At 53.3% G+C, this 70,160-nt stretch overlaps 1 protein-coding gene and 1 long non-coding RNA gene across 3 annotated transcripts in view; one reads left to right on the top strand and one right to left on the bottom strand.

Annotated features, from left to right (window-relative positions):
- LOC132646326 (uncharacterized) overlaps nucleotides 1–5,761 on the top strand; it is a 7,912-nt gene extending 2,151 nt beyond the window's left edge. The window contains exons 2-4 of one of the 2 annotated variants that reach the window (XR_009584490.1): nucleotides 3,512–3,658; nucleotides 3,827–3,963; nucleotides 5,649–5,761. This is a non-coding gene — a long non-coding RNA (uncharacterized LOC132646326). The remainder of the gene's footprint in view (nucleotides 1–3,511; nucleotides 3,659–3,826; nucleotides 3,964–5,648) is intronic. The other variant, XR_009584491.1, reaches the window with a different exon arrangement.
- Nucleotides 5,762–17,516: 11,755 nt separating this feature from the next.
- Nucleotides 17,517–49,162, bottom strand: Neurl1b (neuralized E3 ubiquitin protein ligase 1B). The gene is made up of 5 exons (XM_021635628.2): nucleotides 49,013–49,162; nucleotides 31,376–31,921; nucleotides 24,155–24,847; nucleotides 22,583–22,708; nucleotides 17,517–22,207 (listed from the first exon to the last, which is right to left on the bottom strand). Exons 1-5 carry the CDS (start codon nucleotides 49,041–49,043, stop codon nucleotides 21,963–21,965), a joined length of 1,641 nt encoding a protein of 546 aa, XP_021491303.1. The 5' UTR covers nucleotides 49,044–49,162; the 3' UTR covers nucleotides 17,517–21,962.
- Nucleotides 49,163–70,160: the final 20,998 nt, after the last annotated feature.

The raw sequence follows: 70,160 nt of genomic DNA, 5'->3' as shown, positions 1-70,160 counted from the left end.
CACCATGCCTGGCCATCTTCGTGCGTCTTTTGAACTGACAATTCCTTTCAGGTTTTAACCTACGCAAACAGTAGGGTGAGCTACGTCAAAGGACAGCCTTGAGCATCTCCTCAAGAGGGCAGTGCTTTAGATGGCTGGGATGTTTTGGATACAACTGCAGTGTTCATTAACAGGGATGATGCCTGAGTTTTGGGGTATCTGCTGACGTGACAGCCTACTGTGCGCTTCTTAAAGTGAACGATAAAAGGACACAGCAGAAACCCAGAAAATACTGTGGAATCGGGGTGCCGTGGTTCCAGGCACGTAGAACCATGCAGCAGGGCTGACTGACAGACGCCCTTTGTCCCAGGGACACCCGGAGAAGGAATCCCATCTCACCTCAGCCTTAACAGCTTTCCACAGTCTTCCACACTCACTGGCGGCCCAGGACCAGGAACTCAGCCAACCTGCCCATTGCTTCCTGCCCCCTTTTCTCCTCCTTTCTTACTTCTTACTCTCTCACCTACGAAAACCCATCACACATGTGTGTCCCTTTAGTCATACACATATACACACCATTGTGACCTCCACACTCTCAGTCACACAAACATACTCCTTCCTCACATCAGTCACTCATACAGAAGCACTCTGTAGTCACACTTTACTCTCTCTCACACATACACACACACACACACACACATTTCATTTTCACTCACTCACTCTCAGTCATATGTAGACATACTCCAAGCTTACTCCTAGAGGGTCAGTAACTCTCTCACACACACATACACTCTACTCACTTAAATGACTCCAGTCACCCCCCCACACACACACATACACATACCATTGTGTGGAATATCCACATACACTCCACACACGGGTGTGTCCTTGTCACTTACACACTCCTTACCCACTTAAATGCCTAACTTATCCGCTTCCCTTCACACACACATACTCACCCTCGGTTTACACACACACAACCCACAATCTTAACCGCCTTCCATTCCTATTCGCATGCCGTTACTCACCCTTACCCATAATTTACATCCTTCACATACTCATCCTCGATCCCCGCTTATCCCCAGGCTCTCGCTTGTGTCTTCTGCTCTCAGAGCCAACAGTGGGCAAGCCGCCCTCTCCAGGCAGATGCTGTGAGAAGTCCTTCTGAGGGCTGCCTTGGAGACACGGTACCCCTTGTCCCTCGGAATGGAGGATATTTCTCCCTTGCCCAGCACTGGTTTTCACAAATTGCTGCCTCTTTTTTGATCCCCTCCCCCACAACCTTCTGGTTCTTTCCACGTCAGCCGCCACTGCTATTCTGTTGTATCCACAAGGTCCCTGTCCTCTGAAGCTGCCTCATCTTGACACCTCGATCCAAGTACCCAGATCTCTACCGCCACTTCCCGCTTACCTGGCCCACGTGTGGAGGAAGCACACTCCCCTCCTGTCTCTACCCATAGTACATTCCACCTGCCTCCACCATTTGCTGCCCTCCCCAAGCCAACACATCACGGAGACATCAGGGTTTATGCTGCTTTATTCACAACAGATCAGCTGTTTTGGAAGGAACCAACCACAGAGAAATGAAAAAAGTGTTGAACACACATAATGGATTTTTTTGGTGTGTATATGTGTGTAAACCAGAGGTTCATGTTGTAGGTCTTTCTCACTCACTCTTTGTCTTATGTTTTGAGATGGGATCTCTAGGTGAACCTAGAGCCTCAGTTATTTGGCCATCAAGGAAATGCAAACCAAACCAAATCGAAACCCATCTCCTGTCCACCAGAGCAGCCACCATCAAGAAGACAAACAATGCTGGCGGGGCAACAGGCCCCAGATATAGGTTATACATCGCTCAGGTACCCATCGGTGCACACATGGAGAGAGAAAGTGTGTTGTTGCTGGGCAGTGATAGAGCACACTTTTAATCCCAGCACTTGGGAGGCAGAGGCAGGTGGCCGTCTGTGAGTTTGGGGCCAGCCTGGTCTACAAAGCTAGTTCCAGGACAGCCAGGGCTAGACAGAGAAACCCTATCTAGAAAAACAAAAACAAGAACAGAACAAAACAAAAACAACCAATCAAAAAAAAAAAAAACTTCCTTAATACCAAACCAACCAAAAAAATGAAAGAAAGTATGGAAAAGAAAAGAAAGAATGTGTGTAAATTGGCATGGTGGCTCAGATCCGTGATCCTAACCCATGGGGTGAGGGTATTAAAGCAGGAGGATTGTTACAAAGTTCACATTAGTCTGGGTACATAGTGCATTTGCTGCCTCAAAACAAAACAAAACAAACAAACAAACAAAAAACCAAACACACACACACCCACACACACAAAACCAAAACAAAACAAAAAACCAAACCAAGGGCTGAAGAGACGGTTTAGAGGTCAAGCACATTTTCTGTTCTCTCAGAGCAGGCAGATTTGGTTCCCAGAACCCACAGGGCAACTTACAGTTATCTGTACACCAACCAAACAAAAACAATTAGCCAACAAACTCACCAAGAAAGAGAAGGATAAAAACTGGACAGAAGACACAGTGGCTCTTACTCCATCATCAATAATAGAAACTGTGTCGTTAACAGTCAGATGGGAGCGACTAGAGAACATCGAGTTAAGACAAATAAGCCAGACCCCCAAAACGCAGACAGCACGCCCATTAGTTACTTTTCTCATTGCAACAAAATAGCTGGCAAAAGCAACAGTAGGAAGGAAGAGTTTATTTTGGCTCACAGTTTGAGGATGCAACCAACCCTATTGGAAAGTGGGTGGATTTGAGAGTGAAAGGGTTAGAGTAACTTTGTAACCTGTATGTCTTCTAAAACCTATAGTTTTGAGTTTTAGGTTCAGGTTAAGCTAAAGCCTCTTAGTACCTTTCCAGAGAACGGAGAAATGTGACCCTATCTGTGAGGACAGATATATATATATATATATATATATACATATATATACATATATATATATATATATATATATGGCGAGCAAGGAAGCAATGACCTTCACTCAGCAAAAAGAAGGACCAGACCCTTGTCTTTGAGATAGTGTTTCTTAACAACCAACCCAGATGGCCTCAATCCTTCTTCTGAGTAGCTCCTGACCTCCAGCCAAAAGTCCGCTGCCCCAATCTTCAAGGATGAGCTAACCACCCCCACCTTCAATTGCAGCTGCATCCACACTTGGAAGGACTGGCCAAGCTTGAGCACCTAAGACTATTATCTTACTTCTATCTTACTTTATAGCTTCCTCATCCAATCCTAATTTGCCAAAACTGCAACTTCAAATTTACCTGCACTTTGTCTTTTAAAAACCTAAAGCCTTTGTCTCCTGGTGCCACTCTTTGCTGGGTGGTGACCCCACTGCACAACAGTCACGGCAGGGGTGACCCCATTGCGCAACAGTTAATAAACCTCTTGCTTTTGCAACGAGTCGTGGTCTGGGGGAGTTTCTGGGAAGGGCGCACTCAGATGGTTGGTCTCAGCTAAGCCTCCTGGAGACACCCTCACGGTCGGGCTCACAGGTGTGTACATCCTAGGTGATTCCGAGTCGAGTCTGGTCTGGAATGAGAGTAAACACTCTACGAGCTGTGTTCTCTCTCATCACCTGGAAGAAACAAAAGCAGAAGCCGGGCTGTTTGGGAAGAGCAAAGGAACCAGCAGGGGGAGAAGAGGGAATATGTGAGGTATGTTATATGTCTACGTAAAAACGTCACAGCAAAATCGAGCGTTCTACACAGGCCCTGGATGTCATCAGACCCTCGACTCTCAAACTTCTACGCTGGAGCATCAGTTGTTGGGGACATGACCAGACTTTGGGGATGGGGGTGACTCCTGGCTGTCTTCCGTTCTAGGGCTCTATATTATTGGGAGGAGCCATCTGTCTTATTTACTCTACACGGCATCTCAGTGTGTTGACTCTCCTGACCGCCAACACCACTTTCTTGTCGTTAAGGTCCATCAGCCAGTCAGACGGAAAACCTCCAACATGGTAAGCCTCCATACAACGCCTGCTCCTCCACTCTCCTTCCAGCAACCAGGAGAGAGAACATGTCTTCTCCTTTGCTCTCCCAATCACTCTGCAGGACATTTAGGCATCAAGTTGGCCCCTGTGGAGCCTCTAGAGCCCTTGTCATTGCTGGTGCCACAACCCTGCCTCGCTCAGCGGCAGCATCTTGGATAGACTTCTCTACCTCTGAGAAGCCGTTCCCCCTTGTCCCCTGGATGCAGACATGGTCTGTCTGACCTCTCAATCCTGAGGCCCCTTGACTGTCATGAGCTTCCGTCTCCCTGCTGACCTTTGCCTTTGACCTCACACAATCCAATGATTTTTAAATACCTCCCGTATGTTGTTGCCCTCACCTGTATGTCTTGGCTCTAAAACTTTCTTCCTGGCTCTAGACCCACAGGAATAATGGGTGTCTCCTGGGCATCTCAAGTTCTCTACCACCCGCAGGCTACTGGCATGAGCTCGTATTTGACTCCCTCTCCACCCAGTCCTCCCAGCACATTGTTACCTCTGCCCCCCAAACAAATTTTTAGCTCTCTTACACAAGTGTCTGACCCTCCTCCCAGCTCACATTCTGAAACTCAAACCACTTGGTCTCATAGGCGCTCAGTCAGTCTTCAGAGAAGACTCTCGTGGGGTCTCTGACAGAGGTCCCTGACAAGGAAAGAGGATATTAATGCAGTGGGGCCTTTGTAGGCCACCTCTGCCATGAAGGTGAGGCCTTCAAGAATGGGATCAATGCTTTATTAAAGGGCTCCAACAGAGAGTTCCCCGTGACCTCTTGAATGTAAGGGCACCTCAACGGGTCTGCAGGCACTTTAATCTTGGACTTCCTAGTCCCCGTGCTGTAAGAAATAAATTTCTGTTGTCAGTAAGCCACAAAGGCCAGAGTACACTTCCTCCTTAGTGTCTGTGGGGAATTAGTTCCAGGACCCCTGAAGACACCAAAATCCTAGACGCCCACAGCCCTTTCACAAACAGTGAAGGGTTTCTATCTGACCTACATACATCTCCCTGAATGTCAGGGCATCTTTGCAGAATCGTCCCCGATACAATGCAAATGCTTTGCTAACAGTTGTCAGACTGCATTTTTTAGGAAATAACTTGATAAGGCAAAAAAGGGGTGTCTTCAAATGTTCAGCACGGATGGTAACCTTATGTGTGGAACCGTATATACAGAGGAAGGTCAAGCTTATTCTGCCCCAGCAGCCAGAGAGACTGACATTTCCTCTGCCTGCTTGTGTCTGTTGCCTGTGCTCACTGAGCACAGCCCTTGAGCCTCTGTCAGGGACCCCACGAGAGTCTTCTCTGAAGACTGACTGAGCGCCTATGAGACCAAGTGCAGGGCAGAAAATGCAAATGAGACCCACTTGTCCCGGCCTCCCCTCCTCTGACGGGGTAAGTTCAAAAGACCTAGTTGTGGACGTTTTGGTTTATGATACGCAAACATGTTTTTGTTATAACTCCAAGTTGGGGATTTTAGTTTGTCCACACCTGGTAAGTATCTTGTCTTTGCCAGCTGGAATTGGTCGAATTCTGAGGAGTCTGAGGGGTATAAATATGACAGCCCAGAGGAAGAAGGTGGCTGCTAGGAGGAGGATTGTTTGCTGCTGGCTCGTCCTGCTGCTTCCACTTCTTCACTTTGGCTCCTGTTGCTGTTGTTGCAGTGAGGCAAGAAGGTGGAGATCCCCTGAAACAAGGATTAAACTGGCTCCAAGGAACCTTTTGACCCTAACCAGCAGGAAGCAGCTAAGAGAACTGCAGCCCCTCTCCCACTAACCCTTTCTGGTATTGGGGTGTTGGGAGGGTTTGGGGTGGAGTAGGGAAAAAAAAATAAATGTAAATAAAAGAGTTTTTAAAAAGTTTGCCTATTCCCAGCGACAGGAGGAAAATGTGAAGGAACACGGGGCTGCTGGTGTGGCAGTGAGGAGGCTCTGGGGCAGCTATTCTTGGACCGAGTCATTAATACAAACGGTACAAGCTTTTCAGGCCCGGAGAGTGTCTGGTTTAGTACAACCAGAGAGTCTGGGAAGGACTACAAGTCTGAGAATTATATAATCTGATTCCTATTTGGAGACATTTCCTCCCCCTGCTGGGTGGACAATGGCTTAGGAAGGACTTCGGGGACTCAGGGAGCCCTGTCTGGCCAGGTCGTGTGCTCAGCTCTCAGCCCAGGGATTGGGACTGCCTGCATGAGCCACCAGGCAGGATTGGGAGGTGGTTTCCCTGGTCACCGGGTGCTACTCTGAATTTTGTTTACCGTGGACCACTGAAAGTGTGGGAAGCAAAGCTGTGATTAGGAGAGATTACCATTTAAGCATTCCAGCATGGCTTAAGGGATACAGGCAGGTGTGGAAACATTATCCTGACATTTTGGCATCCCCGGGAGTTCCCAGAGTCACTCTCCCTACAAGATCCCAGGGGTGCCTGTCTTATGCAGACCAAGAGCATAAAAAGGGCTACTGACATGTGGGATGTTTATTGAATGGGAGCTAACACTGAGTAATACATGAGAATGCTCTTCCTTTTCTGGATTCAGGAGGGTGTCTCCTAAGAGGCAGGAACTGTCTGTCAGGGGTTCTCGAGACTAGGTTATAGGTGGCCCGGTCTAAACAAACAAACAAACAAACAAACAAACAAACAAACAAACAAACCTTGTGGAATCAGAAGCCTAGATCCATAGATGAAATTAAGCGGCATTGAAATGCCACAGTTCTCAGTCACGATGAAGGGGCCTGACATCTGACCCCTCTCTCTCCCCTCTCCCCTCTCTCTCCCATCCTTAGAGACTTCTAGACTTGGTGAAATCTCTCCCTTGGCCCCACCCAGCATGCCTCCCATGCTTCTCCCTGCTTTTCTTCCCCAGAACACTTCAGAGTAGGGGCAGACGCAGGATGGAGGGAGGTGGTGAGGCTGCACTCTGACGTGGCAGGGCCTGAAGCCAGCTTCTGTCCCATAAGCCTAACCCCTTCTTGGAACTCCTCCCCTTCTCTATCTTCCTCACCTACCTCGCAGTTACCTGTTCAAGTGAGGAGCTGTCCAGGCGGTGCCTGCTGAGGGCCGGGCACTATTTGCACGTTAGGGGCCTCAGCAGCAAACTAGATAGGTCCTTGCTCTTGAGGAGCAGGAACTGAACGATTACAGATTAACCCAGCCTGGTGGAGGGGGTCGGCTGGAGTCTGCCAGGGACACTGTCTAGATAGAGTCATATGGAAATGGGGTTAAGGGAAGTGAGTGGGTGGAGGTGATCCAGACAGCGTGTGTGTATGCCTGCGTGTACACACACACACACACACACACACACACACACACACACACACGTGAACCTGGAATGGGTGAGGACATGCCAGATTGAGAAAAGCATGCGGGCAACAAGCATGACTCTTGATCCGCAAACCCAGGCATGCATGATGTGAACTTTTTTCTGAGGCTCACTTCCTATTCTGAGACGCCTTCCCACTGGGGCTCTTTTTGTCTTCACACCTAAGGGCTTAGATAGGACCAATGTATTGATGAGGAGCCGGCAGGGAACCCAGGAGCCCATTTTCCGTTCTAACTTTTGTCATGGTAATTCAGACTAGTGGTCCCTCACCCCACCTCCGACCCCTTACTATTTGCTTCCTGCCCTAGGACATCTTTCTGCAGGACTAAGAAGGAGAGAATGCAGGTAAGGAGGAAATGGCAGCCTTCAGCCTTGCAGTGGTGGCTCATCCCAGATGGGCATAGTGAGATGCAGCCTGGTGCCAGGAGCGGAGGAGGAGCACCAGGCCACAGAATGTGAAGGTCCTGTGCTCGGGAGCCTGGACTTGCCCTTGGCTCCAAAGGTAGCTGTCGACACTTAAAAAAAAATGGCTGAAAACCATAATGAGCACTGAGTACTGACCTCTCACAGCCTATCACACCCTGTTCTCTTTCCTACCCCAGGCATGAAACAGGGGACCCACTCTTTCCCACCACTGGGGACCCTCACAATTTCACTGTGGCCCAGAGGCAGCTTAGGTGCTCTGCTGTTGAAGAACCCAAGGGTAGGAGGTGCCGTGACTGCTGGCACCATGTAGATTCTAGTGCCAGGATCTTACCCACACCTCAGGGCAGGCTCCTTTTCTTGTAGACAAGTTGGGATGGGTGAACGGCCCTCAGGAATTCTCTCTCCTTTAGTTTGACTTAGTGCCTTAGCATTAGCAGGCCACAGCTCAGGGGAGAGGCTTCCCTCATGGGCGAGAGCCTTTTCTTGTTTAGGTTGGGGTGGGGACAGTAATAAAAAGGAACTATTTAAAAGGAAGTGTTCAAAAGCTATTCCCAAAGACATTAATCTCTTCTTCAAATTTTTTCTTAGATTATTTTTTGGGGCGTGTGTGTGGTGTGATAAGGCCTGATGGGTCCAGGCAGGAGGAAGCTGACCCTGGGCCTTTGTGTACACACTGCCATCCGTGTGGAACACCTTTCCTCCTTGACTCTGTCTGACCAACTGCTCACATTTCAAGAAGCATTTCAAGGCTCCCCCATGGCCTCTTGTGACCCACTCAGGTTAGGGCAGGGCTCCCTCCATGCCCCAGGCTTATTCGAGCCTCAGCACGGGCTTCTCTTGTAGCATTTGCTTCACATCTGTCCTTGCCCTGAACAGTGAGGTCCGAGAGCAGAATGGATCTGTGTTAATCAGCTAAGTCACTGTATGCGGTGCTGGAGATGGAACCTGGGGCCTCGTGTGAATCCGTCAAGCGTGCTACCTCTGAGCTACATTCCTTTGAAGAGAGCTCTTGTCAGGGATCCCTCCATGACCCTGTCTAGAACCTTCTTCAACTAAGCAATAATAATTTTCATGTTATGACAATAATATTTGGCCTATATAGAATCATAAAGGTGTTGCTATTACTATGCATGGAAACAAAATAAAGAAAACAATGCATCTCCACACTCCTGCCATTCCTCTATCAAGACCACCTTTGCTAACACTTTCATTTGCGTGTGTGTGTGTGTGTGTGTGTGTGTGTGTGTGTGTGTGTGTGTGTTGGAAGTGCAAACACCACAAAGCACATTTGGAAGATGGAGGACAGCCTGTGGGAGTCAGTTCTCTCCATTTACCATGCAGTTTCGGGAATCAAACTCAGGTCTTCAGCCTTGGCAGGGAGTGCCTTTACCTGCTGAGCCATCTTTCTGGCCTGCCTTCAGCTTTCTCTTGACTCACTCTCCATGTAGGGTTTTTGTTTTTTGTTTTTTTGTTTGTTTGTTTTATTTTTCTGAGACAAGGTTTCTCAATTATTTGTGCGTTAGCTGGGTTAAGAGAGAAACTGAGAGAAAAACACAGTTTTATGAAAATAACTGTAACAGTGCCCCTGAGAGAGCAGGCCGGTACTATCACTGCTGTTGCCATCCAGCCTGGCTCAGGGGCTTTGCAGTGCAGAGGTCAACATGCCTGCTGGACTTCAATTACCACCCTGAAGAGTAGTTGGCTTTGTGACTCGGAGACTTGCCACACACCTAGACCAGACCTCCAAGTCACTGGATCACAAATCTTCAAGTTCTGGGAAATTCATAATCCAGTAGCCAAAGCTATAGTTTTAGCACCTTACTAATACCGTCTATATCTGTGTTTCCCACCGCCTCTCTTCAACGTTCCTGGCATAGGTTGGCTGGGTGAATTAAAGTGAGCCCGAGACCAGCGGCCTGGGGCAAGGGCCAGATTCGCCTGCTCCATCTCCTGGTCCTTCAGGCTGTGGCAATTCTGGGATCCCATCTCGGTCTCAGCTCCTCCAGCAGGCTCCCACCCAGCGCAAGGCTGTCCAAAGCCCACCCCGCTATCACCTGACATTCCCACCTCATGCCAACACAGAACCACAAAGTCTCCTACAGGGTTTTCACTCTCCTGGTTCCTGGGTGTCTCTTGGAAGGGGTGCTGGATGGGGTGGAAGTGCTGATCTGGATTTGATTGGAAGGCCAGCTGCTTAGGTGAGGTGGAGGAGGTGACAATTTCATCATGATCACTAGGGGGCGACAATGTTTCATCTTCTGAAAGGAAAACCCCAGTTTCTTCCTTTTCAGCAGCCAAAAAGCCCCTTCCGATTTCAGGCTTATGGCTTTCCAAGGCCGAAGTATGCAAGTATGCGCTGTCCCTGAGGAGGGGCCCTCGTGTCGCTCCAGGGAGGAAGCCTGCTCAAGAGCCACCTGGGAATGGTGTCTGGGACATCTTGGAGAAGAACCTGGTGAGGCAGGAGAATGTCAGCTTGGACTGTTTCCCCAGCCCCAGGTGTGGTGCTGACCCTGGCTTCTTGGCCTGGCAGCCCCCTTTTGCTGGCAGCCCCCTTTTGCTGGCAGGGTATGTCTGCGGGCCAACAGCACCCCTGCCTCTAGTGTCCGACTTTCCTAAAGCCTCAGAGGAGACACCCCCAAGCCCACGCCTCTGTACAGCCGTGTGGAAAGGCATCCTCGTTTGTCAGAGGACAGCAGAAGGGGGCCCACGTGGAGGTGAGATTGGCACAGAGAGGGAAGAGAATGAGAGCAAGCAAGGAGTGTGTCCGAATGGTTCCCTTCGGGCAACTTCCAACGTCCAGGCCCATTTCCTTCCCACTGAGGTGGGCTGGCTAACCCTGGGGGCAGTGCAGAGGCAGCAAGGATGACTGGGGAGCAGGCAGCTCCACTGCCTTCGCTGGGGAAGGCCTGGCCCTTCCCACGCCTCCCCTGGAATGCAGGACTGCTCCTGGGAGTTGAGCGAAAGTGTGACTTTCCCTCTGGAGTGAGGAGGTCAGCCTCCCAGGCCTGGGCCAGCATTCTTGACCAGGAACCAAAACAAACAAAGGGCACGGGGCCAGGGCCAGCTCAGAAGCAGGCCTGGTAAGCCCCTGTCTCCGTACCCCGTTTTTCAATTTTTGTGGGAAGGAGGTGTGCTAAATTCAGACTCTGTTTGGGAACTCAACAGCGCCATCACGTGGTAGATTCTGCTGGGCCGGGAGCTGCTCACAGCTCTGGCAGAACAGCTATAAAGCAGACAGAGGGCTGGGGGAGCAAGCAACTGGTTGGTCTCCTTTATCCATAAGAGGCATCTTCTAATACCCGCATGAGTACATATCCAAGCATATGGACTCTGCTCGCCTTCCTCCCGGCCCTGTGGCGTCCTGTCACTGTGCCCTCCATGGTTCCTGTCCCCGTGTCGCCATTGCCTCACTGCTTCCACCTTGTGCCCACACAGAGGTGAGAAGATGAACTTTAGTGAGGGGCCTCCCTCTCACAAATGGTTCCAGGGTCCAGTCACATGCAGCTGCTTTTGAGACCCGTGGAAAGGTCTCCCACCAGAGGGGGGTGGAGCAGGTGTGCAGGCTTCAGGCCTGTCCAGCAATTCCAGAGCAGACCCCGTGCTTCCCCGGCAGCTGGGGCTGCCGGAATGGGCCTTAGGTACAGTCTGTGGAAAGATGTCTAGGCCTAGGCAGGCCACATTTGGGACAGCCGGCAGAGAAAGGGGACCATGGCTGCGCTGCCTCCTCTCTCAGGAGGCTCCTCCGGGCTTGTATTTAATAGTCAAGGTCAGGTTTTGTTCCAAGAACTGGATGCCTGGGATACTTGTGTTTCCACATCCTCTTCTAGAAGCCATAACAACTTCCAAGACCAGGCTGAACCTCTAGGAAGCCTGGGTGAGACCCCGGCTCTGGGAGGGCACCGTGGTACCCCATGATGCAGATATGGACCGCTGCTGGTCTTCGCTCATCTTCTGCATTCCAAACTGGCCTGGGGCCCTTTTGTTCTCTTTCTTTCCTCCTTATCTCTTCCTCTCTACTGGAGATTTATCCACAGGCCAGCTGGGCTGCGGTCAAAGAGCCAGCCTGTTCAAACCCTGCCTTACAGTTCATCCACAGCACCTGCCCTCCATAATCCTTCTCTCCCTCTTCTTCCTACAGGGCCAGAATACTTGTGTGGGTGGGTGGGGGGATGAGGGAGTTGTGAAATTTTCCTTTGAAAAATTCACTTGCCCTGGAAAAAAAAAATCCCCAGGACTAGATGCCGGGGTACAACTCTGAAGCCAGAGAAGAGAGCTTTCGGCTACACAGCGAGGCACAGTGAGGTTTTATCTTTGGTCTTGGTTTTCTTTTCTATCGAATGCAGGTGATGGTGAGGCCTACTCCAGAGTGTTTGTGAGGACCTGTGGATGAAACGGAAGTCTTTCATGTGTAGGAAGTGCTCACTAAATGACCTCTTACTGTTAGCTCTGCTGGAGTACTTGGTGTGCAGAGCCCAGGAGCGAGGGAAGGAGACACTTGTGTGCATGTGCTATAGCCAGACTTGAGGTTGGCTCATCTTCTGGCTGCAGGAATGGTGGGGCCACAGTGCTGGCTTTGCACACTAAAACACTGGAAGAGAAATGAGAGAGGGCAGGGAGAAGTGTGCATGACTGGGAGAAAGAGGGACACCGATGACTTCCTGTTCATATTGCTGTGAAAAGGCCACTATGACCCAAAGCAACTTGGGGAGAAAAGGTTTATTTCATTTTACAGCACACAGTCTGTAATGACTGGAAATCGGAGCAGGAACTCAAGGCAGAAACCTGGAGGAAGGAGCTGAAGCAGAGACAATGGAGGAACACTGCTTCCTGGCTTGCTCCCCATGGCTTGCTCAGCCTGCTTACTTATGTACCCCCAAACCACCTGCCCAGGGGTAGCACCGCTCACAGTGGGCTGGTCACTTCCACGTCAGCCATTAATTTAAAAAAGATCCCAAGAGCTGGGCAGTGGTGGTACAGGCCTTTAATCCCAGGTAGAGGCAGAGGCAGGTAGATATCTGTGAGTTTGAAGCCAGCCTGCTCTACAGAGCAAGTTCCAGGCTAGAGCTACACAGAGAAACCCTGTCTTCAAAAAAATCAAGCAAAAGAAAAAAGAAACAAGGAAGGAAAGAAAAAAGGAAGAAAGGAAACTGTCCCAAAAACTTGGCTACAGGCCATCCTGATTGAGGCATTTTCCCAACTCGGTTCCCTCCTTCCAGATAACCCTGGCTTGTGTCAATCAGCATCTCACTGAATGATCCATAGCCTTTGCAACTGGATTGATCTGTCCCTCAGCCTCAGTAATGCACTGGTCCGAACTGGTCTGTTTATGGGTCTGCTTGCTCCTCTAGGGAGGTGAGCTTTAGAGCGCAGAGGACCTTGGCTCTGTGCCAGGTATAAATATGTGACAGAGACAGGCCCAGGGACTGGGCTTTGGGTCCAGTAGGTCAAAGAAAAGAAAGCCTGGAGGCTTTTCCAGAAACTTCTACACCATCATTGTGGTGGTTAATATTAACTGGATTACACTAGAGGAGAAAACTCTGGACATGCCAGCGAGAGATGTTCTAGATTTGTTGCTGAAGTGGGGAGACCCTAGCTGGCTCTGCATAAAAAAAAAAAAAGAGGCAAGTGAGCCGAGACCTAGCATTCACCTCTTTCTGCCTTCTGACTGTAGACTTAACGTGATTAGCCACCCAAGATCCTGCCACCATACTGTCCCTCCCAGGATGGACTGCGTCCCCTGGAACTGTAAGCCAAGATAATAGCCCCTCCTTCTTTCTACTGTCAAGTACGTTGTCTCAAAAATGAGACCGTTCGCTAACACAGAACGTTGGCACCAAGAAGTGGAGTCATTGCTGTGAGAAACACGACCGTGTGGCTCTTAGGCCTTTGGAAGTTTTGTAGGAAGGATGTGGAAGCGTTTGGAACTTGGAGCTGGAAAGGCCCTTGAGTGATGTCAGTGGATGTCTGGTGAGAGTATGGAGGGCTGGGAGAGACAGCGGCAGTGGAGGCCCTGCTGGTGAGGCTCAAAGGAACACGGGCTTTATTGACAACTGGGCTAGAGGTCGTTTGTGTGACTCTGACAAGGAGTCTGGCTGTATGTTCCCTACATGCTGAGATCTTCAGTGGGGCTGAATACAGGGGTAATGAGTCATTTGTTTGGTGAAAGCAATTCCAAGGTAGGGCAGCACTCAGGCTGTGGCGTGGTTATTGCTCAGTACTTGTGTCCAGGTCTACAGCGAGGGGGGAAAAAAAAGCAACAAGGGGGAGGAAAAAGGCTTCCTGCTGCACCGGGAAGGCGCTCTGAGGGCTAGACCTTACCCAGCAAATGCTCTAAACGGTGAAATGTACCTTCGTTTGAGAGGGGAGAGCCTAAACTGAGTATGCTGAAGGGGTATCCTGCTCCTGAAAGGCAAATGCCCATGGGAGTGGTTCCCAGGGTCAGCACATAGAAAGGATGCAACTGCGGTTCTAGGAAGCCAGGCTCCAACCCAGCTGGTGGCGTCGACCACACGATTTGACACACAGGGAAGATTCAAGATTGAGGGAGTCATGGAGTTTTGAATCGTGGTTCCAGAGAGCTGCTGAGAGCAGATAACGTCAGGGCTGGAAAGAGGCTCCAAGAAGCGACTGCATGAAACTGAGGGTAAAGCCGAAGCCACAGTGGAGATGTTGGAGATACCGGAACCATGGAATGTCCACTGAAGGGAGCTGGAGGCATGAAGCAGAGCCAGCTCGAGAGGGGGGTTGCCTACTTTGAGGAGCAAGGCTGGGAAAGCGGTTCAACTAAACCCTTTCGGGTCCAGATGTTTCCATCATGACCTCCAGATGACTGAGATGGAGCTGTAGGATTCAGTGTTTTCCCTTCTGGGTTTTGGTCTTGCTTGGGTCCAATCATCCTTTGCCATGTTCCAGTTTTCCCTTTGGAAACATCACTGTTTATTCTGTTCCATTGTATATTGGAAGAATGGAAGTTGGGTTTTTTTTTTAATTATCTTTTATTTTTATGGGACTATACCTTTTATTTTTATATTTCACAGTGAAGTAATTGCCTTGAGTCTCAAAGGAGACTTGGGCATTTAAAATGTGTTGCACCATTAAAGACCACGAAGACTTTTGAAGTCGGACTAAATGTATGTTGTATTGTGAGATGGCTGTGAGCATACAGGCACAATGGGGTTAAAAGTCATGGCTTACAAGTGTGATGTTTGGGGTATCAGGTTGGCAAGGAGTGGATTTGTGATAATTAATAGTGATTTTCCACTTGATGGGATGTAGAATCACTTTGGAGACAAAGTTTTGGACGTGTTGTGTCTGTGAGAGATTTCTTAGAATTAGGTTAACTGAGATGGGAGGACCTACCCTAACTGCCAGACAAATAAAAACGAGAAAGTAAGGTGAGCACCAGCTGTCATTTCTCTCTGCTTCCTGGTTGCAGGTATCCTATGGCCAACCCTCTCTTGCACCTAGAACGTGTAAGCCAAACAAATCATTCTTTCCGTAAGTTGCTTTTGCTGGGTATTTTGTCTCCACAGTGGGACAGATTTCTAACACATTTACTAAGTTGGCATGACATGTTAGTGCCGCTGGGGTCAGCTTTATTGTCACGGGCAAACCTGCCTAGAGTGACACTAACCTAGAAGAATAGAAACAGGCAGATGAACAGACCTTGGTCCAGCTATTCCTGGAGCCAGCTAGAACTGACAGGATCAGTGTGTTAAGTCAATAAAATCTCCTGGAGCTGGAAAGATGGCTCAGCGGTTAAGAGCGCTGTCTGCTCTTCCAGGGGTCCTGAGTTCGATTCCCACCAACCACATGGTGGCTCCCAACCACCTATACTGGGATCTAATGCCCTCATTTGGCATGCAGGTGTACATGCAGATAGGGCACTCATGAATAAAAAAGAAAAGTGTATAAAACAAAATAAAAGCAAAAATTTTCTCCCTCCCTCCCTCATTTAAGTTGGACTTTCTCTCTCTCCCCCCTCTCTCTCTCCATTTATTTTACAAGATCTCACAATTCAGCCCAGGTCCCAAGAAGCCAGGTTAATGTGATATTTTTTTATTAAAAAAAAAAATCCTTGTTATTTGTTGGGTATTCATGAAAATGTTCTCCAGCCTCAAAGAAAAAGATGCTATCGTGAGAGGAAGGGATGGAGGGAGAGAGGGAGGAAGGGAAGAAAGGAGATCAGGAGGGAGGAGCCTGAGTTTGGAGAGGAGAGCAGACACAACCTTGAAGGGTTTTGCTTTGGCAAGCTTTACTTCTTCCCCTGGGAAGTCCATGGTCTCTTTCCCTGTACATGAACCTTGAAGAACCCTGTGGATGTTGTGGGCTCTGCAGCTGCTGCCTTTTTCCTAATGCAGTGGCCCGGCTGGGCTGTTCCACAGGGTGGGAAGAGCAGGCACATTCCCCTCACCTTCTGGGTGCTGCCGCAAGCCCACCCCAGTCATCTGGACCCCAAACTCTGGACTACAGGAAGCCCAAGAGAGCCAGTCAGCCTGACCTTCTCACACCATGACTAACCGAGGATCTTAAACTCACACACTGGCCGCCTGGGAAACCTGACAAATTCCAGCTGGGGCCAGCTGCTCTTTGTGGGTTTTGCAGAACTGGGTGGTAATTTTTACCGTAACCTCAAGTTTAAAGGAACAGCCACACCTGCCTGCTATAGGAAAGGTGGGAGCCACAGGCAGTCATAGAGGGTGCAGCCCGCTCTGGCTACTTTTTCTACGGTGGATGTGATGCCTGCCCTCCCCTCCCCCCCCCCCCCCCCTGTGCTAGCCTGCTCTTCCACACCCATCAGGATCAGGTCAGACCATGTGTGTAGGTTCAGTTCATTGTTGGTCTTAGTTTTTGGGGCAGGGTTTCTCTGTGTTGTTCCCCCTGGATGACCTGGGACTCACCATGTAGAGCAGGGTGGCCTTGAGCTGGCTTCTTTCCCCATGTATTAACACACTCCTGGGTTATAAACACCTAAGAGTTCATTGTGAGTGCAGGACACTAGTGCCTGTACAGAGCACCTCCGAGCCTGACCACAACAGTAGTCCCGCCTCCCTGAAATCAAGTGACTCTTAATGTGCGGAAGAGGAAACCAAGGTACCAGAGGTAGGCTGCACTGGCTTCACACTACAGCTTTAGTTCTTCACGGCTCATTCAGCCATTCCTACAGAGGTGTCTGTCCAGTTACTCCTTCACTGCTCCAATAGATTCCTGGGAACAGGGAATACCCACTTCTAGCCTCCAGGACCCAGGAAAAGGCTGAGGCACATCCTGGCGCTGGCCAATCAGCACCTGCATTGTCCCGGTGTTAGGGACTGGCTCAGGAAGGGACGCCACACAGGCTGGTCTACCCAGGGATGATGGAAGGCAGGGTGCAGGCTGGGCCGTCAGGTGGTTTGGAGAACCTGCCTGGGGAAGGAGGGAGAACAACGGAGGTTGCAGAACCATCTTCTTAGGGGAGGCAGCTGTTACTTCACTCTGGTTCTTTTCTCCTGCCTTAGGCAGTTTGTGACTCACAAAGTTAAGGCGGTCCTCTCCCTCCACTCCCACCCCCTCATTTGCTGCACACTTCGGGGGTCTTGGCCATACTAACTAACGCTTTTGCCAACATCACCACGATCAGGGCTCGCCCTTCAGGAAAGGGTTTCTTGGCAGTAGCTTTGCAGATACGGGGCGACTTGATGACAGGGCGAAGGACTGTCAAGGCTCTGCTGACAGTGTCAGGCTGGCAGGATCTGGCGCCCTCCTGCCGCTTACCAAGGCAACATCCAGCACAATTTAAAAAGCTGAATTATGACGAAGACTTTCTTTTTTTTTTTAATCAAGCCAAAGTTGTATTTGTTTGTTTTTTTTTCAAACAGGAAAGTTATGTTAATATAAAACAGATAAAAACACAAATATCAGAACACACGACACACAAAAGACCAGCGCAAACCCTTCCCTGCTCACCCCCCAAGCTTTCAGGCCTTTAACACAGTTACCCGAAGACTAGACGGGACTGGAGAGTCACAGTATTGAATCAGAAGGGACAGACACGTTTCAAAGGGTCCGTACACAGGTCGTGGGGGGGCGGGGGGGGGCGGACACTCTCAGTCCAACCTCAAACGGCAGGAGGGTCTCAGGGACTCCTGGCTGGCCTCTGGAGCCCTGCCGCATCTGCTAGCTTCTTGTCCACTTTGAAGGGCTGCATTTTTAGAGGATTAAAAAGTGCACACACATACACACACTTCCGTAAGGCACAAACAGATTGTCGAATGGGTAATTTCTCAGGGACTTGGGTGAGAGAGACGGGGAGACACTAAAATATGGAGAAACTGCAGGAAGCCGAGTGTTCCTGAGCCGCGTCCCCAGCCAGGGCAGGACGGTGGAGTGGTGAGCAGTGACGGCTTCCCATGCTCGGTGGCCGTACAATGTCATTCTCAGCTGGAACTCAGCGCTCTTGCGTCTGACCCTCACCCCCCTGCCCAGTGCTTGGAAGTAGCATGGAGCTGCCCCCCCCCCTTCCCGAGACTCCCTGCAGGACCTGCAGGTGCTCATTAACTGGTGGGGTCTTGGCTATTCGGCAAGAGCTCACGTACCACAAGGGATGCCCACATACCCAACGTGGGTGTCGGAAGCTTCGTGGGCATTTAACTAGATGGATCCAAGGCAAGAGAGTGGTCAAGAAGGCCCACGTGTTCCACCCTGCTGATTCCTTACCCTGTCCATCAGGGCTGGCATCAGGGCTGGGCACATGCTCTCCATTCCCCACCCTACAGCAGCTCATATCCTGAGGGCACTCAGCAAAGGCTTGTTGAATGGCTCTGTGTTCCCATAGATATCTATGGGGTGCTATTTCACCAGACCCCTGGCCACTCATACCCTGCTCCTGGTCTGATCCGTAGTCTTTCATTGAGTACCTACTATGTGCTAGCACAAGACCCAACTCCAGAGTGATCTAATCAGTTTACGAGCTGGCTACCTGCCTCTCTCTGGTCTGATTGCTGCTCACAGGCTTTGCCTTTTGTCCCAGTCCTCAACCTAATGTTCTGATCATGAACCGTGCTGGTGAGTGGATGTTAAACAAGTGAAAATGTGTGTCACGGCCTGCACAGGACAGCTGCCCAAGAAGTCAAACCCAGGGATGCTCTGGGGACAGAGTGAGAGGAGGAGCCTTTCTAGCCTGGGAAACAACTATTTTCCAGGAAGTTCTGGTGGGCAGGGATGCAGCTGCCATGAATGGGGGAGGGGGGTGTCACCTGGCCTCCCTTATCCTACCCTTGGCCTTTGAGGTTCAAAGGGCACAAGATGGGCAGTGAGTCTAGAAAATGGGGACGGGGTGCTGCCCGAGACGGGAGTGGCTTAAGGTCCCTCTCCAGAGCAGCCCCACATGACACCCCAGTGCAGATGGACAGCAAATGCATGAGCCTTAGAGGACAGTTGTCCCCTCTAGGATATGGGCAGCACAGAGACTGTGGCCCAGAACATCTACACAGGTGTGGGTACCCAGACTCTCCAGCTGATTTGCAGGAAAGAAGACTTGGGCAGTGTTGAGCTTCCTGAGAAGTTGGGCAGGCAGGCCAGGACCAGATGGGGGGGAACTGGAATCCCAGACATGCCACTTCCTGTGTCTTGATCCTTAAGACTCTCCCAGGATCTCAGGCCTCACCTGCCAAATGAGGACAATGCTGTATTCCATAGACCACTGGTACCTGTGGCCCGAAGCTGACCATCTTTGACCTGGAAGTTGCCTCTTAGTATCCTGCGGCTGAGGTGGGCATGCATGGCTTTTGCAGTTTCCCAGTAGAGGGTGAGACTTTAACCAGCCAGGTCTCAGATGGCACTCGGCACTAAAACCTGTACACGGGTGTTTCTTTAACTCAGTGCCCAGGCGTGTGAAAGACACTGGATTCTCTCCCCTCTTGCAACTTGTTGAGATGAGACATAAACATCACCCCTCGGGCCTGACTCCATCTCTCAGAGTACAGGCAAATACATGGCTTTTTAGAACAGAAACACCCCCTTTGCTCTGTGGGAAACAAGGCAACTATTTATAGCGGCTGCAGAGCAGGTTAAACAGGCCTGTGGTTCCTTTCTGCCCCGGTAACAGGTCACCAGGAGCATGCCTGCTCCACTCTGGGGGCCTAGGACCTCAGCTGTTGATTTCCTGGTGGTGGCTGGGGGTGACCCCTGCTGCAACATGGGGGTCCAGCTGGGAAGGCAAGAGGCAAAGTAGAGCTGGCTCCCCTAGGCCACCGAGGCTATGGCAGGGAGAGACTATGTTCAGACAGGGCTGTGGCTGCCTAGGGTGACAAGGTGGCATTGCCCACGCCCTCAGCACATGGAGAAGCCAAAAGCTTGGCTGAGGAAACTAAGCCACCCAAGGGGTACCCAAGGGGCCTGCTTCTCAGACTCTCACCCAGGCAAACAAGGGTTCCCATAGCTCTTTAAAAGATTCAGCTGCGAGAGGGTAGTAATGACACACGCCCTCAGCCCCAGCACACTAGGAGACAGAGGCAGGCAGGTCTTTGAGTTTGAGGCCACCCTGGTCTACAGAGTGAGTTCCAGGAAAACCAAAACCACCACCACCACCACCACTACCACCACCACCACCACCACCAACAACAACAAAATTTTTAAAAAGCCCAAAAGATACACCACAAAGTGAAAAGGTGGATGTGTGCCCTGAAGTCCCTAGGAAAAAGCCAGCTCTCGGAGGCTGTGATTGGGCCAGATCCAGACACTTCCAGATGGAGAAGCAGGGTGGGGGGGGGGGGCGCAAGGCCTCCAGGCACCCAGGTTTGGGCTACTGTCAGGTGGTCCAAGGCTCCTGACAAAGACTTGCATGACCCTCACTTCCTGAGTGTTTCTCTTCCCCTCTACCTCCTTCACAGCAAGAGAGGGCCAGATTAGGAGCTGCCAAGAAAACAGTTGCTCCTCAAGAGGTGTCTCAAGCTTTCTCAGAAAACTGAGTGGGTCTCCAGAGTGCCCTGGCGCCAGGTGTCCGAGTAGGAACAAAGACACAGAGAGGCCAAGGAGCTCCTCTAAAGGTATATCTCGGGGCAGGCAGACTTCATCCAGGAACCCAGGGCTCTCCACAAGGGAGAAGCACGAATGGCCAGAGCATCAGCAATGGCAAGGTCTGGCCCAATGAGAGGGGTGCAGGGCCAGGGTGCTGGGAAATGCCAGCAAACAGGCCCAGGAGTGGGGAGCGTTTTCAGTGTTCCTAACTATCTAACAAGTGGATTCGTTAACACCGTAATAATCAACAGGAAAATAAGAGGATCCGGACAAGGACCAGGTGTGTGTGGGAGGACGGTGTCTGGGACTTCAAGCTTTTGCCAGCTAGTCATTGGGACATGCCCACAGCTCTCCGTAATTCCACCATGGGAGATACGGAGTTGCCCCAGAGAACAGGAGGGGCATGACAAAACTCCAGGGCATGTGTGGACGGAGCTGAGGGGGGGCTTTCACTGTTCTATTGGTTGGGTATGTGTGTGAAGGAGTCTAAGACGCTAGAGCTTGGGGCACGAGTCCTCAGCCGCCATGGGAAGGCCACTCCTTGTCTGAGTAAGAGGCGAAAGCCACCTGTTCTCCGCCCATCCTCCCCCTCAGCAGGAGCTGCTGCTTGGAGCTGTAAACAGTGAGTTATTTTTGTTTTCCCTTAGAAAATCTGAGTGCCGTTGAGGGAGTTCTGTGTAGGTTCAGGCCCCGTGTGTTCAAAGCCAGCTCACTGCAGAAAACCACACCCCCAGAAACATGGACAACCATCACATTAACATTTGGGCCCGGATTGCACATTCCTTAGTGTTAAATACCCTCCAGGAGACGGATCCCTGCATAAAACATCCACGCATTCTCTCTCACTCTCTGTGCTGTCTCCGCCACCCCCCCCAACCCCGACACACACATACACACACACATACACACTCAACCCAAACCCCGAAGAAGCATTGCACAGACAGAGGGCACCCTTTCCCAGCTGGAGGTCACCAAGAGGCAGGTGATCTGCCAGGCAGTTCCTGAGCTGAATCCTGGGACAGGCTTTAGGGGGCAATGCGTGTCTGAGCCGGAAGCAATGCCTGCCTGGGCTCTGGCCCCCAGGCCCTCATCTCCACACCTGTCCTGCCTTGCTCATCACTGCGGAGCGGCAGATGAGAGATGGCTCCTGACCTTGGGCTCCCTGGTAGCCGTGGTGTTGCCCACCTAGCAGGGGCTTCAGAAAGGTGACCTCGTCTCGGCCGAGCCAGCTGCCTGGCTACGGCCTGTAGATCTTGATGACATCCTTGATGGGCCGCCGGCAGATGGGACAGCAGGCCCGTGCCTGCCTTCGGAGCCGCAGGCCGCAGCTGTGGCAGAGACACATGTGTCCACACGTGTAGATGACCGTGTCCACCTCGCTGTCGAAGCACACGGTACACTCTCCATTCCTGCTGCCTGCCGGCTCAGGTGCAGAGAAGACTGGGGACACCGGGGGGCTCAGTGGGGAGCTGGGGGCTGTCACTGCCGGGAGGGAGACAGGACATCATTAATGACGTGGCTCACAGGAGGGCTGTGCTGGGCAACCCCGTGAATGCAGAGTTCCCAGGGTAGAAATGGGGCACAGTGTGGACAGAGCCGCATCTTCCTTTAGCTCTTGAGTTGTACCCATTTTTGCCAGAGCTGTCCCACAAAGCACAGAGGTAAACTGCCTTCAGCAGCACCCTCTGGGCCTTTCGGTCTCCATGTTTATGCTCCTGCTGAGCCCAGCAGAAGGAAGGAGCAGATACAATGGAAAACACAGCAGGCCTGCTCAGCCAGCAAAGGCCAAGGCCACCGGCATATCATGACCCATGCCATGAGGAAGCCCTGCGCCCTTGGGGGTTTGCATTTCCTTACCCAGAGAGGACTCTGACGCTGAGGAGGACGGGTTGACACTGAAGGTCATGTCTGAATCACTGTCATCCTGGGAGCCGCTGAAGGACCCTGATGGAGTTGTGGTCTCAGGACTGGACTGCAGGGTACCTGGGAGCCGAAGAGACTCTATCAGAGAAGTGAGGGTGGCACGGGCCCCTGCTAGTCCCTGCGCCTCATCACTCTGCACCCCTTCTGTTCAATAACGGGTCCTGGGTGCCGTCAATGCAGTGGATGTCTGTGCTTTGCCTGCTCAGCCTCCATTCCTATTCAGATGCATATATAATAACTACAGCTATATTATAATGTTTAATTTACATATTTACATAATCACATAATTTACATATGATATACAATATGTGTATATTATGTGATAGCTCTATTAGAACACTTTAAAAAATAGCCTTGGGATGCCAGGCCAAACCCAAAGAACCTTCCATTCTTCAATCCCACTGTGATTCAAGGAAGAGCACATAACCCAAGCAAGGCCACCCTGCTACTGCCCTTAGAAAGCAAAGGCTCATGCCACCAAGAGGGTAGCCCGGCACGGGAGAGGCGTCTCTGTGGCAAGGGCCTGACTGAGAGTGGAGCCAGCACAGGCTTGTCCTGGGAATGTGCCTTCCTCATCTAGACCTAGCTTTCCAGAATCCATCCATCTGCTTGAAGGAAGGTCCGCTATCCTAGCAGGAACTTGGGAAACTTGTATCAGGCTGAATATTACATTAGGTTTTTCAACAACAACAACAGTAAAAAACCCACATATCTTAGCCCAAAGTCACAGACGCCCTGCTCCTCCTCTGCCCTCCTTCAGACACCCAGGTTTGTAGCTGTAGCTATGGCCGGAGCGTCAGGTACACAGATGGCCCTCTCTCCCACCCAGAAGGGTACTGAGTCCCGGTAAAGCGGGATCTGCCCAGCACTTGAGGGCTGCGTGACTCTTGGATTGTGAGCTCTGCCCTTCTGTTGTCTTGTGTGTAGATGGGGATAACCACGCAGATTCACAGGTTGTTGGGAGTATCAGGGGCAACGAATCTGGTGGCATGGTGGCCATTTCTGCTACCAGCTGGACTGTGAGGGTGGCGCTGTGCTCTCTGGGAAGCCTTCCCTGACGGCTGCACTCTCTCACCCGAACGTGGAAGGTAGCCCTTCCGCTGCAGCAAACGCCACACTGCACAGCTGTCCCTGTCTGCGTCTCACACACAGTGAGCGGGTATCCTGTCCTCTGCCGGCCAAGCCCGCAGCTTCTGGCCTCTCTGTCTATTTCTGCTAAGAGCAGAGGTAAAAAAAGGCAGGGTGGGTCCAGCCTTCCCTCCACTCTACCCGCGATGCCTTTCTCGCATATGTCAGTGAATTCCCCTCATCGCTCTCTCCGTTTTTTGTTTTGTTTTGTTTGTTTGTTTGTTTGTTTTTTCGAAACAGGGTTACTCTGTGTAGCCTTGGCTGTCCTGGAACTCTCAGAGATCCGCCTGCCTCCACCTCCCTGCGTGCTGGGATTAAAGGCGTGCCCCCTCCCTCCCGTGTTACCAGGAGCTCTTTGGGGGACCCTGGAGCACTCACCGAGCAGACGCAGCTGGCCCGCCACGCCCCCGCGCACCGCGAAGAAGGCCCAGAGCGTCTGCGAGGTGTCCACGCACAGCAGGCGTCCCCGGGGGCGCCCGTTCACCGCCAGCAGGACGTCGCCGTCCGGCCGCAGGGTGAAGCTGAGCGAGTCGCCGCCGCTGGGCACCGGGCCGGCGCGCGCCACCACCCAGTACTCCTTGCGGTCCAGCAGCGCGGCGGGGTCGGCGGGCAGCTCGGAGGGCCGCAGCGCTCCGGGATCGCACGACGTGATGCCGAAGGCCACGGCCGCGGGCGCCGCCAGCCCCGGCCGGCCCACCTCCACGCACAGGCTCTCGCCGGGCCGCAGCGGCCGCTCGGAGAACACCAGCGTGCGGCCGCCGTCAGGTCGGGGCGCGCAGGCCAGCCTGCGGTCGGCGGACAGGCTCACGTCGGGGCCGCGCGTGGCGTGGAAGCGCAGCTCGGCGTCCAGCAGTGCGGGCGACGACGCGGGCCTCGCGCGCTCGCGGGCCACGCACGGGACGGCGGCTTCCGGACGGCCCAGGGCCAGGTGACCCAGCTTGGCCACCACCTGGTTGTTCTCCAGCTCATTGTTGTCGAAGTTGGCGGTGTCATGGCTGCCGGGAGGTGGGCAGGCGCTGAGGCGGGCCTGGCCCAGGCGCAGAGGGGTCAGCGTGTCCGCGAAGGTGCTCTCTGTGGGACAGAGGAGAGGCGTCAGGAGGCCCCTGGCACAGGGACCTCAGGCCTTGGATCCTGCACCCCAGGTTCCCTCGAGCTCCAACTCCATGCTCCTAAACCCCCAAACCTCAGCACCCGGACCTTAGATAGTCCCTCAACCTCAGAAGAGTCCAGACCCTAGATCTCATATCCCAGACTTCAGGCCTCACACCTGACCTCCTAGAGTTGAGGCCCTGGGCCCCAGATTTACCAGACTTCTGACCCTGCTCCCTTGGACTTGACCGCAAATCCTCCTGACCCCAGACTCTGGCCCCAAGTTCCCCAGACCTTAGGCCTGCAGGTGAACGGACTGGATCAAGTGCTACCACGCCTCCTCCTCCGTCTACCAGGGATCTTTTCCTTCCATCTGCTATAACAAAATATGTGGGTTTTGTCTGGAAGTCAGTTTAGCATCTGGTGCAGGCTGAAAGACCAGATCAGGCTGCCTCTGTGATCTGGCCTCTGGGAGCTGCCGTCATGGTGACAAGAACACCAGCTGGAAGTGATAACAGTGAGACCGAAAGCCGGAGAGAATCGGAAGCTGGGCCTGTTCTCTTCATATCAACACATGACTCTCACAGGGCTGAGTTAGCCTTCATCCCAGCATTTACCTTGGGGATCAACACTTCCAGCATGCACTGAGCCCCGCCCCTCAGAACTTCCACCACCAATTACTCCAGCTCCCAACGCAGGAGCCCCGGTAGCCTTAGCAAACTCTAGGGTTCCCAGATGCACCTCCCACCCCCCACCCTCCCTACCTGCTTCTCCCTACCTGCCTCTCCCTACCTCTTGCCCTTCAGGTACCTTACTGTCAGCAAATGGCACCTCCCACTCCAGACACTGGCATCCTCTTCCTCTTTCCTCCCCCATCTCTTCTGTCATGTGTCCTGTCATTCCTGTTCCCAGTGGCATCGTGTTAAAGAACCCTGAATCTGGACAGCTTGGGTTCTGCGCCAGGCCCTGCCTCCTAGGCCTTGTGCCTCAGCTCCCATCTCTGCTAAACGGCAGCAGTGTTTTCATGTTTATGTGTGTTTTGCTTGCATACATGTATGTGTACCACTTGCATGCCTGGTGCCCACAGAAGCCATAGAGGGTGTTGGGTGCCCTGAGACTGCAGTTACATATATTTGTGAGTTCCCATATGGGTGCAAGGACTAGAACCCAGGTCCTCTGGACGAGCAGCAAGTGCTCTTACCTGCTTGGGCCATTCCTTCAGCCCCGTATGTTCTGCTGTGTGTCTCGTGTGTGCTGTGGTACACAGTTTAAGGAAGTGAGTGGACCTAGCATGGCATCCAGGGCCTTCTGTCTCAGTAGTAGAAGGTGTGTGGGTTTTCCTTGCAGGGCCTATGGAGGGCTGCTGCTCTGGCCTCTGTACCCACGCCCAGATTTCCCTTGGAGAGAATAACCCACACTCACTGCTATGACCTGAGGAGTTGGGGGTCCCTCACCTGGTCAGTCACTATTACCCCACCCCCTGCCTACGGCCTCATCCTCACGTCAAGAGACAGAAGTGTGAACCCTCATGGGTGAACGAGGCCAGTTGAGTCTGGAGACCTAGAAAAGCAGCCGGTAGGACACAGGACTGTCACAGCAGGTGGCCCTTTGTTTACGCCACAGGACAGCCATGCTGAGGAAGAAGCCTACAGAATGGCAGCAGAGTAAGAAGGGAAGAAGCCACCCCAGCCAGGCACGGCCCTTTACCAGGTAGTTCCAAGGCGCTCTGTCCTTTTTCCCCCGTAAATGATAGTGAAGCAACCAAATAGTTCAGATATTTCACACTGTCTAGCCTGTATGCCGTGGCCTTGTTTAATCTGACCAGCCACTGGGCAAAGGAGGGATGGGGCCCACTTGGAGCCAGACCCCTTTGTGCTGGGAAAAGGGGTGGATCCCTTTCAGGGAGCATCCCTGGGACCCCACAATGTTCCTCTGGGGAAAGAGCAGGAACGCCAGTGTGACGTAGCAGCTTCCTAATCTGCAAGCTGTCCCAGGCTGCACTAGTTGCCGAGACAGGCCTGGTGCAGGTGACGTGGGCCAAGGATCACAAGTGCAAATAGGAGGAAAAGAGATCTAAAGGAACTATCGGGCAGGGGCCTGCACCCAGTGCCGAGGGCTTCCTCAGAATGACATAACTGGATGCAGCTGTGCCACCTGAGAGCCTTGGGTAAGCTGGGCCCTGGGAGCCAGGCCTGCTGTCATTGGCTTCGGTGTGGCCTAAGCAGAGACTTTCCAGATCTCCCAGGGGACTCAGTGTACAGCCAGGGCCGAGAGCCGCTCCGCCAAATACAGACAAACCCAGCCTCGCAGACCAGGAGCCTCGGGGCTAATCCCTTTCCTTCTCAGAACCCGGGCTCTTACCTGAGTGGGGCACTGTACCCTGGATCTGGCCTCTCCAGTGTGGTAGCTGGATCCACAGGAAGATGCAGGGCATGCACTTCCGCCAGGCTAAAAAAGCTGTGTGCAGCCTGTGGGCCCCTAGTCCCCAAAGACACCGACTACCTTTCCCAGGCCTGTGGTGCCAGATGAAATAAAGCCTAGATGCATTTGTATTTTAGATAAACATTTTTTTTTTTTTTTTTTTTTTTGTACAAGCATGTCCTAAATATTGCCACAGGACATATTCGTACTAAATTTTCTGTTTTGTTTATCTTAAATTCAAATCTAACTAGATGTCCTGTGTTTTTATTGCTCCATTTGACAGCCCTACCCTGATTTCATCTTTGGGTCTAGCTTCTCAGGCTTTATTTCTCCGGTATGAGAAGTGTGTGTGTGGGGGGGTGATGAGGGGTATGAGTTTTTCTTCCTCCTCCTCCTTCTTCTTCTGAGATTTCATGGCTGAGGGTTTTAAAGCTACCAAATTGCCCCCCCCCCCTCAGAAGTCAAGGGTACACAAGGTAAATCAGACCCTGGTTGCTGTGAGGGAAGCATTGGTAGGGGCTTGGGGTACCTCTTCTCCCTAAGCCAAGTTTTCCCCGGGGTCTCTCAGGGTTGTAAGTTACACCATCCCACACCCGATGGCCTGTTCTTAAGTCCTGGTGGCTTAACATCTGTTGATTTACTGTTATTTAAAACGATTTATTCGGTGCTGGGGATCAAACCTGGAGCTTCACGTGTGGGTGAGTGCCCTGTCATTAAGCCACAGACACAATTTCTTCTCTCTCTCTCTTTTTTCTTTCGTTTGTGTGTGTGTTTGTTTGTTTTACATTCTGGCTGGCCTGGAGCTTTCCTATGTGGACCAGGCTGGCCTTGAACTCACAGAGATCCACCTGCCTCTGCCTCCTGAGTGCTGGGGCTAAAGGCAGGTACCAACATACCAGACTCCTCTTATTTTTTTTTTAACATTCCCCCCCCAGCCAAAAAAAGCCCTATAAATCTTGTTAACTCTGCAGGAGAGAAGAAAGAAAACATCACAGTCTTTACTAACCCCCAGCCACTCTGGGCATCACCCGGGCATTCTGTGGCTCTGACCATTCTTGTTCACGCCCAGAAATGGCAGGTCTCTAACATCTCTTGAACCCTCCCCCTCAACTGTTTCTTTACTCATGTGTAACCAGCATCAACTTGGGAAGGGGGGGGGACACTTATGGGGCCAGACGCTTCCCTCATGTAACCCTAGAAATGGTTTTGTTGCTCTTTCTAATCGTAAATGGGGCTGAGGCTGAAGAGCTCCCTCAGAGGTCAAGAGCACTTCCTGCTCTTTCAGAGGACCAGGTTCAGTTCCCAGCATCCGCATGGTACTTCCTGACTGCCTGTAACTCCAGTTCGTGGTGATCCAACGCCCTCTCCTGGCCTTCACCGTATGCACACATGATATATATATACACCCAGGCATGCATTCATACCTGTGAAAACAAGCAACACCAATGCATGCACACACAGGAGGAAGGGAAATTCATCCATGACCCCACGGCCCAGAGAGAGAGAGAGCTCCTCCTGCCCTCACTGCCCCATCACATGCTTATGTGAACACTGTCCTATGCCCGGGGTCATCTCATTAAGTAGCACAGCTCAGGGACAACTTGCAAAAGAAGGAAACTGAGGCTCAGGTCTGCTCTGTTACGCGGTAGCCTCTGCCTACTTCCCTCTATGGGTCACAGAACACTATGGTGTGTTGTGGTCTTCATGAAAATTTTCTGAATGATAAAATGAAAGGAAGGGCCCGTGTGTCCCTTACGTATATCTAGCCTGAGTTGTCGTCAAGGCCGGCTTCCAATCTGTACTTTTGAAAAAATCCTAACCCACCTGCCCTGTTCATGTGTGGCTGTGGTTTCCTGTCTGCTCACAGAGACGTGGGCTGGGGCACCAGGTGTGGTTGCGTCCCATCTCTTCAGGGATAGAGGGTGGTGGGTGATTTGGGAGGGTTAGTAAAGCCTCGGAGCCCTCATGGAAAACCGTTAAGGGAAAAGAGTGGGCTGGAGCATGGTTAGAATGCCCAAGTGAGGCCTTAGCATGGAGCAGTGCTATTCACAGTCTGGCTGACCCTGTTCACAGACCCTGCCCACACACAAGCCAACAGAGATCCTTGCTACCCAGCTGCTGTCCTGTGCTTTCAGTGTGTCGGGCTGTGCACTCTGTCAGACACCATTTCTGCCAATGATCCCATGACATGACAGCATAAACCCACTTTACAAGTGAAAAGAACTGAAGCTCAGAGAGGGTCCAACTCTGCATCTAGGCCACACAGATGGCATGTGGAGAGCTGGGCCTAGGCACAGGGACTTTCACGTCCCTGCCTGCTCTAACCACTTAGAACTTCTGCGGCCTCCTTATTTCTGGGGAGACAGGAGATCAGCTCTGTATACTGATCTGGCCCCCATGCCCAGTGGGGAAGTGAGGGGCTCCCAAACCAGAAACAGCCCAAACATTCAGTTATATAAACCACCTTCCCATTAAAACAAAACAAAACAAAACAAAACAAAACAAAACACAGCAATTTGAAGCAAGCTCTAGGGTGATGCATCAGTCTATTCATAGGGTGCTATGCAGAAAGATCAAAGAGCAGCTGATTTCAGGAAAGAGGAGCCTCAGTGGGGGAAGAAGCTTCAGGCTACAGACCGGTCGGCAAATCTGTCTCTCTGTCCATCCACTCACTCTACCCATCCTATTTCCTTGCAGGTAAGTTACATGCAGGGCTATGTCCAGCTTCCTGGAGAAACCTACTCTCCCTTTTATACCTCCCAAGTCTAGGTTAGGCTGTTTCAGGTGCAGGCTGCAGGCTCAGAGGAAAGCAAGTGACTGCCACTCACTGTGGGAGAGGAGAACAGGGAATGGCCTCATAATGGGTCTGTTGTCCCTTTGGGAAAAGTAACTGTGATGGAACCCCTAGTAATGGCCACCAACCCAAGGCCACTCAACTCTGCCTTTTAAAATGACCACTTTCGGGGCTGGAGAGATGGCTCAGAGGTTAAGAGCACTGGCTGTTCTTCCAGAGGTCCTGAGTTCAATTCCCAGCACCCACATGCTGGCTCATAACCATCTATAATGTGATCTGGTGCCCTCTTCTGGTGTGCAGACGTACATGCAAACAAAACATTGTCTCTATAATAAATAATAAATATAAAAAATGGCCACTTTCCTGTTTGTGTTCATTCTACATCATTGTTTTGTAATTGAGACAAGGTCTTACTATATAGTCTAGATGGCCTGGAACTCACAAACTAGACCAGGCTAGCCTCAAACTCATGGAGATCCACCTGCCCCTGCCTCCCAAGTGCTGGAATTAAAGGCGTGAACCATCTTATTCCCAGCCAAATTCTACATAAAAAAAATTTTTTTTTTTTTTTTTAAGTAACATGTTCTTAGACAGTCCCTGGAAGCCATATAACCAGGTCAAGACAGGAATGTTTGGGATGTCCTGTGTGCTCATGGGATGGTGTGCGTGTGTGTGTGTGGGGGGACGTGCACGTTTGTGTCTTTCCTCCATGCTCAGTGGGGTTGGGCCATATATATTTATACATACATATGTGGACCACAAATACATACGTGTGAGACCACATCCAGTGTCTCAAGATGAAGGGGAGAAAACTTTTACGTTGGGAGCGCCCACATTCAGAATTTCAGCACTGTGAGGGCCTCTTCAACCCACTTTGAGCCCTGTCACAGTTGGCTCTATTTGCTGCATCTGACTGCCCGGCTGCCCGCTGGCATAGGTTCATCTGCTGGGTGAATGAATGAGTGAGAGCCAGCAGAGGAAACGCATGCCAAGACTGGGGGAGGCGGTCCAAGAACCAAGGAGTCAAAGAGGGAGTGAAGAGATGCATGAGTAATGGCCTAAGAGTGATAAGCTGGCTAGCCAAGGCATGGGGCCAGTCCACTGTGGGTTCCCTCCCAGCTCTGTAACAGAAGGAACTCCGCGCCTCAGTTTCCTCCTCTGGAAATCGGACACCATTGCTTTTGTGAGAATCAAGACACATCTGGACATGCTGGGCAGCTGGGTGCCCGCAGCTGAGCCACGCCCCCGGGGGGCTGCGAACACTGGGAATGTGCAGGCTGTGCCAACCGACCTACCCAGCAGCTGCACCTCATCGGTGATGCCATAGACGTCGATGAGTGCCCAGAGTGGGCCTCCCACAGCCACACCACAGTGGAACAGCACAGGCTCGCCATCGTTGACGCTGTAGAAGACGCGGCCGTGGCGATCGGCCCAGTAGGCCAGCACCGTGTCCCGCAGCGCCAGGTTCTCGGGCAGGGCCTTGGCCCAGTATCCAGGCCGCGTGACCAGGTCGGGGCAGGCGTACTTGGGGATGTCCTGCGCGCTCATGAGCGATGGGTCGTGCGCCGTGAAGCCGAAGCGCAGGGCGCCGCTCCAGCCAGGACGCACGGCTACCAGGCGCAGGCGCACCTGCTCGTACAGGCGGATGGGCCTCTGTGTGAAGGTGACGCCGTTGCAGAAGCTGTTCCGCCGCGTGGCCCTGCGCGAGTGGCCGTCCAGACGCACGTTCTTGCCCTTGGCCTGCGCGTGGAAGCGTGGTGCCTCGCCCAGGACTGCTCGCCTCTCTGGGCCGGGGCCGTAGCAGGGCCTTGTGGCCAGGAGGCGTGCAGGAGGGCTGGAGTCTGTGGGCAGAGAGGAGGCATGTCAGCTCTTGGAATGCCTGTGGCCACGATTTTATTAATCCTTTCTAGAAATTCCACCTTAGACTGGGGCATGGATACGTTTTAGAGTCTAAAATTTAGAAGGTTCTGGGCTAGACCTGAGGAGCTCACCCACCCTGTCCCTAACCTTGGCAATTCACTGCACACATTTCACAGACGAGTGAGCCAAGGCTTGATGCTGGGTGAGCGCTGAAAGGCTCCGTAGGTTCCACACCCAGGTTATCAGCACCTGGCTTAGGGTCAGATGCGGAGGAAACCTTCGTTCACACTGCATTAAGGTGTGTCTCTGTATATTTGATTGTCAATTGCTGAACCGGAAGCGAGCTAGATGCTAACAGATTCTGGGACTGTCACTGCTTTTGAGTAATCTCCTGTCTCAATGTTGTCTAAAAATTACTCCCCAGTTACCGCTGATTGGTTAACAAAGAAGCTTAAAAGCCTATGACTGAGCAGAGGTCACAGCAGGCGGGACTTCGTTCCCAGTCTAGGAGAGTGAGGGGGAAGGTCACTGGACCCTGAGGATGTACCATGAGACCAGGTCAGGGGAGGAAGGTTGCTGGACTAGAGAAGGTTGTCGTGCCATGAGGAGGAGGTCACCATGGAGGAGTGGATGGGGACAAGGATGGAGCAGGCCAGGGCGAGACTGGAGGACAAGTAACAGCACATGGCTGGGAAATAGGCCAGGCTAACATAATCGACTTAGAAGGGATTGTATCTGCCCAGGCTACGGTGCTTGAAGCTTACTGACAAATATAACAGGTCTCTGTCTCATTTTGCAAGGAGCTAGAGCAGGCGTAGAAAAAATCCTCAATTCCAGGGGTCAGACGACCTCTTCATCCCCAGCAAAGCCCGCCAAGCCTAGAGGCTTCCTCCTAGGGCCACATCTGAGCTGCACAGTGCCTGGATTCTTGAGGGTCAGTGGGGAGCACATCCCTGAGGTGACCTGCTGTCCCAGGCTCTGGTTTCTAGACTGGACCCCGGTGGCAGCCCTGTCACTCTCTCCACCTGCTTTGCCCATCTGCAAATGGGTGCAGTAAACTCCCGTTGCTGCTGGAAGGCAGCGTGGATCAAATGCCGACATTTGAGGGGTCGCCTGCTCTCTGTGCTGGTCTCTGAGGCTCCAGAGCCATCTCAGCTTTCCCTCTTCTCTGATGGTCAGAAAGTTAGCTTCTCCAGAACGTACCTTCTGGGGGTTTATTTCTAAGGAGATTTGCTCTGAGGGGCTTTACAGAGAATCTGGCCATTGGTCACGACCCAGGTGGCTCAGAATGGATTGGGAGTCATCTTTCCCCCTTTCTCTTTCCCCCCCAGGGGAGGTGGCAGGTGGGTGGCCATTGCAGGGAGGAGTCCTGCCCTTACTACAGCGGCAGAGGCCATTTTCAAAGCAGGCCACCACAGTACATTCTGAGAAGAATGACAGGCCACTGCGGGGACACGCCTCCCACGCTCAAACCAGCGTACACCGTGCTGTGGTCCTCTCCGGGATGGAGGCAGGGGGTTTGGCTAACCAAACTGATGGGTGGCAGAGCAAGGGAAAATGACAACCATGGCTCCTCTAAAAGCTGGGAGGGGAAGCACCAACCTGCTGAAGACATTGCCAGGCCAAGGAGCAAGACAAAGTCTCTCGTTAGAAAAAAAAAAAAAAAAAAAAAAAACAGAACAAAAAAGCCTCAGGGATTGTAGTTAACCAGCTGCCTAACAAACGTTAAGCAAGGGTCTACTACGTGTCAGACAGCTTGCTAGGTCGTGGGGGTACAACTGTCCTAAGAGAGACAAAGGCCCCCCTGATGAGCTGACAGAGTCCGACAACATATGAAGCACTCTGTGCTGGTTGGGTACACTGCAGAGTACACTGTGTTGAGCTGGAGTGGAGGCCCTGCCCTGGGGTCTTTCGGGGAGACCCCCTCTAATGGGTGACTGGAGAGGAAGCCTAAAGGAAGTGAAGGACTGAGCCATGAGGGTTTAGGGAGGATTCCAGACAGGAACAGCAGTGCAAAGGCCCCCAAGGGAAGAAAGTCACTGATGCGATTAGACAACAGGGGGTCAGTGTGGGGAAGCTGGGGAGCGTGGTCTGGGTGAGCCCAGAGCTGCGGGGAGCGGGCAGGGGGTGGTGCTTACAGATCCTTGCCTTTTCTTTAACAACTCTACCCTGAGGGAGCTTCATTATTGGAAGCTCAGAGCAGAGAGGAAGGCTGCTCTGGACAGCGGGGGCAGGGTAAACTGTAGGGAGAGCTGGATCACAGGGCTCAGATGGGAGAGAGGCCAGCGGGTGGCGAGAAGGGGTCAGAGTCTGGGTGTGTCTTGAAGGCAGAGGAGATAAAAAGGTTAAAAAAAAAAACCCTCGATATATTTGCTTTGAACTTAAACAATACTCAACGAATAGAACCTGCTTTAAAAAGGGTTTTTGTTTTGTTTTGGTTTTGGTTCTTCAGTGTGTATTTGAAGGGGAAGCAGAGTGAAGACGAAAGGGTAGGGTTGTGGCAAGTGTAGGCCCAGGGGCAGGGCTTCCATCACACCCTCCATGCCCAGCAAAGGCCTGGCCAAACCAGCTCCTTTATAAAGGCTAGCTGCTGCCTGCTAGCCTAGAGGCCAGCTATTTCCAGGGGCTAGCTTCTTCTCCAACAGCCTCTTTGCAGATAAGGAAATGGGCTGAGGTCAGTCCAGCTCAGGACATAACCCCCTTTTGTGGACTCTACTAGGCTACCCCAGTGCAGCCAAGCAAATGCCAGGGCCACTATTGCCCAGGGTTCATCAGGCACACCTTCCAGGTCTGGGCTTCAGTAAGACTCCATCCTTCTCCACACACCCTACAGTCTGTCCCATGTACCCGCTGCTGTTCTGCCTGCCCACGATCGTCCCTCCTTGGCCATTACCGAGCCCAGCTATGAGGATGAGTGCACTCAAATCTGGAAGCTGGGGTGCAATCCTGCTGGTTAGCCAGGACAGGCTTTTCCTTAGCCAGCTGGGCAGCCACCTGCATCCAGCAAACATCCAGAGGTCCTGCATTCTCCCTCCCATTCTCACAACGAAGCACCAAGAGTCTGGGCAGGAGGGCTGCCCATCATGAGGCCCTGAACTGACACAAGAGAGTGATAGACTGCTCCTCCCACCGCTCAGCCTTTTCTTTCACCTATTTACCCGCTCGTGCTCTCTGCAGACCCCACACAGTGACTGGCATCTCTCCAGTGTCACAGCTGAATTCACTCCAACAAGGAGCATAATGAAAGCCACCTCATGCCCCAGCACCCAGGACCTGTGGGTGGCAGTGATGTCTACAGCAACGGGTCTTGAAAAATCAGAAGGGAGTGGTGTAGGCAGAGCAGGGATTGGTGGCTGTGGGAAAGCAGGGGACTGTGGTAATGGTGGCTCGGGGTGCCAAGGCAGGGTAGGCACTGCTGTGAAGGGTTGGAACTGTCAGTCTGTATTCTGGGACTCAGTTGGATGGCCCTAAATGACAAGCCAGAGGCTTAACCCAGATGGCATGACTCAAGGTGAGAAGAAGCTGAGCACAGCTGACCAGCCTTTGGCCAGCCAGCACTGCCTGCGGAGAGGCGTGGCTTTAGAGCTGCAGGCACCTTTGCAACCAATGTGATAAGATCTACCGGGAACTACAGGAGTTCAGAGATAAAAATCCCAGCAATCGGGTCGCCCGTGTCAGCAAGCACACGCAGCCTTGGAAAGAGGATGGATTACAGCTTCCGCCAGTGCCCAAAGACCAAGGTCCCCTGCATCTGGCGAATCCTCCAGGAAGCATTAATAGAACCACAGATCAAAGCCTTCAGAGCATCCAAGTGCACCATGACCTTGGGTGACAGAACTTCTCTCCTGGCCTCGTGGCCCTCTGTTTACCAGACTTATCTATTCATCGCAGCCCCTTACCAGCAGCCAGGAGCTTCAGCAGGTGTTTCGGGAGCCCAGTCTGATGCCTTGGGCAGGCGGGCTGACAGACAGCCGGGAAGATGCAGCCTCTGCTACTTTCCCTGCAGACACTACTGTGCTTTCTGACAGTGCTCACCCAAAAGCCCCAGGCCTGACATATTTGTTTAATCTTGATTACACAAGCCAACTTCCTTCAGGGAATGAGGGATAAACACTCTGCTTCCCCAATCCCTGAGGCCAGAGACCTGACGAGAAGCAAAGAAAACCAGAATGATGGTGGAGAAGGCTGATGTGTTCTTGACACAAACTAAAGACACTTAAGATAAAAGGCCAAAAGGTGTCCTGAGCTGCATCCAACACCTGTTCCTCCGGGCCCAGGGACATGGGAGACTCAAGCTAGCAGGACAAGGTTCCCATCGTGGCAGTGGAAAAATGAATTCAATCTCGTCAACAGGGCCAACCAACAGAAAGTTGGGGAAAGAGACGAATCCTTCCAGCCTCCACCCACCTCACAGTCTGTCTCTGTGCTGACCCCCACTCTGTATACTCCATGATGGATGTTTCTCAGCATGACTGCTGTTGGCTCTTAAGAGGACTCCTCACCTGAGGTAGATAAGCTGTCCCCGACTGTGGTAGACCAGCAGGCTCTGGGAAGCCACCACCCACAGTACAGGGCACAAGTGCTAAGGCAGGAGCCCCAGTTTGCCGACTCCTTCTCTGCAGCAGCCCCAGGACTCAGCCGCTTACCACCTATACTAAGGCCCTGTTGGCATGCACCCCATCCTGCCCCGGCTCGGGCCTTCCTGGCACTTCATTGTGGAACGTCACAGCTGCCGGGCTGCAGCCGTGAGCACAGATGTGCCCAGCCGCTGCCACTGGGGCTAAATCCAGACACCATCACCATGAAGTTTTCGGTTAGGATGAGGCTCCCAAACCACATCAGGGAAAAAGCTGAGTCGCGTCCCTTTCCTCACACACGCTGAGGCACCAGTTAGTGAGGCCCTTCTAGGAACCATGAGACCTAGTCAGAGGGAAGGAGGGGGTGATGAATCTCCAGTGGGAGGGGGGCAGAGCTGACCTCCGCAGCCGCCCTTGTGGCTGATGGCAGGGACAGTCTCTGCCTGAACCTCATAGCCAGTAGCTCTGGCCCCACCCAGGGGTTTTTCTAGAGTTTAGCCAGAGGAACCTTGCCTGACACTAAACTACGGCAGATTCAGGGTTGGGGTGGGCAGATGGAGCATCTCCAGTGCCCAGTGCTGGGCAGGCCTCTGAACACTCTTTGGGTGGCTCCTGCTGTGGCACTGGGTTCAGTCTGTGCTACTCATCTGCCTGAGGGCCCCTGAGCAAGTCAAAATGTGGCTTTGCCATCTGCAAATGGTGGGTGACCTTAGATCTCCACCTTGGGGTGGCTGGCATGGGTGATGAGAACATATACAGATGTGTTTCCAAAGTTCTGGCGCTTGTCGGAAAGGCAGTAGATGCCCTCCCTCGAAGCACAGCCAGTGGGCAACCCCTCGCCTTCAACTGGATCACAGTGTGACTCCGGAGAGCGCTGGCCTGTAGCCAGACAGCCTCAGCTTAACCCAGGCACTGTTGTAGATTTGCTGCGTGGCCTCAAAGCTCCACAATTAACATCTCTGAGCCTCAGGCAGACCTAGAAGATTGGCGGAAGTCATGTCTACCTTCTATGGTCATCTGGAGCATGGCAAAAGCTCGCGTGATGTGCACTGCACAGAGGGTGTCCTTTCTTCACTTGGTGCACTAGAGACACAGCTTCTCCCAGAAGGCCCATGGCTTTGACCGGGAAATGGTACCCCAAACCCTTACGTTATCTCCTGTCTTGTCCGCAGAGGCCTATTCTTGGGCCATCTTGTGCCAGGCTCAGGTGTGCTATGTCAATTGGGCCCAATCCTCACAGCGTTGAGTCTTTGAGCTAAGCCAAGCCGAAGAAACAGCACTCTGCCAGGAATGCTGGAAGCCACCACAAGTACTGGTAGCAACCATGACATTCTGGCTTTAGCCAGGAACAGGGGCCGCCTACCTCTAACAAGACAAAGACCTTCGCTGGGGATCCCTACCAGGCTCCTAAGATGTACAAGGTACAGGCCTTCACACTGGAACTCGAAGCTGGAAACAGCCCTGCAGGGTCAGTTTTCATTGCCTTCAATTTCCAACAGGGCAAGGAAAGCGAAGGCGGTGAGGCCGGACTCAGGGCCTCTCTCCCACCTGCCCATCTTCAGGGCAGCTGGCTAAAGGCTTGGGTGAGGATAGGGTGGAGTCACAGGCCTTACTGAGAGTAATGATGAGCCATAGCCAAGAAACACGCCCACACCCCATGCACACAATCTGACATGCAACTTCAGAGGCTTTCCCAGGCTCCTTGGATCATTCGTCCTCTGGCTGTAGACCTTGAATGAGAAAAACCTGGTTCAAGAAATGCTTGCTCAAGTTCAAAACGCAAACCACCTCTACGGGCAGCACAAAACAGCATGGTGTCTGTGTGTGGGAGTGCAGGGCAAAGCTTCAGAGATAAGGAAAAAAAAAAACAAAAAAACAAAAACACGAGGCTTCCCGCCATACCAAAAGGGCAAGGACTTGGGTGTCCTTGGCAGCAGAGGAGACCTTTCCATTGGTGGGTTTGAAGTGGCTAGAAAAGGCCAAACTTGCCCTGGCTCCCCTGCCAAACACAGCAACGGGCGCGCAGGGGACTTTGTTCCTGGCCTCCGAGGCCTGGCTGGCCAGCACCCTGGGTGGACGGGGGCCAGCCCGCGCTGGAAAACGCCACTGGCTGCCTCTCCTTCTGCTCTGCAAACAGCTATCAACAGTCAACAGCTGTGGGGAGCTAGGGGTCCCTCAGGGCTGCTAGGGAGAAAGTCTTGTCTGTTCTCCGGGGCCTGTGAAGTGTAGCAGCCCCCTCAGCTGCGTTGGCTCCCATGGGAGCCCTGGAAAAATGTCAGTTTGCTGTCCCTCCCTGGGCCCCTCGGCCAGGTTAATTCTTGATGAAAGTACCCAGGAAATTCCAGCCTTACAGGCGCCAGCGTCAGGGTTAGGGCCCCAGTGCTGTGAGGGCCAGAGGGAATGTCCCTCATTCCTTCCCCAGTACGTCACTTCCCCCTCCATCTGACAGCTCTGCTGCATCCGCTCTGTGCCAGCGCCTGTGTGGGTTGTGGGGTACATGTCCCAATGAGTCACATACAGGCCTCCCTTGCCACCTCCTTCCCTCCGGGAGGTAGATTTAGAGCTGAAAGCAGCAGGAAGGACACACAGACAAACTGCACAGGGAAGTCAGACAGACAGAAGAAGGGCTGGGGGCTCAGGACAGGCTAGGGAAATGTGTTCAGACAGGGGGAATGGCAGCAGGAAAAGCCTGCAGGGGACAGTAAGCATCCTGCATTGGCAACCTCCGGGGAGTCCAGGGTAGAAGGCAGCCGGAGGGACGCAGCCGAGGTCAAGGGCTACATCACAAAGGGTCTCAAAGGCCAGGCAAAGGAGATCTTCAAGAAAGCCCGGGGGCTGCTGAACAATTTGGAGCCGGACAGTGGATCTGCCTCTCTTGGAGAATAGGGCTCAGACTGCGAACCTTTCTTCCCTGCCCGCTGAAACAGCCCGGTAGGACGCGCACGAGAAAGGCAGCCAAGATTTTGAACATCGCGTCTAACTGCCGCACACTCCTGCCTGGTTCGGCCCCCAAACACCACCAGTGGCGCGTCTCCAGGCAGCCCTGGCAGCTTGATAAGCTGGCTAGAGCTGCCCAGGCCTGTGTTTCCCTCTCTCTTTGCCTTGCACACAACCCCCCACCCCCAACCTGCGTGGTGTCCCGAGCAGAGGCACTGCGCGGGGTGAGCACCTGCAGGTACTCCTAAGAGTTGAGCGTCTGTGCGAACAGACCCACCCATCACCCCACAGGGTGGACGGGGAGCAGAGGCGGAATAAGCTCCCCAGCATGCTCCTCTCCCCAGACTCGCACTGCACAGCGTGCTCGCCCCAGGTCTTTCTAACATCCCAACCTGCGAGGAGAATGCTGCAGATTTAGGCGAGGCCGCCGTGGAGCCTGGCGCAGAGAGGGACTCTGGCTCGGGGAGAAGGCAGGGTGGCAGCGGAGGCCATCAATCAGCTGGTTCGCAGCCTCAAAAAAGGTCACGGTTTGGCGGAACTTGGGATGAACAAAGGCAAAGCTTCTAAAAAAGGAAAGCGGTGGCCATGGGGGAGGGGAGCCCCAATGGCCTGCAACCCTGAGGGGCGCCCGCTGGAAGGCAGATTCCCGGAGCCCAGGCCCACCGCCTGCCCTTGAGACAGAGGTGGCTGCTAGAGGCCCTGTCCCTGAAGAAGAGGGGCTTAGAGAGCTAGAGGAACTGCGTAAGGCCCAGCAGACTCAGGAGGGCTGACAGCGGGGCTCTGAGCAGCCAGCTAAAGCGGGATCATGAGGCTAGAGAGAACACCTAGCACACAGTAGGCCAGGGTGTGCCTGGTTTTGCACCCTAGGCTGGCTCCTCTATTGTCTCACAGGCCTCTGGAGACAGCCTGCTGCTCCAAGAGGTGAAGGCCTGTGCTGGGTCTGTAAGAGCCTCCTTTGTACAGGGTCCTGGCTCTTGGCACCCAATCTATACCTCAAAGGCCATTTCACGGATGGGAAGATCAGAGACGGAGAGGGGCTGGCCAGGACACAGGTAACCCACGCTTTCGTGAGGGCCCACACTTGTTTCCGTGGGCCAGGGAAGGAGATGTTGGGTGTGACAGGGCAACCTGGTCCTAATTTCTCGTTCCGATAGCTTTAGGAGTGCAGCTCCTTTGCCTCCGAGAATGAGGGCCACGCACGGAGTCTCGCCGTGCACACCGCTCTGCCTTCCACCTATCTTTGATTTGCAAACCCTGAGGAGGAGGGGGATGCCATCGCTACTCTCATCCTATGATAACGAGGGGATGGAAGCTCAGCTCGGGGAGCTGGCTTGCCCAAGGACACAGAGCGTAGAGGACAGAGGCTTGAACGAAGCGCTTCCTCCAAGTCCAGGGTTCTTTCAAACATCTCTCTTGGGATCCTTGCCAAAGTCCAGCTGTAATTGCTTTGAGACCCTGGGCCGGTCTCCAGCCCTCGGTGCCCCAGTCTGATGAATGGAAGATGTGGGGCAAGGTGATGCAGAGCGCCCCTGTTCTGAGAGCAACGGCCCCGTCTTCCAGGATGGAGTCCTACGCCATGACCCAGCACATGGAAATTCCACTCCGCCATCTCCTGCCCTTGAACACCAAGAACCTTGAGGGAAAGGAAGCTAGCTCTCCTGTGGCCCAAGGAACGGCTGTCTGCAGTGGAAAGTTACTGAGCGCAGTTTTGGAGGCGCAAGGTGGAGCGTGTGCCTACCCATCTCATAAATCCATCATCCCAGGGGGCCAAGGGGAAGCAAACACATGCCCAAGGGCTATAACTGTGGTATAAACGGGGTGGTGTCGAGGGTGTAAACAGAATGCCCCGGGCACCGTGCCAGCCCACAGCCAGATGCCCCCACCCATTCACTTCCCCAAATGGCTTACTCATTAAAGAGTTCCCCCACCAGTAGGAGGCAAGGTCTGAGGTAGAGTGCTACTAGGCCAGCAGAGTCCCCGTGAGAAGAAGGAATGAGGAAGGATTAGGGTGCTTCACAGGTGTCCTGGGTCAAGGTCTCAGAACACGCTCACAAGCACCTGCCTTTGAGCTGAATTACAGAGAGGCTGGCTGGATTAGCGGATGCACGTAGCCTCCCGTCACCTCAGTGTCCACACCTGTAAAACTAGGTCTAACCCCTGCAAACTACGAGGAAAACATAAGTGCAAGGCTGGGAGGGTCATAGAAGGCGTTCAGGCTCACCAGGGAATCCATTCCCAAGACTCCACAGGAGACTGTCCGCCCAGAATCCATGATATATGGCTACGCTGAGCTACTCTTCGCACTGGGGTCCCTGACATGTGTAAGTCCTTCAGCACTAAACTCTGTCTCTCTGGACACTGCAGACCTCTGCCCACGCTGCCCTGCCCATGTGTGAAGGTAGCCCACAGGTCCTGGAGGCCCCAAGTTGTCCAATTGGGATACATCCAATTGGATAGCAAGGGCCTCCTTTTAGCTGTGCTGTCCAGAAAGCCCCAGGACAGCGGCTGTCCCCTGACTGGCTTTGGTAAGGGCTGAAGTTATATAGATCAGACATGGGGGATTCTCAGGCAGGTTTCCACGGTGAACCCACAGCCCACCTGGGCCACACCCAACCCACCACGCCTGCAGGTGGGATTGAGGACAACCAACCAAAGAACGCAGCACTGCTAGGTGTTAACCTGCAGGGGGCGCCCTGCAGTCCCCCAGAGCATTCCTGCCCCCCAACCTGGAGAAGCTGTGTGCCCCGGGTTGAGGGACTGTCTCCTCAGTTTCTGTTACATGTGGCTATCAGCAGAGGCCGTTAGGGCCTGTGCTGAGGGTTAAACAACTGTCCTGGCTTAGAATAGCGCTTGGCACAGGCAGGCTGCGGGACGCACATTTGCAGTTTTTACTCTCCTTGTCTGTCTCCTTTGAGAGCACCTGATCCTGGCTCAGCATGGCTGGGTGCATTCACACACTAAGGTGCCAGGCAAGCACTCTCCTGGTCCAGAGTGTGGCACAGCCGGATTGGAAGAATCATCACTTCGGAGCTCCGGGAGGGGGTGAGGCTTGGAAGATGGTGCTACCTGGCTGGCTGAAGGACAGGCAGGACATGGATGCAGGTGGACAATCAGGGACCCTGGCCTGTGACATGTCAGTGACAGCCAGCAGGGGTGGGCTGCTCTTGCCTGACATGCAGAGCACGTCCGCTTTGCCCACTGTGCTCAGGTGAGCAAATGTGGGACTGTGGTGAGTGGCAGCCTCGGCCTGGGTGTGCAGGTCCCCCTGGGCAGGCACCTTGCACCCTCAAAGAGACCAATGCATAGCCACGCCCACCTTTGTGGATACAGAGCCAAGGGTTCTGGGTGGGGATGTTTTGCCACAGGCAATTGGGATAGGGATGAGTCACCTTCAGATGACAGAGAAGGTGTGTCCCGGGATGCTTAGGATGAGGACAAGGGACATGGTCACTTGACGACCCACAAAGGCTCCTGAGGGCAGGCCTGGGGTTGGGGTTGGGTTGGTCACCTGCCACTTCCCAGCCACCTGACCCAGGGCAGGTTTCAATACTGTTCTGAGTCTGTTTCCTCGTCTCGCCCCTTAACCTCTGCTTCAAATGCTCCCACTGTTAGCCTTCCTCTATTTCACTCCCGCAAAACACAGCACTAAATACAGACAGGAAGTGAGGAGGATTTCTGCCAACGGAGGATTAAATAGCCTGGCCTTGGCCCTGCTGGGGAAGCTAGCGAGTAGATTGCACCCCACCTGTAAGACACTCCCACTATCTCCACCCCTCCTGTCACCACAGTAGTACTGGCCCCCTGAGCTCTTCAGCTCTGCTCCTATCTTCTCCCCCGACTTGGGGTCTTTGACCTTGAGCGCCCTGCCCTCATCAGCTGTTCCCACTTTCCTGGCAAAGTTCCTCCTTCCCTGGGTAGAGTATGCCTCCTCCAGGAAGTGCTCCTTGTATCTTCCTCCCACCTCCTCTGTCACTCCCATCGCCACTGTGTCCCTGCTAAAACCCAGCCCCCTAAAGCCAGGCTATGGTCCTTGTTCCAGCTGAGTGAGCCAACTGCCCAGTGGGGCATCTTTCTCTCTTGAAAGCAGGTGTTCTGGAAAGGGCCTAAGAGCAGTATCTCCAATGTCCCCAAAGGGAATCCTCCAATCCAGTCCTGGATATGAGGCTGAAAGTGACCCGTCACCTGCCAGCCAGTCCGTAGAGTCCCCAGGGGCAGGACTGGGAAGGTCTCTCCCCAGGGACAGCCATGGTCACGGTGTTGTCTTGCTTACTGCTCCCAGCATCCTACTGAATTCCCCTCCCCTGCCTGGGACCCGCCCCTCATGTCCCCACTTCATGCTGAGGATCCGGGCTTCAGGGTGGCCTTATTCTAAGGTCTGGGCTCCAGGCCCTGCCCTCACCTCCCCTGTAGCCTCTGTCAACAAAAGCCATGTCCATCAGAGAGATACATCTAGCCTGTCACATGGATATGAACCCAGGGTGGTGGCTGACACCCTGGCATTTAGGGAGCAGGGGCAGAAGGACTGCTGGGTTCAAGGCCAGGCTAGACCATACAGAGTGAGACCCCGTTTCTGAAGAATCCTCTTGGGCTGCAGAGATGGCTCAGGGTTTAAGAGCCATCATCACTACTCTTGCAGAGGGCCAGTGTTTGGTTCCTAGCACCAGGAATGGATGTGAGGCTGAAAATTTTGTATAACTTCAGAGCCAAGGGATCTGAATGTTGTTCTGGCCTCTGCAGACACTTCACACATGTGCTACACACACACACATGTACACACACACACACACACACACACACACAAGAGCATGCACACTCCCACTTACAAACAGGTAAATAAAACAAATCTTTACTGCTGGACGGATTGCTCAGCATGTAAGAGCACTTGCTGCTCTTCTAGGGGACCCGAGTTTGGTTCCCAGCACACACACCAGATAGTTTACAACCACAATAACTCAGTTCCAGGGAATCTAACACCTCTAACCTCTCTGAGGACACCTGCACTTAGGTGAACAACCTCACACACATAATTAAAATAATAAGAGTCGCTTTTAAAAATAATCCTTTTATAACAAGTGCATGCCAGTACCCTTTCTATGCCGTATCACTAACGAGCATGAAGGAGCTGGAGCTGACCCACAGCAGACAGGCACTTTGGTGACCCCACTTGGTTTGGCCATGGGGTGGCATTAAGTTGGTCCTACTCTATGGGAGCATGCTGCCCTTCTGGCTGTGGCACTCAGGCCTGCACCCCAAGCCTGGCACATGACAGGTGTCGGTGGCCACAGAACAGAGTAACCAAGCCACAAAGCCACAGGAGATCCTAAGGGCAAGCAGACAGTCAGCTGGACTTCTTTTCAGAGGTATCCTCTTCCAGGAAGCCTTCCCCATCCCCCACAGTGGGGGAGGGACAGAATGGAAGCAGAGGGGATGGAACAGAAGTCCAACTGGTCCGTCCAGACCACAGACCACTTCTCCAATGTTCACTCACACAGGACAGACCCCAGTTCCTCTCCCTACCTCCACCGTCTTCATAGCTCAGCGCACAGCATCCTTAGAGCACCAAGGGATCTTGCCCAGCCTTTCTGAGAACTAGTTGGCAGCATGCAGGTCTCAGGGCAGTTGAAGGAGCTGCTGTGGCTTTCAGAGGCTCAGCTCAGATACAAGTGACATTCTACTGACCTGAGTGGGACAGGAGGACATATGGCCAAGAGGACAAAGAAAGCTCAACTCAGCTCCAAACTGCAGCTGAGAGGAGAGGGCGTGAAGAGGAAAGCGACTGTCACTTGTTGGCCTTTGGCTGGCTACTGAAGGGTGACCAAGACTGCTACCCTCCCAGGGACTGACAAAGTGATGTTTCTGGGACACCGGCAGCTCCTTGCTCTAGGAACACCACCTCAGTGATCAGACAGGATGCTGTGAAGCGGAGCAGCCAATCAGCTTTGGGGCTTTGCCCAGGTTTGCTTTGTCTGGGAGAATCTTGTTCTGGTGTGCCTTGTTTAAGATGGTCTTGTCTAGGAGGGCCCTGTCTGAGGCTGATGAGGAGAGGGGCTTTGTGGAAAGAGTCTTCTAAGGCAGGTGTGAGTACACCCTTTCTAGACTTAGCATCTGCAAGCTATGGAGTAGGTTAGGAAGCCTAAGCCAGCCAGTCAGTCAGTCAGTCTGTCTATGTGTGTGTCTTTCTCTCTCTCTCTCCTCCTGGGTATAGTGCCCTTGACCTCTCTGAGCCTCCATTTGTTGCCTGTGAAATCAAAGATAGCCCTTTTGAACACACACAGTGAAGGGCTGGCCTGGCCTGCCTGTGTCGCCCAGGGCAGACTCAGCATATCTCCTCAAACAAGACTCCCAGACACTGAAAGCCATTGGCTTGGCCAAGCATTGGCCAACTTAATGATTAAACCCAGTCTATAGTTTGAATTCAGCATCTCCTCCAATCAGTGCTGTGGGTAAACACAGCCAGGGCTGTGAACCCCAGAGGTGCACAGGGAAGGGTCTAGAACGTGCCGGTTGGGAGAAAAGGAGAGACTGCTTCCTCCCACCCACCCCCTCCTGGAGTGATGCCCTCCCCCATTTTACCTGTTTATTTTCCCCTTATAAAACCCAGCGGAAGGCCAGTGAAGTGAGGAGAACGAGACTGTGTGGCCTTAGGAACCTGATGGATCTCAGTCAGCTAAGTCCCAGCTTGGTTGATGCCTGTGTGAGCTGGACTTAGCCAGTCCGTGTCCCCTCCTCTAAACTGGAGGGGACTAATACCCTACATTGCAGGGTGGAGCTGGAAAGGGAGGCTGTAGCACACAGTAGGAGCTCAGCGGACGCAAGGTCTCCTGCTGACCCTTGCCCTCTCCTGGGTCAAGGCTATGCACCAAAGTATGTCGGTGCAGCTTGAGAGAGCTGCCAAGGAGGTTACTGATGCCAACCAAAGGGCAATTCCCTTTCTTTGGCATTTCCTTATTGTGCCCCATACCATGCCATGTGCGAGGTGGAATGCCCAATAAACATTATCTAAACCACGGGGGCACTTAATAAATGTTATCTAAGCCTTCCTTGAGAGGAGAATGTCTGTCAGGAAGAAGAGGACTTTGGAGCTAAATAAACCTGGATTTCAACTCTGGCGCTGCCAACTAGAGGAGCCGTGTAGGCAAGGACCAGTCATTTGACCTCCCAAGCCTTCCCGTTTCATCCATTAAATGGGAGTGATGGGGCAGCTGTGCAGGGTGGCCGGGAGAATGAAACTCTTGGTTCACTCACCAACCATCCAAACATCTCCTGTGTTTCAGCCCCTACCCCAGATACTCAGCATACAGCAGTCACCTAAAACACACACGTGTCACACAGTGACATACGCCCAGGAGAACCCCAAAGCTAAGGAAGGGCCAGGGAGGGAACCAACAATGTCAAGACCCAGTATGGAGCAGAGGCCTGAGGGAAGGAAGTGGGAGCCACTGGGAGGTCAGAGAGGGAGACTCTAGACAGCCCGAAGGGAGTGGAGCAGCCTTAACACGCATGCTCGGCGTGTGACTGCAGCCACGCATGCAGGGAGCCTGGCACGGGATGCAGGTGCTCGGCAAATGCCAGTCCTCTATTTCTAGTCCTGTGCAATGAACCCCACTCACGTGTGCCTTCCCCGAGCAGGAAAGCACAGGCTTCCTCAGGGCAAGCCTGAGCCAAGCATTCCTTCAGCCAAAGATGCAGGCTCCATTTGCGCTCCACCACCCGGTTCTGAGCCTGCGCCAGGCACTAGGCTCTGGGACGGGCAAGCCAGGGAACACGCTGATCAAGGCATGGGCCCTGTCCTCACGGAACCCCATGGAGAGTCACAGCAAGATGCAGCGACAGGGCGGCACAGTCATGTGAACAAGCAGTCCTAGGAGGGTGTCCCGGCAACAGAGCAGAGCAGAGCTGCGGAAGGACTCCCGGGAAAGGTGACCACAGAACCGGATGTCAAGACACTGACCGGACAGGGAAGACTGGTCCAGGGTATAAAGCTTCAAGAAGCTGACGGCAGCCAGATCTGAGAACAACATACAGCTCTTCACCTTCTTGGCACCTGCTAGCTGATGTCCCCCCTCTCCCTCTCCCTTGGTGCAAGCATTAGTCCCTCAAACGGTAGGAGGCTCACACACTTAGATACCACGGGGGGAGGGGGGTGACGACCCGCCTTGACCCTGAGCCCCCAGCCTAGAGTGCTCCACCCACAGAGCCGAGGGGAAGGACCACTGCATCAGTCTCCACGTGTGGCCACCTGGTGAGGCTGCCTGTCCCTTCCCTTACTCCAAGTGTGACCCACAGGTGGCAGAATAGCTTTCTGAAAAACCAACCGGAATAGCACAGACATTCTGAATTAAGAACGTGAGCACGGAGTGGTGTCTCTCTCGGTCCTGGCCTCCCGTGGCTGACATCCCTCATGAGACCTCAGGACCCTCGGGATTGGTGGCTGGGTCTCCCCATCCTAGCAATAGCCGTGTTGCCACTCTTATCTCGTACAGAGCCGGGTTCTAAATGTCAGCAGATGACCTGTCAGCTGGGACTCCACCTGGCTGACAGTAGTGAAAGCGGCTCAGCGGGCTTCTTAGTACAAGGGGCCGTCTCCTTCCCCAGCAGCCCTTGGGCCTCAGGCTGGCACTATGCAGACAGTCCCTTCCAGGGGAGGAGACAACTCTGTTCGGATAACTGCTGTGGGGGTGTCAGAGAAGAGATGGGGTGCCCGCCCGGCTGCACTAAATCTGACCTACAGCCAACTCGCTTCTCCTCTGAACCACCCTCCTCCAACACACACACACTCAGCCTTTCCCGGAGGATGCTGAGACCGACCAGCTTTATGGCCAAACACTTCCGAAGACTTGGGGCCGTGGGGGGCGGGGCAGACAGGGCCCATGCCGTCTCCCACCACTGCCATTATCTGCTCACGTCTCCTGCTGTGAGCTCTAACTTCTTCGTGTGTAAAACCGGGGTGCATTTCCCTAGGAGGACGCTTCTTTGCAGACAGGCAGTGACACAGCCTGGGCGAGCTGACCTGTTCCACCGTCGCTAGGTATTTTCAGCGAGGCGTGGCGTCCCCGGCCTCCGCGCACACACGCACGCCCAACGCCCCTCGCCCACCGCCTTTCTCCGCTCTGGGAAATTCTAGGGCGCTTTTTAACTAGGGGGCGATGCGCTCCGCGGCAGCGGCTCAGATGGGGCTGGACAGCCCCCAGCTGAGCGGACACCGGGAGGGAGGCGATGCCAAGAAGTAGCACGTGCGGCGGGGGCGCCCGCGGGCCGCGCCAGGAGACCCAGGACACCCGGCGTCCCGCAGCCCCCCTGGGGGTTCGGGCCAGGGGAAGCCCCGATGGCCCCCCGGCTCGATCCTCAGCGACCTCGGGCTGGAACAAAGGCGCAGGGCGCACGGCCGAGGCCGGGAGGGTCGGGGGGGGGGGGGTGTCCGCACGGCCCCGCAGGGGTGAGGCTCGGGGGATCGGGGGCCGGCAGCCAGGCTCTCCCGTGCACCCGGGCTCGGCGGCTGGGGCGGCTCGGGGAAGACCGAGCGCTCCGCGCCACCTCGGGGCGCGGCTCCGGGCGTACCTGGGAGGGTCCGGTGCACCGTGTTGCCCATCGCTGCTCCGAGAGTCGTGGCGCCGGGGGAAGGGGGGACTAGCTGGGCGGACCGGGGGCCGCGGCCAGGCTGCGGGGCATCGCCGCCGCACCGGCGACCGGCTGGCGGCAGCTGAGCGGTGCGGGCGGCGGCGGGAGGAGGCGGAGCCACCGGCCGGGGCGCGCCCGCCCCGCCCCGCCCCCGCGCCCGCCGCCAACCGTGCCGGGGCGGGGCCGCCGCCGCCAGCCGCGTCTTTTGAAAGTTTGCACCGGGCAGCTCGCCGGAGGGGCGGGGCTGGCCTCCCGCCCTCGCCGTTCCCGCGCGGGCCGCCCGGGTTCGTTCTGCCCCTCGGGAGGGGCCAGCGGGAGCCGAGGCTTCCTCCGGGCCCTGGGGCCACTCTGGGTGGTGCCCGGCGCCTCCAGGGGCGAGGCGCACCCTTGCAGGTCAGGCCGGACAGTGTCAAGGGCTCCGTGACAGTCCAGCCAGGGTGAGCTGGGGAGGGGTGGGGACTTCTCCGTCCCCTGGGCCACCTACTTAGGAGGGAAGACTTCGGTGGTGTGTAAGGGAGGCGGGGGAGGAGGCCGGTCATTAGCTCACTGTCCCTCCTTCATCGCCTTGGGTTGAGCCCCAGGTGCAGTCCCTGCTCTCCAGGAAGAGACGGGAAAGATTAGCAATTAAGATCACGTAGCGATCAAAGCCAGCGATAACACTGAGAGCGTCCCGGCAGCGCTGGTTGGGGGTTATGTGTGAGGTGGGGAGAGTCGGGGTGGCCAGCATTCCCCACCGCATAGGTCTTTCCTTAGCACCTGTCCAGCCTTAGCTACTTTCCTGTACTGAAGCCAGGGAGCTAGTGTCCTTCCTAGTCCCAGTTCGCAGGCTGAAACACCGCGATGGGGGAGGGGTGATGGGTTGTCTAAGGAGACCCCGTCCCTCACTGTTGCTTTCGGGCTCTAGATCCCATACTCTGTCCTCCCATTGCCTTAGGGTTATTGCCCCCACAACACAGACAGGGAAACTGAGGCTCACTGAGTGGAAGAGACCCTGAAACATAGCTCCCAGCTGCCGAGGGCAAGTTCCCCTTGAGGCTGTGTGGATAAAACCTGGTGCACAGCGGAGAGCCTCCCCGTCTGCTTCTCAGCTCTCCACCTCCAGGAAGCCATATCCAGGGCCGCTCTGTGCTGAGTTCCTAATTCTCAATTACAAGTGCTCTCAGTTATTTAGAATTTCACCCCAAACTCTGGTGGGCAAAGGTGCTTTAGCAGGATGGGCCTCCACTCTCTGCGAGCCTGGGGTACTTAAAGAGGTCACCATTGCTATAAAAGGAATTGAGGAATTTCACTCAGATAAAAGGACTCAAGGCAAAAGGACTTCGTGGCGGCACCAGCCTTTTAAAGGTCACTTTCAGAGCCCTCCAGCAAGTGGCTGTGTTGTCATGGAGGCTCACCTGTAGCCACTGAACCCCCGCCCCAACCCCCCACCGGCCTGAGTGGGTGGGGGTGCACTGCCCAAGTGGCACACATAGATTTGCAAGGCTGAGATTGAACGCCTCAACCCCCCGGAGAAGATGCGCTTTGGGGAAATGCCACCTCCTCCATGAGGGCACAGTGACAAGTCATACAGAAAAGAATTGGGATCAAAGAATTTCTTGAGGGTCCAGAGTTCTGAATTAGCGTGTTAAGCAACGTGAGTTTAAAACGTGGATGTGCAAATAGGATAATAAATTAACCCTTTAATCGGACGTCTGACTGTCCCTCTTCCCTTCATGTTCGTTTTTTGGACAATTTAGATCTACATGCATGGGCTCTTGGGAAGAATGGAGGTTGCCCTTCTGCCTGGAGTCTGGATAGATTCTAGACTGTCTTATATTTGGGTATGTATGGTAATTGCTCACTCACTGAGGTCCCTCTGCACCTTGTCCTGTCCTTCAGCTCTGCCCTCACCCCTCACAGCAGGTGCTGCCTTCTTGTCCTTCCCGGGGACACATTCCCCTCTGGCTCCCCACACAGAGCTGGCCCCACTCGGTGCCCACTGCATAAGATGTCTACAGAGAGGCCTGGCTCTGACTGGGAGAAGACAGAAAAGGAGGAAGAAGGGAGAGGAAGAAAAGAGCCTCGAGAGAAGGAGCCGCAGTGACAGTAGGCCCACCTCATCTAGAGTGACAGGTGCAGGCAAAAGTAAGCAAACACAAGAAGCAGTTGCATTAAAACACGAACCAAGGGTGCGGCCACCCAGCCCTGAGAAGAAAACGAAGCTGTTGAGTGAGGGTGGGGACAGTGGCTTGGGCCAGTAGGGAGACCCCTGTAGTGGGACGGGAGAAGCAACTAGAAACAGTGCTGTGAGAGCTTCCAGGTTCCACGGGGTTCCAGAAGCCACTGAGTGGCAGGAGTGCACAATGGTGGGCCCTCTAGAGTCCCGGGCTAGCAAAACCCCAGAGAGTATTCCCTTGATCCATGCTGATCTTCTACAGCCCTGCTTCTCTAGTCGCTACCAATCTAGCTCCTCCACAGGGCCCGCTGAGAAAGCATGGAACCTCCCTCTGCATGGGGTAGGAGATCCGGGACCAGACCTAGGGCAGAAGCATGAAAGGATGGGAGGGATGTGGGGCCCTGGTCATGTGCTGTGCCTGGGGCTTTCTGACCACAGATGCATCCCATGACCCTCTCCTGCCTCTCCAGACAGTGGGATCATGCCACACCAAACAAGACAGCTTGTAAATCCATCTATAGACACAGAACCACAGAAAGTGGAGTCCCTTGCCTCAGGCATTCAGATGCTAAATGGAGTGGGGATGGGTACCCAGGTCGGACCAGCTCCAGTGTGCCTCAAGAGTGAGAAAAGACAAGGGCCAGGGCACAGGGGCTTAGGAAAGCAGGTGGCAGGTCAGAAATATTCCCACAGCACCCAGACGACAGGGCAGGTGGGGTACCATCAGGCTTTGGCCACAGCCTCCAGTCTAGCTGCTCTTGGATTTCAGCACACAGCCGCCTGCCCCGCCCACTGCAGAGATGCCACCTTCCTCTGGCACCAGCCACTCAAGGGTTGCAGGCCCTGCGAGTGAGCGTCACTCTAGTTATACGCTGCCAGGAACCTCTAGAACAGTGGCAGTGGGAGGCTGGGCCTGGCTCTTCTGTGGGGCCAGCTCTGACAGAACCAGCCTTGGTAGCAGTCGGTACACCTGCAAAGACTAACCTGAGCCGGGGATGCCTACCGAAGACGCATCCCCCAGCTCAGGAAGCTGGAAGCCAGGCTGCAGTTTACAGGGCTGCTTGAAAGTTGCCACAGGAAGGTTGCAGGAGGGCCGAGAGATCCTGGTGGGCTTGGGCTCCAGAGCAAAGCTCTTATCATGTAACGCCAAGGGATTTATCTCTGAGACAGAGTGCTTGCCTGACACTCACGAGGCTCTGGATTTGGTCCTCAGCACAGAAGGAAAAGCCTCAATTTGCAAACCTCGGGGTCATAACCACTCATTTTATCAACTGCTGTGTACAAGGCTACTGGGTAGCAGGTTCCTGGCAGCACTGTCTGCGTCCTCACCACCACCAGCCAAGGTGACCATGGATGTCCCAGGAGAGGAAACAGACTGGGAGATGAGGTGTCAGGCTTACCCTGGGGGGAGGAGGTAGAACTCAGAGGGTTCTCATTTCTCTATAGAGGAGGAAGCAGGCTCAGAGTGCTGAAGTCACCCACCACAGTGCTAAACAAAGCGCCAGGGGGTCTGAATGTCTCCGGGTTCAGGATTCATTCCTGCTGTACTGCCTTCAATGAGCAAGTCACTTCTACATTGCACAGAGCCCAGCAGCTACATACCTGGCAGCCAAGGGGAAAAGGGAAAGAAGCCTTGTGCCATGGTTTTCCCTGTTTACCTACAGATGCATGTTTGGGTCTGAAGATAGTTGTAGCAGGAGTTTATCTAAGGGCCACAAGAAGATTATTCTTACCCAAAGACATATTAACCATGTTCAGATGGATGTAGACACCAAGGAAAGGTAACCCAGGCTGAGTGAGTCCCGGGCCCTCCAAGGCCCTTTGCATATGCCAAGATTGCAGTAGTGGAAGGAGGTAGCTCTGCCAAGGTGTCTACTTCTCTACGTAAGAGTTAAAGCCCAGCACATGTGGGTAGCTCACCTGTGGTCATACAGGAAGAGATACTGAGCATCTGGGCTTGGTCCTGTTAATCCCCAGGACAACTCTTGCAGTGATGTAAGAAAAAGAACCCAGTTGACGATTTGCTTCCAATGGCCCCATCTTTGCCCCTCGTCTCCTTCAGCAAGGCAGGGTCTATTATCATGTCTGCTCTCTGTTGGGACGCTCAGATAGGGGAAGAAACTTATCTAAGGTCACTTAGCCAGCTGTGGCACAAGGAGGCCTGGGACTCACCCGGTCCGACCGCAGAGGCTGTGCTTTCTTGCTTTTGGCCCACAAGTGGCTGGGAGTTTGCCGAGGGGCCAGCCAGCCTACTGGAGCAGCCAGCGTCCTGATGGCTCTCTGGAGTTGCAGAAAACTGGCCCCGGGGATACAGACTTTTGAAGAAAACTAGAACAAAGGGTTGTGTGGCACTTAAGAGCCCAACTTCAAACACAGCTTTCCCCTGACTGACTGGCAGACCCCAGGTGGGTCACATGCCCCTGTCTGCCTTGTTTCTGGGTCTGTGCTGTGGACATGCCCAGGGTGCACATGCCTCTCGGCACTGTGGGAGTGGATCATCAGCCAGCCACAGGAGCCAAGACACGGGAAGCAGCCGGTGTGTGCACTCAGGATGCAGCCACCCCTCGGCTCATCACTGTGTGCCTGCTTGCTGAAGCACCCTCCGTCGAGCGGTCCAGATTGGTCAAGCGGGATGCTCGGACTTCTCGTTCTGCTGTCTTCTGGCTGGGTAATTGGCCAGGTCATTTTGGGGCTCTGGGACTACATCCCCATGAACAGGAGGCTGTTCCTGTGTTGCAGCAAGATCACCCACTTCATCAAACAGCAGTTCCCTCTATCAACACTGCTAAGAGGAATCCAAATGGGCCAAAATAAATGGAGGGGCACATGCTATTCACGGCCTGGCTGGCTCAGTGTTTTAAAGAAGTCAGCTTCAGGCTGACTGACAGATCCAAAGCACACAACCCTAACAAAGTTCTGACAGGCAGGCATGCATGCTTGTGTGTGAAAACAGATTCTATTTTTCAGAAAAACAGTAGAAATGGAAGGATAAAAGACAGCTACTTACAATGAAGAAGAGGAGGAGGCAGAAGAATGAGATGGGAGAAGTTTCTTCAGTGGATACCTTTTGGTTTTGTGCTGTTTTAATTTTCTTTTAATTAGCATACAAGGTAACAGTTTTCATAATGGCGTTTCTATACCTGCTTTGCTCAGGTTGAGCCTCCCCCACCCAACTCCATCTCCTCCTTGTCGCCCTTCTCTCCCTCCTCCATGTCTGAAGCCTTCTCTAGCCTTACTGGATATTAATGCCAACACTAAGACTAACTAAAACAGTGTGGCATTGTGTGTGGATAAATGGCCAGACCTGTTGGACAGAAGACAGAAGACAGACACAAACAGTCGTGTGGTTTATGCCAAGCACAGGATAAAGACAGTCTTTAATGACTAGCGTTGGTCCAGCTGGCTGTCCATATAGGAACAGAATCCTGCCCCACACTGTCACAACAATGGTGGCAGAAGGATCTAGGTTAAAGGAGAACACCGACACAGAGGAATATCTTCAGAGGCAGAGGGCAGGTCAGTATATAGGCTTGGACAAAGCTTCAAATTCACACCCCAACGCCTCAGAAACTGGGCCTGGGGCACACCCGTAAAACCAGGGCCAGCACTTGGGAGGTGGAGGCAAGAAGAGCAGAGGTTCAAGGTCATCCTTGACCGTACGTGGAGTTTGAGATCAGCCTGGGCCACATGAGACCCTACCCTGCCCACTCACAAAAACGAGAGACATGCGCGTGGGCACAAGACAAATATCTTCGCGTTCTGCGCTGCACAGACCTGCAATCCCACATCCAGGTGTCTACGACATCAGGAGTTCAAAAACAACGCCAGTAAAACCAAACAGTTCGTCCACAGAAGAAAAACGTAAGCTGGGCATGGCGGTGCAGGTCTCTAGCCCCAGCACTAGGGCGCCTGAAGCAGAAGAATGCCACAAGTTCAAGACCAGCCTAGGTTACACGAGTCCTTGTCCCCAAATACCCACTCCCCAAAGTCTTATTGTTCGTGTGACATTAAGGAACAAAAAGCAACATGACCAAGGGTTGTGGAGGCTCCATGTATGAACTGTCGTACAAACATGAGTTTGGAACCCCAGAGCCCGTGTGAAAGGTGAGCTTGGCAGCAGGTGCCTGTGACCTCCACACTGGTGTACGTAGGAGGTCAGGTTCAGGTTCAGTGAGAGACTGTCTCAAAAAGTAAAGTGGCGAGATTGAGGAAAGGCACCCAACATTGACCTCTAGGTTCCAATTTGTGTACACCCAGACCGATAAGTATATAACACACGGGGATAGAGGTGAGGTGTGGGGGGGGGGGGCGCCGTTTAATGAAATGTAAAAGGGGGTAAAGTCCAGATATTTCACAAGAATATTTTAGTGGACAATGGCCATGAACTCTTTCTATCTAGTGTCTACTTACACCTACCTAGCTCACATTTCTACTTATCTGTCTCTTTGTAGATAATCTATTTAGCAGTATCTGCTGTATCGAAGCCTAAAATCCCCATGATGCAGCAGTTACAATGACCACTCCCACACAGCCACTCTCTGGGTCAAGCCAGGCTGACAGAACAGACCGCATGGAGTGAGGAGGAGTGTGGCATCAGGTGGTGGCCACTTGTGCATGGATGGTATGGTGGCCAAGGCCAGGCCAAGGGGGCTTGTGGGAGCTGGGAAGTTTGTTGCCTTCTAGAGAAACCTCAGAGCCATACGTTGCAAGCTCTCTTGAGCTGTGGTGTCTCTGTGCTGAATTCCACAGTGAAAATACTCCGAGAGTAAGGACTCCCCTGGCAGCAAACCTGACAACTGCCAGAGAAGTGCAAGGGGGTCTCACAGAGCTGAGCTGAGGAGAGCTGCCCCAAGCTGCATGGTCCTCTTGGCTGGCACCTTCTGGGCCAGGGTGCAAGGCAGAGTGCTGCTGCAGAGGACTTTCCTGTGAAGAAACAGAATCCAAGCCTTGGGGGCTCATCCCTGTGTGTGTGTGTGTGTGTGTGTGTGTGTGTGTGTGTGTGTGTGTGACACACTTCTGGGAAGCTGCTCAGGAGACTCCTCACATTCATGTTGAGGGGTTTGTTCATATCCTGCTGTAAACATGTGTGTCAGGAGTGGTTTCCCCAAGTCTCAGGGGGCTACAGGACCCCAAAGACTGACAAGTGAGAGGAGGTGGCTACAGGGAACTCCAGGGCCAGACAGCCTGGCAAAGGTGGCAGCTGTGCTTGTTGCAGACTGTTGTAGACAGCAGTCAGGGTCTGCCAGGGCGGCGGGGCCACCGTGAGAGTGGGAACGGAGGCAGAGCCACCTTGAGGCCCTGGAGTTGGTGGGAAGAATCCTTTGAGCAACAGGTGGCCCAGGGGTGCAGCAGAAAGCAAAGAAAGACGTATCCCGGTCTCCCACTGCTTGAGGCTACCCTCTTGAAAAGACCCAACAAAGTAGCCTTCTCTGCTATAGCAGCTGCCTTGAGAGGCCCATCCCTGTCCACTTCTCCTCTGATTGCCACAGACTCCCAGTGACATGGGACTGTCCGCATCAGGTGAGGGGCAGGAGGGGGAGGTGGAAGGCTAGCCCATCATTTGGCCAGGGAACAGACACTGACAGGGAAACGCTGTGCAGCAGGAGGAAGAAACACTCTGTCCCTTATAACTCTTTTAAGAAAATTGTCAATACAGAGACAGTCCCTGTTCCTATTACCAGGGAGCACACTTGGAGACTGAGCTGCCATGGGCTACATCTGTATAGGGGTTCTAGGTTATCTCCATGCATGGTCCTTGGTTGGAGTATCAGTCTCAGAAAAGACCCCTTTGCCCAGATTTTTTTTGTTCTGTTCCTCTCCTTGTGGAGTAACTGTCCCCTCCAGATCTTTCTATCTCCCCCTTCTTTCCTAAGATTCCCTGCACTCTGCCCAAAGTTTGGCTATGAGTCTCAGCGTCTGCTTTGATACCCTGCTGGGTAGGGCCGTCTGTGGTAGGCTCCTGTCCTGTCCTCGGTTTTCATCTTCTTCCGATGTCCATCCCATTTGCCTTTCTGAATGAGGATTGATCATCTTACCCAGGGTCCTCCTTCTTGCTTAGCTTCTTTAGGTGTACCGATTTTAGCATGATTATCCTATATTTTATGTCTAATATCCACTTCTAAGTGAGTATATACTGTGTGTGTCTTTCTGCTTCTGGGATACCTCACTCAGGATGATCTTTCTCTGACATGAACTCAGTGGCCGGCTCTTTGATCACCTCCCCCTGAGTTGGGGGTAGCCTTACCAGGCCACAGAGGAAGACAGTGCAACCAGCCCTGATGAGACCTGATAGGCTAGGGTCAGAGGGAAGGGGAGGAGGACCTCCCCTATCAATGGACTTGGGGAGGGGCATGGGAGGAGATGAGGGAGGGAGGGTAGGATTAGGAGGGGACGAGGGAGGGTGCTACAGCTGGGATACAAATGGTGAGAGCCTGTACCACCATGCCCGGCTCTCACAGGTATTCCTATGAAAAGAACAATTCAGAAAATAATAAGCTGTAATTAATAAAACAATTAATTAAAAAAGAAAATTGTCAATACAAAGGGGAGTAGGTATACACACACACACACACACACACACCCAGGCAGGGAATGAGGGAGGAGGGGGGAAAGGAAGGAGGGCTCTAGAGAAAAGAGCAGAAGTTTGACATACAATGGGGGGAGGGGTTGTGCCTCACTGAGTAACTGTGGACAAATCCCTTACCTCTTTGGGCCTCATTTCCACATGTGCTAAATGGAGCTAGGAATAATGGTACCAACATCAGGACATTTCCGCAGCACTAACTATGTCCCATAATGGAGGAAAGAGCCCATTGGCTACTACCTCCTCCCATGAGGGGAACTGAAGTCCCTAAGGGAGGTCCCTGCTAGTGGGTGACAGAACAATTAGATGAGGATGAGTTGGGTAAGGGAACCACGTCAACATGGACAGCCCCCCCCCCCCCCAGAGCTCACAGAGAAGAACTGTGGGCAGAAAGCAAGCAAGTGGATGTCTGAGCGAGTGTCCCCTGGCCAAAGGGTTACCGGGGCTGCTCTCCTGGTGTGTGTGTGTGGGGGGGGGGCACTGTCTGTAAGCTACAGGGGCATGCCCTTGTTTGTTTGTTTGCTGAGATGGGGTCTCTTTATGTAGCCCCTGACTGTCCTGAAACCCCCTGTGTAGACCAGCCTTGGCTTAAATCACAGTCTACCTGCTGCTGCCCCCAGAGTGCTGGGATAAGAGGCCTGCACCACCATGCCCGGCTCTCACAGGTATTCCTATGAAAAGAACAATTCAGAAAAACACAAGACACCAGCTCAAGGCCACGCAGGGGCCCAGGGGCCAGGCTGAGATTTCAGCTGGTACTTCTGACCTTCCACGGGGAAAGACAGAAAGAGCCAGGCTCTGCAGATCTTTCTTTCTTAAAAAAAAAAAAAAAGTGTATATGGACTGTATGAAATAACAGGCCCCACCGGACATCTTTGTAAGCTTTGTGATCAGCTTTGCTCGCACTGGTCCCCAGTGTCTTTTCTTGTACCCCACTCTTTACTGATGCATCCCTACTCTACACAGCTCTGCTTACCTAAGCCTCTCAAGGGCCCCCAAGAGTGGACATTGAATCTGAAGTCAAGGTTACACAAGAAGACAGAATCAGGGTCAAGCTGGGGATCAGATGGCTCTAGGCTGGCCCCTGGGATGGGCACACGGCAAGCCTGTAGTTCAAGAAGTTTATGAGGAGCTCTGAAGTGAAGCCTTGGGGTCTCAGGCTGCCACCAAACCAGGCTTTGCCAGGAGCTGGCTCGGCCACTCCTCCGGAGCTGCTGCTGGGGAAGCAGGGAAGAGGTGGTATTTTTGGGACCCATTGCATGCAGCAGGCTGAGGTTCCCTCTATTTTTAGCCACCAGGCTGCAGGTACCTGTTTCTCCCCCACTGGGAGAAAAAAACCTTCAACAAACATCCGTTCACACCAGCCCAATAAATTCCTTAAATAAAGCAGCTACATTCTGGCATCCCCTGCACTGGAAACACACGCTCCTGGGGTTTTTTAATATCACGCACGTGGCTTGCATAATTTTAACCCCAGTGCACGGCTGCTGTCTTGTTCCGTGAGTCACTGTTTGGGGTGTCGGGATATGGGGGCGAGATGGGCGGGCTCCGTGGATGTGCGGGGCCGTGTGCAGTGCTGGTGGTCTGAATCAGGGAGTGGGTTCTCCCCATCCTTAAGGGAAGGCAGTTACAGCGAGGCCTGGCCACTGTGCTGCATCCCCTGAGCCTTCAGCCCACAGGGCAGACTCCCTCCCGGCAACCTCTGCGGTGGCCTCGCAGTGGGTAAAGCGTGCCTTCCCACCTGCCCACCAGACAGCTCCCTGGCCCTGCTCCTGGGGGCTTTTGTAATCTCCACCCCTCCAACACTGAGCCTCCTGTAGCTTCAGGGTAGCTGTTGTCCGCCACCCCAGAGTGACCCTCCCCCAATCCTAGGGCTTCACCTCATGGCTGGGGTCTTAGCTCTGAAAACCCCACGGTCCTGACCATCTTGACTAGGCTGATGCAATCTGTTCCATAGTCTCCAGATCGAACATGGCAGAGGGGGCTGGGTTCCCTGCTTTACATTCATACCAGGCTCTCTGTCATACACTGAAAGGGTTGCTTGCTGGCTACCTTCCTGTCCACTTGAACCTAACATGATAAGGGTGAGCCTCTCACCTTCGCCTTCAGTCAGCATTGTCTTGGATGTGTCTTTAGTAGATGGGCAATAAATAGCCACTGAATGAATGAATGAATGAATGAATGAGCAATTCCTCCCAACTCCCAGCATAGCTCTTTCCTGCCTCTGAGATGAAGAAGCCGAAGCTCAGAAGGCTACTAACTTGGCCAGGGTCACACAACCTGTATTTAGGGATCCAAAATGAGTCCAGGGCTGGGACCATGCCCAGCACTGAGCCTAACCTCTTCTTTTCCCCTCTGTGGATATGGTGAACACCCCCTTCCGGGGCAGGAAGGGGGAGGCCAAGCAACATCATTAATTAGCCGCACTGGACACCAGATAGGGAGGACAGGTGTCTGATAGCAGTCCGCAGGGAAGAGGGCAGGCACGCCATCCTTAAAGAGTGTGACATTATGGCCATTAACTGACCATCTAGTCACTGGTTTGCTGTAAAGTCAGCTTATGGTGAGCACCGTTGTCACCTTGAAGGGCCCAGAAACAGAAGGGTCATTTAGAATACCATAGTCTGGCTCCAAGGTCTGTCACCAGCTTCATGGAAGGCAGCTCCTTCCATTCAGAAGCTCTCCTGACATTCATCCCTCCTCTTGCTGCCCTAAACCCATGGCCTACGACACTGCTACCATGGAGCTCACCCTGGTCCAAGCTTATGGGAGTGAGGACCAGTGAGCCTCAGAGAGATGAGCCGCGGGGTACCATCACTCCCAAATGGGGCCCTGAGATGCAGAGGCCCAGTGAGGTCTATGAAGGTGACCTCATTGCTTCCACACTGCATGTCGTCTCCATGGCGCTGCTGTCTACCTGGGCGGCCACCTGCCATTCAGGGACCCAACTACTGTCTTTCTTCCCTAGTAGCTACTGCAACCCTGCCACGGCCCTCTGCCCTTGGTCTGGACCTTGTGTGTGGCTGGGAACCAGAATTGCAAACGCATCAGGGTCGGGCTTATCCCCTCCCATCTGTCAGCAGAGCAGAGATGGGATCACCCTGGGTGTCTGGGACCTCAGTGGCTGTTAGCATCACGAGGGGCCAGAGAGGTGGGCCATTGGGACCTCTTATTCTTCAGGTCTGGGAGGCCTGGCTCCTCCTCTCACCCTGCCGAGTGATTCTGCTGTGGGGCATTGAAAGAGTTGCTTTGAGCTAGTCCTGACCCCCATGGCCCATTGCCCCATGCAATGGCAGCTAAAGCTGGTCTAGCAGTGAATCACGGGAAAGGGACAAGACAATCACCCTCGTGCCACACACTACGGAATACAATCCCTCCCTCCCCTAGGCTGACAGGCCCTTTTACTTTCTCTCGAAGCAAAACTGGATCCCCAGTGCCCTTCCTGGGGCCCACGCTCAGCTGTGTGGTCCAGATGTTTGGAGGAGAAACACTTCCCTTGCTAAGGACTGGCTTGATCCCAGACAGCTCAGGCCACGCCCAGCTGGACTGCTGGAAAGGTGGGGCCACCGAGAGCGGAGCAAGTCCTGGGATTCAGCAGGTGAGCTACCAACAGGTCAACAGAAAAAGGAACAGCTGGCCTTTCCTGGGTTGTCCCCTACAGATTCTCAAGTATCACTTAGCACAACCCAAGGTAGAGAAAGAGCGGGACCCACTGGAGGGAGCCCCAAATGTGGGCACCAGCTGTCCCTCTAGGATCCTCTGAGGACAACAGAAGCTGTGGAGGCTCTGCACACATAGGGGGTGGACAGGGGGCGGGAGGGCACAGACAGACCTGTGCTGAGCCCACTCACCCAGGAAGGGAAGAAGGCCACCAAACCAAAAGCCTGCTGACGCTGGAGAATGGTTGCTTTGTCAGGTGTGTGTGAGCACACTTCCTTCCTGATTGTCCCAGAAGCCCAGGTTTATGTTACAGCTGGCAGAAGGCTGAAGGAGCATGTAACTTGGAACATCCCTGTGTTCTTTCTCTTCCTCCTCTTTTTAAATGGCTATTTTACTCTGCTTCTTCCAAAGCCAGGTTTTCTTCCATCCAGCTCTTCTTGTGGGCTTTGGTAAAGGGTGTGGCGGTAACACCAGCAGGTCTCAATCCTGATGGCTGTCCTTCCTGACATAGATTCCTGCCCACCCTGCTGTGAACAGCGCAGTAATGCTGCTTCCCACAGAGACGGGGAAGGGCACAAGTGTGAGAGAAGTCCCTGATGGCACAGCTATGCTCCTGGACTTCTCTTGATGGCCTTCTCCTCAGGCATGCATCTGGTTCTCTTTGGGTCGTGAACAGGCTGCACATAGCTGTGGCCTTTTGGGCACACCCATGCCCCCTTTCTTTCTGTCATCACTGGTCCAGGGGCCACAACACTCTGCTTCTTAGAGCCCAGTAACTACGGTTTCTTGGCTTCCATCCTCTACTCTCATTTTTTGTGAGACAGCATCAGGGCGGCCCCCAGTTTCTCAGGCTGGCGGAGGTCCCAGGGGAGACACAAGTACAGCCACATCTGCGAGAAGGGCAAAGTGGCCTGTCAGGACCCTGAGCACTGGAAGAAAGGATGGGAATCGAGGAGCGGATGGGGCACAGGGGCCGGTAAAGTCTGCCTGTGGTCTAGAAATTTGGGGCCCCTTTTCTTCTATTATCTTTCCTCCTGCCCTCTTAGTTACACACGTGTGGAACCCTCTGAGATTGGTTTCCTTGTAAACCACTCTTGAGGGGCTGCGGCCCTTACACAGCTCTCTGGCTTCAACCCCAGCACAGCAAATAAATGAAAGTTATCTTCATTCTGGATAATCTTTGCTCCTCTGTCTCCAAGATCTCCACTAACAACTGGGGATCCAGTCCAGGGCTTGGGCCTGCTCAGCCTACCACGTGATCTCCCACCGTACTTAGCCTGACCTCCAAGAGGCCTTTTTCCCAGGTCAGCCTTGCACCTTCTCTCCCACCCCCCACCCCCGCTGCTGTGTCTTGCACGTTGAAGGTTCCTTCTCTAGAACTGCTGGGGCGGGGCACTTGCTGAAGTTTGCTTTTGAAAAATTTAACTGGCAAACACTTCGTGCACATGCGGCGTACCTCGGGTGTTCTGCGGTGCAAGCGCAGCGGGGGCAAGCCAACCAACAGCCAGTGGTCTCACACACTCCCTTATTTTAGTGATGAATACTTAACAGTCTCCTTTTTCGCCCTTTTAAAACACACGTTATACTGCTATTAACTGCACAGTAGTCACGTTGTGTCTGCGGAGCTGATTCTGCCGGCCTTTTCAGCTTCCACACAGGAGACCACACACAGCTGTTTCTCCATGTCTGTTTATCTCACTTGAGGTAATGTCCTCAGGCTCATCCGTGTTCTCGCTGGTGGTGGGCGTTCCTTTGTTTTCAGGGCAGTGTTGTATTCCACAGGTGTGTGGCTGACTCTGTGGTGTGGCCGATAAGTGCTCAGTCAGCACAGAGGGCTGCCATCTCTCCAGGACACTGACCTCTGGCCTTCGATGTACACAGGCTGCTCTTGAGGCAAGGCATCCCTTTGCTGTCATGCCCAGGCTGGTCCTTTTGCCTTTGGGTAGCTGGAGTAATGGCTTGTGTGGTTCTCCGAGCATCTCCTGGCAAGGTTGGGTCTCAGCATCTTATCGTTGGTCTCATCCCGCTTGAATCAGGTGAGTCATTTCCCCAAATATAAGATGCTGCTTACACGCAGAGAACCCAGAAAAGCAACGAAACAAAGCAAAAAACACAGTCAACCAATCAGCCATGTGGTGGTTTGGATAAGATTGGCCCCCAAAGGCTCATGTTTGAATGCTTGGTCATCAGGGAGTGGCACTATTTGAGAGGGCTGAGGAGGTACGGCCTTGTTGGAGTAAGTGTATTAGGGGGAGTGGACTTTGGGGGTTCAAAAGGTCAAACCAGGCTGTCTGTCTTCCTCCTGAGGATCGGGATGTAGAGCTCTCAGCTAGTTCTGTCTCCAGCACCATGCCTGTCTGTGAGCAATGGATCAAATGTCTGAAACTGTAAGCCAGCCCTAACTAAATGCTTTCCTCTACAAGAGCTGGAGGTCGTGGTATCTCTTCATAGCGATAGAACACTGAGCAAGACAGTCCATAAAGATGCATTTCTGAGGTGTCAGTGGTGCCAAGCCCAGCTGGCAGCTGAGTGTATCTGTCCTTCCTGTGCTGGAGCTGTGCAGAGGAGGGACATGACAGCGAGGAGCTAATTCTCAAACGGTCACGGACGGCACAACATAAGACAGTCTCAAGAGAGGCAAGGACGGCCAGTGGGAAAAGGTGGGTCTTTAATAGCTGTCCTCTGCAGGCAAATTTGCTGTCAGCCTTGTGTCTGTGAAACCTCTCTCTTCCTCAGCCTCTCTCAGGACTGTTGCCCCATGCCAGCCAGTCAACACCAAACTTGCCTCCCGGTCACTGCCATTCTGCTGGGTTTGAACCTTCCTTACGGCACCAGTATCTGATTACTGGATGCTTCTGTTGAGGTCAGTCATCCAGGGTCAAGACCATCCAGTCAGGTTAGATATGAATGACTAGGCTCCAAGACCACAGGATTTCTGAGATCCTTAGTGCCCACGCCCACAGCATCACCGATGGATCTATAGATCAATCACAAGACACAAACATGTTCCCAAAGGACTTGGTCCTGGCTCATCCGGGAGAGCCGCTTTCAGCACACAAGGCCCCGCCCAGGGTGCAGTCTGGCACTGTGTGCTGCCTTCCTTCCCTTAGAATGGATTCCCCACAGCAAGCTGGCGTGTCACCATGGAACACAGCCGGAGGCGCGGTGAACAGAGCCAGCTTCAGAGGATGCAATCACCTATCACACCATCAGCCAACAGGGACTGACAGCTGCTCGTCTCTCCCCTCCCTCCAACAAGCCAGCTCTCCTTTGCATCCTCCACCGACGGTAGCTCCTTGGGGTGTCCATTTGCTGCGCTCTGAACAAACAGCCTCAAGTTTTAAGCTGCAGCAAAAAGCGCCATCTGGAACTTTCAGTCCATGGGGGCCCTGAGGTCACATTGTTCAGGGGCGATTTGGGAGTCCTGGCTGGTAGCCCTGCTTCACTCATTGATGAAAACAAACCAGAGGGCTGATCTTTCCTCACCCAGTGCCAGGCTTTTCCCAGAAGACACCTGGCTGTCTTGCTCAAGCCCGTATCATCACGGTCACCCCGCCCTCTGTGCCATCACCAACCTCCTACCTTCCTCTCAGGCAAAGCCACCTGGCATTGCTGCTGCAGCCACTTTGCATGCGGTGGGAAACGATACCGCGGGAGAGTTGGGTGGAAGAGGTGGAGCCAGGCAGCAGCTGCAGAAATGAAGGACAGGGGCTGGGAGGTGACTCGGTCAGCAAAGCGCTTGCTATGCAAATATGAGGCCCTGAGTTCAAATTCCCAGTACTAGTACCCATATAATTCCCAGTAGCTGGGTGTGGCTATGTCCAGCAGTGCTGGGTTGGTGGAGGGGGATATGGAGACAGGAGGATTCCTGTTGCTCATTGGCTGGCCAACTCAGTGGAATCAAAGAGGTTCAGCTTTGCAGGAGTCTACTGCGCCACAGGCCCCATGCACTTGCTCTTCCACGTCTCCGCCATCCCTCTGATTTGGATCAGCGTGGTCACCATAAACCTCGCACAGCGAACAATCTTCCTGAGAATGCACCGGTCCTGCACTTCAGAGCATCCAATGACCAAATACAACTAACTTCAGAGCATGGTTACAGGTTTTCTCCAGCATCCTGGTCCCTTCCACCTGGTGTGCGTGGTATTGCATTGCGATGGAGCCCCTGCCTCCTGTCCCTCCTCCAGTCAGTAAGCTTGGCCTGAGCTGCTTCCTAAGGCTTTCAGCATAGAGCCCTCTAGTCATTCATTCACCACACACTATCGCCTATCCATCATTCATCCAGCCGGCACCCATTCATCCATCACCCATCCTCCCAGCACCCACTCATCACCTATCCATCACCCATCTACCATCCATCCAGTCCTCCGTCACCCATCCCCTCCTCATTCATCCTTCTTTCATCCATCCACCCAGTCATCCATCTTGCCCATCCATTCATGCATCCATCCTTTTAGCAGGCTGATGAGTCAGGTCTGCTCTCTACAGCACAGTCACTGAAAATCACGCACTTTCCAGGGAGGCTGATGTCAAGGAAGTTAACCAGCAAACGGAGCTCAGCCCTCCACACCGTCCCCTCAGGATCCGGCCCCCGGCTGCCTCTCTGGCTTCACCTCTCTTCCCCTCGCCTATCATAATCCTAAAACTCAGTGAGGACTCCCCTCGCCGGGGCGAGTTGGTCTTGGACCTTTCCCAGCGAGCTTCTTTTCACTGTTTGGTTTGCAGGCTGCCTTCAGTGTGTGACCTGAAGATGGGTTTGTTGAATGACTAAGGCGACACGTGACTAATGGACCCACCAAGAGGAGCCATGAGCAAGGGTACTAGAAAGACAGTTGTCCACTTTCCTCCCAGATACTCTACATCTGGGAACGGGGGACTTGCCCTGAGGACTCTGGCTGAAGGCCCTAGCCTCTGACCCTCATGGGTCTTCCTGCCCTCTAAGCTCCTTCAGCTTTCGTGCGTCAGCGGTAGCTTCTCCATGGGACTCAAATAGTTTTTGAGAATTGCCTCAGCCCCCAAGGGTCACCTGGGGCGTCCCCCGAGAGTCAGATTTACACATTCCCTTATGGTCTATGACTCTGTGTGTGTCTGCCTTTCCAGACCTAGGCACAGGTATTAAAATGAATGAGGGAGTTTCAAGAAAAAAAAAATGCCTTGAGGTGTCTGGGTACACTTAGATCCCAGAAAGCTAAGTGGGCAACTTATTCATGGCCTTGAACTGAGGAAACCCCCCCGCGCCCCCCTGCACAGGCCCAGGGTCTCTGGACTGCGTTTGCCCTCGGGGGTGCTTTTCTAGTTTCCTGGGGCCTGGAAAGTGGCAGGAGCCTTGCTCTCTGGTTCCTCAGGGGAGGAGGGCAGGAAGCTCGCTTCTTCCTCCCCCACGTCTCCCAGGCCCTCCTCCCCCATGCCCATCCCTCACTGCTGTTCCAAGGAGGAGGAAGAATGCCATAGATGCTGTAGCTGTTTTTCTGGAAGACTGTGAAGGCGCATTAAAATATGTGGTCCGTGGGCGTGAGCTGGGCTGGGGCCCTCACAGCTCCGTGATGGGAGAAAGCATCAAGGAGAAGGGGTGGGGAGGGAGGCAGACAGACAGACAGAAGAGTGTGTGTGTGTGTGTGTGTGTGTGAGAGAGAGAGAGAGAGAGAGAGAGAGAGAGAGAGAGAGAGAGAGCAAGAGAGCTTTGAGGGTCTGGCCCCTGGCATGGCCTCTGGTTTTCAGTCCTGGACACAGATTTACGAGGGTTTATCCTAAGCGTCTACAGTGTGAGGCCATGGATATACACCGTGGTTATTTTGGGGAGTAGCAGGGAGCTGCTCCTGGAAACTGCCTGGCCTCTCTGTCCCCTCCCCGTGCCCTGTTCCCTGTTCCTCTCTAAGATGCTACAGGATGCAGGCAGAGATGGTTCACAGCCCCTCCGTTTGAGTGGGAGCCCCTGGCTGGATAGGCCTGGCTGTTTGTTGGGGGATGGCCTGGCCTGTGAGGGGTTGCTGGGCATAGTGGAGTTGGGGCATGGCGGGGAAATGTAGAGAGCTCAAGGGGGTGGTGATCTGAGAGAGCAGAAGGAGGAAATGCTAGCTGAGCATGATGGAGCCCCACCCTGACCTGAGTCCTCACCCTTTACTCTGTGACCACAGGGAAATGAGGCTTAGCATGGGGGTGATGACCGTTCCCTGTCCCTGAGCCACCAGAAGCAGGAGATGTTTGGGGAAGGCTGATCCCTCAGGGGCAGGCTCCATCCTCCTCCACTGATGGTGGTCACAGCAGTCAGGTGGTTTGGCCCCAAGGAACTGGGTTGGTCAGAGGGCACTGAGCCAGATCAGGGGGAAATAGAGGCTAGCACAGAGACCTCAATCAATCCAGCCACCCAGGTATAGCCCTGTACAGAAAAGTCCCTAGAGAAGGCCTGGTCTGCTTCTCATTCCTTAGATAGGAGCATAGAAGCCCTTTTACCTATCACAGTATGCTAGGAATCATACTAAACTGTTTACTAAGAGGAGTGGGGTGGAGCCCTCCCCCACCCAGGTGCTGGTGAGTAGGCGCCATTGTACCATATCCTGCTCTGCTGTGCTGATCTTGGGACAGCTACACTATCCCTGCACCTAGCAACCGTCATTACTTCCCATCCCCCATCACACCCAAGGCCAATGTCCTCCCGGCTTTGGGCTTGGTTCTGGGCTCTTCAGGCTTGGACCCCTGGCCTGGTTTTTTTTTTTGCTCCAAAGAGTGAGCAGCCTGAAGCTCCCCAGTCATGAAGTGTGGGGGTCTGCTGGGAGCACAGGGGCATCCACCCTTGCTCTCCTGCTGGAGGTATTCAGGCCACAGTCTCCTTGACAGATGCCAGAAGCCGTGTGACCACATGTGGAAACCTGGTGTGGGCACAGGAAGGAGGGCCATCCGGAGCACAGAGCAGAGCCAAGCCTCGATCCACCCTCACCTGGTGCCTGTGTTTGTACCACTTGGGTTGTTACTTCTTATTTTTTTTTGAGACAGGGTCTTGCTGTGTGGCCCAGGCTGACTTGAACTCCCAGGCCTCTCTCAGACTCTTGGGCGGTGGTTCTCAACCTTCCTATCGCTACAGCCCTTTGATACAGTTCCTCGTGTGGCGGTGACCCCAACCATAAAATCATTTCCGTTGCTATAATTTTGCTACTTTTATGGATTGTGATGTAAACATCTGATAGGCAGGATGTGTGATATGTAACCTCTGTGAAAGGCTGGTATGCGTCCCTGCCCCCCGGGACTGTTTGACCTCTTAAAGGGGTCAGACTCACAGGTTGAGAACCACCGCTCTTCAGACCGCATCACCTCACTCTTCTGTCAGAAGTCTATGACTGACAGGCTTTGTAGGAGGGTCAGGCAGGAGCCTCAGCCATCGAAGCTTCGGTGACCACCTCCCTTTTCTCAGCCCCTTTCATATATATGATGCTGCCAGTCCTCACACTGTCAGCTGAAGGGAGAAAAGCAAGATGGCTGCCCTTCTGGCAGTGCTTGGTGTTGTGTTCAGACACTTGTTTCTGGGCTTTTAAGTGGAACCAACCCCTGAACCCTTGTGCCATGGCCCCGCAGCAGCAGGGCCTGACTCTTAAAGGAGGGCTAGACCAGGGTAAGGGCTGGGTGCAGAGACAACTCCTCTATCTCATTGCAATGAGAACTTGGCTCGCTGCCCTTGAGAGTGGGCAGCAAAATCTCTTGGAGCACCCCAGCAGGTAGATGTGGGTGACAACATCTTCCCAGGTGTCCCAGGCTCTGCGCACAAACATGTACCCATCGTCCTGCAGCTCGAGTTTTTTAAACCAGATTTGTTGACATACAACTTGCACATCATAGATCCACCCATTCAAAGTGCCCAATTGGTTGGCTGTCAGTAGCATCAGTTTTCCAACCGTCACTGTCACCAGTCTTAGAACCTCAAAATGAAAGCTGGATTTTAGCTGGTCACCCACACTCTCACCATTGTCTCCACTTGGAGGCTGCCATCTGCCTGCTCCCTGTCTCCGTAGAGTCCCTAGATGCTTCATAGGGACAACCATGACCATTCATGGACTTCACTTGACATAACATTCTCCAGGACCTTCCCACGCTCTATCTTGTATCAACACTACATTCCTTTTTAGGGGTCAGTAATATTCCACTGTATGGACATACCACATTTCTCTTACCTTTCTTGAGGTTTAGGTGATTCCACATTGTCAGTGAGCATCAAGGTAGCAACTTTTATGTGGACGTTTACCTTTTTGTTATTTTTTAAAATGACATTTACATGTCTGTTTTTCTTTCCCATTTCTTTATCTTAGGCATATATCCAGGGTGGGCTGGCTGGGTTGTGGGGCTTCTGAGGGACTGCTCTGCTGCTTTCTCATTTGCTGATGCTTAGCATCCTTTTCCTAGCTCCTCCCCCACATTTATCCTTTGACCTCTGGGTCACGATCGTCCCAGACAAAGAGGAGTGGAATCTCACTCTTTTGTCAGGAGGCTGACCCTGCACTTACTATATTGGGGGCTTCTCTTTGTCATAGGTCCATTTTGATTTTCCAGTGGGTACCTCACAGTCCACTGGAAAGTATCCTCCAGTCCCTCACTCCCATGCTGATGGAAACTTGCATTAATCCTGCCTCGGACTGCAACCCACACACAGACACTCACACACATGCACATACACATTCACACACCCTCACACACACAGGCCAGAG

Source organism: Meriones unguiculatus, chromosome 11, assembly GCF_030254825.1.
Source record: "Meriones unguiculatus strain TT.TT164.6M chromosome 11, Bangor_MerUng_6.1, whole genome shotgun sequence".
Taxonomy (NCBI): Eukaryota; Metazoa; Chordata; class Mammalia; order Rodentia; family Muridae; genus Meriones; species Meriones unguiculatus.
Note: the sequence above shows the minus strand (reverse complement) of the source record. Positions and strands in the feature narration are given on the sequence as shown.

Bases quoted from the DNA above. Each gene is read 5' to 3' on its own strand.
- Neurl1b (XM_021635628.2), bottom strand. From the start codon at position 49,043: ATGGGCAACACGGTGCACCGGACCCTCCCAG. The intron at 31,922-49,012 runs GTACGCCCGGAG...CTCTGCCCACAG, and splicing joins GGTGCACCGGACCCTCCCAG to ACTCCAGCCCTCCTGCACGC. The intron at 24,848-31,375 runs GTAGGTCGGTTG...TCTGTCCCACAG, and splicing joins CGATGAGGTGCAGCTGCTGG to AGAGCACCTTCGCGGACACG.